The sequence below is a fragment of the Mastigoproctus giganteus genome, chromosome 13 (assembly GCF_048544385.1).
Source record: "Mastigoproctus giganteus isolate SK-2022 chromosome 13, ASM4854438v1, whole genome shotgun sequence".
NCBI lineage: Eukaryota > Metazoa > Arthropoda > Arachnida > Uropygi > Thelyphonidae > Mastigoproctus > Mastigoproctus giganteus.
The window spans coordinates 35,473,600-35,545,688 of record NC_143587.1 but is presented as its reverse complement, the minus strand read 5'-3'; the positions used below and the strand labels follow the sequence as shown (position 1 = coordinate 35,545,688).

General features: G+C 38.8%; 1 protein-coding gene across 1 annotated transcript; it reads right to left on the bottom strand.

Moving 5' to 3' along the window:
- Nucleotides 1–15,719: 15,719 nt before the first annotated feature.
- LOC150075961 (uncharacterized) lies at nucleotides 15,720–58,476 on the bottom strand. The gene is made up of 4 exons (XM_090388026.1): nucleotides 58,231–58,476; nucleotides 44,693–44,770; nucleotides 25,377–25,521; nucleotides 15,720–17,238 (listed from the first exon to the last, which is right to left on the bottom strand). The coding sequence occupies exons 1-4, from the start codon at nucleotides 58,246–58,248 to the stop codon at nucleotides 16,436–16,438; spliced, it is 1,044 nt and encodes a 347-aa protein (XP_090244152.1). The 5' UTR covers nucleotides 58,249–58,476; the 3' UTR covers nucleotides 15,720–16,435.
- Nucleotides 58,477–72,089: the final 13,613 nt, after the last annotated feature.

Here is a 72,089-nt window from a genome sequence, read left to right as displayed (position 1 = left end):
GAATTTAATGATGGTCCTTGAACAACTGGCTTGCGTCCCCTAATAGGTACTTCTGTAAACTCAATATACATTTTCACGGTCATTAAGATGCCGGTGGTTAGAAAAAGAGCACGTGACCTGCCCCTGTGGTTGGCAATACTTCATTAACATCATGTCAGATACCGAGATGAAAGAAGATAGGGGACGTTGAACAATACATACATTGTCGGGCCCCTATTATTACAAGAGCCACTTGTTCTGAAGGGAGGACACAGAAAGGCACCTTTTGGCATGAAACTAGATAAAGGTGTTTAAAAAAAGGTTAACTAAGCACCAATTTAGGTCATCTGGTAACGATTTCTCATTCTTAAAATAATGTTTAAGTTTGTTTCAGTTTCCATTAGTTACCGCTTCTGGCGTTAGTGTAGTGTCAACAAAGATGGTGGACTTTAGTGGTGTTGAAAAAAAGATAAACTGAGTTCATGACGCATGTTGCTAACTATCATGGGTAAACATGATAAAACATGAAACTTATGTGAGCAAATGTTGACTCAATAGCAATGGATAGTTCTTTTATTTAAAGGTGTTTTTAGGACCGGCTCTAGGGACGTTGCCTTCCCTTTTTCGTTCATTACGATTATAAAAATTACAAAAATTGAATCTTAATCGAACTAAGGGTGTTACAATTACATTTGACGAAAGGAATTAAGAAAGAACCGCCAACCAACCTTCTGAACATAAGGAAATTTAAAAAAATAGACTGGAGTCTTTTACAAACATCTGCTCTAATAAACACCAATGATATTGGAACCGAGTTTAATGACTAGCAGATGGTCTAATAGCTTCTATCGAGGTGTCAGGTGAAGCTTTCTCCAGAAAGCTGCACACCTTATATAAATGAAATTTAATCTTATAATATTTTTTTGTTGTTTCAGTTGATATACTATACGTAGTTATATTTGTTGCAACATTAAACTTCCTCATCTGATTGCTGATGATTATGCAAAAATTGTCATCAAAATACTTCCTTATTTCCACCGCACCTTTTCTAACGCCCGACTGCTCTCAACCCCCCTCCACCTTTCTCCATGCAAATGAAATGCAAATGTCAAGGTTTCCTGGAAAGATTTGATAACTGAACACGCCAAATTGCACCATCGGAGGGAGGGGGGGGAATCTCTTGAAACAGTTTTCGCGGCAAAAAAAAAAACTCGTGCTGCCACCTCGTGAAATTCATTGCGAACAACAACAACCAAAAGACAAGAAAGCTTGAGGAAAGGTGCAGGTCGCGAGCGAAGTGCGTCGATTATTGTACTGGCAACAAGAACGCGACACGCTCAGAAAACGCATCACGCGTTCGAAACGTGATCGTCTGCTCTAAACAAGGAAAAACAAGGCGTAGAAATGATGTGTGTACCGGTAAGAGATGCTCCAGGACAATGGCGGAAAGGGGAGAAAACGGGTTGGAGAGTTTCGGAGTGGTGCCAAGAAGTGTCACGCTTCAATACAAGTTCTCCGTTCTCTGTTTTTCTTTCTTTTTCTTCTCCCTCCCTTCACCTTGAAGTACTCGAACGCAATCGGGGCGTTTTCTCGATCACCGTGAACATAATAGCCAAACGATAGGGTACACTACCAAACGACAAGTGTAACAATGTTTGCCGAAAAGGAGCGTTTGGTGAACCCCGCTTTGGTAGCAACGGACGCATTAGCAACTCTTATTTTCTCATGTGGAGCAAGACAGAGAGAGAGAGAGAGAGAGAGGCGTGAAAAAAGAGGTGCGTATCAAGCACGCGCTACGCGAGAAATTACTGTTAGGTTAAGCAAACAAACCGCTAAGCGAAGGACAGGATGGGAGAGTCTGCCCAAAAGGAAGAGAAGTGGCCACCCATCCCTGTTGGGTGGGGTCACTCTGGCTGCGTGTACCTGTCAAAGTGGGAAAAAGGAAGCCGTTCTTGTAGTCGTGGTATTCAATAGCGTTTGTTTTCCGACGCCCTTCGACAAGTCGCACCCACCCTACTTTTACATGTTGACTCCATTCCGTAGCACGCGCGGCGTATGCCTACCTAACCTAGAAGGTCGCCTGTACACAGTAACCCCTTGGGTTGCACCGTCCAACTTCGAATCAGTTTGTGACCGCGCGTGCGTGTGTGACACCCCGAAAACAATCCTATGTGACACGGAAATCGGGTGGCGAAACCCTCCCATGCAACGTATCGGGAAGTTTCGTTTCATTTAGGATTTCCGAGTGCCCATGATGCATTTCGTTAATAGTTCTATTTTGTGCTATCCGGAGTCCAAATAGGGCAGAGAACTAACTTGAAGTAACCAATTCCATGGACACAGAATAAATCCAACTGTAACAATAAGTCATATTAATATTTACTAAATAAGCTATACAAAATGTCAGAAGCAAACATCTCAATAGCTAATAGCTTTTTTGTGTAAGCGTCTTACAGAATATAAAATAGTATAGCAGAACCGGTTTATACAGTTCTGTTTGTGCATCACAGAAGAGGGTGGGCCAACCACTGCAAGTACATAGAGATATTTGAAGAGGAACCCACTCCATCCGTGTGTTCAGTTTTAGAGACAATACTTCGCCGTGATGTATTTTGTGTACATTACGTCATCGCTTCTTGTACGCCTCCGTGACTGAGTGGTTATGTCAATTGTCTGGTCCATATTCGAATCCCGTTAATGGCACATGGATCTGAGTCTTTTTAAAGCTCGGCTATGGTAGCAAACTTTACGTAAAAGAATTTTCATGGTTTTTATTTCACTTCTTCCGGTAAACAGACAAACTGCCCTTAAGAACACAGTTTCTCGGCCTTTTGGCTAAGATCAAAGTGTAGTTTATAAACACCATCTTGATGGCGTAGACAGGTGTGAAAGAAGATCTGCGAAATTTCAATGATATGCCTTATCCTGATTAATATCCCTAGATGAAGGGATCCTGGACTGAGAGCTATTTTACAATTGTGCCATTGCTGTCAATTTGACTCTCTCTTTATTAATAAAAGATTTCTATTCATATTTTAATATAGAGGACCTATATTTAAAAAAAAATTATTCCCCAAGATTAAGGAATAGCAACCCCAAAATAACTTATACACTTGGTGGGGTTGAATTAAAACAGTAAGGGATTTGGGAGTTACGATACGGTGGGACATGAAATTCTTCGACAGTGTAGATAGGTGGCAAGTAAAATCCATGGTGTCCCATCGATGATTTATCGAACATTTGCTTGTGGAGATAGAGACATTGTATAGAGATATAATGCTATTGTATAACGCAATTGTAAGACCATACTTGGAGTACACTGACCAGATATGGATACTGCACCTAAAAAAGGACATTGAACTTCTTGAAAGAGTCCAAAGACGAGAAACGCGTCTGGTGAGATCAGCAAAAGGGTGACCATATTGGATAAAAACTGCAAATATGTGGACTACAGAGCTTGGAAACTAGGAACCTTACAGGGGACCTGATTGAAGTGTATAAGATGGAAGCAAATTCAGTGAGGATGAAGTTTTCACTGTTGTAAACAAAACTAGTGAGCCATAAATTCAAATAACGGGCAGCAATTTTAAGTATTTAAAATAAAAATAGAATTTTTTATTTTAAATAGAAATATATTTAATTTTAATCATATTTTAATTAATTTATATATATTGATTTATAAATATATTTTTACTTATTTCCACTTTCTTGTTATTCTATTCAATATATTTATAAATCTATTTTTCTATATTAAAATTTTTCTTTTAATACATTCTTAATTCATCTCAAGCTTCATCTCAATACTCCAACGAGTGCGTCGCTTTTTTTTTTATTCGAGGTATATACATTCGAAGCGATAATAATCGTGGACGAATTTCCAGTAGAGACAAAACTCCTTGAATTGAGCTCTGTTTTTCAAAACAAAGAAAAGTTGCACCGTAAAACAATCCTCGTTATCTGACTACAGAAGCGCATCGAAGTAGAACAACGTTGGAGGAAAAGAAGTTGTCCTCCAAAATGCCAGTAATGCACAATCGTAAGATCATCACAAGGCCGATGTTATTAGAGTTTCCTTCTTGTGACATAAAACCCTTGGAGGAAGACAAATGATGGGGTTCGAGATAAGTTGCAAAATTGTCCTAATTATATCAGAGCTATAAATTCATAAACAGAATTTGCATTGAATGAAAAACTACCGGTGGAAGAACATATTTTCCAATAGCAACGAAAACGTCATAAGTCAAGTGTGCCATTTCAGACAGTTTTATTGTCGATTGTAAGATGGAGTACCGGTGGATAAATCCAGATGATTATTTAACTGTTTCTTAAATAAAGAAAAACAAATGTCATTATGCTTATCCCACTTCCTGTTGTGTCGCCCACCCTTCGTTTCGGATGGAAAGCTGTGTGACAGAATTTAACCGGTACTGGTTAGAAAAATGTCGTTCGGAATCTATTAGAGTTTTTCGTTTCGTCTTTATTCCTCCACCCACAATTACATGATCGTGCCAAAGCAACAAACTGAATGGTTTTTGTCGCAAAGGATAGTGGGAAAAACCTGGAAAACGTTTGATGTATTGGAGCTCAAACAAGGCAGCTGTGGTTAAGGAGGGAGTCAATTAAAGCGTGTTATGTGTATTGTGGGAGGTGGTGCGAAGGACACGTTCATCACGAATTTGTTACCCACGACACATCTCCAAGAATGGCAGCTCCAACCGTCATTGGCTGGCTCTGTTGATCTTCAGAGGAAGAAGTGACAGTAGGCAGAGAACGCGAAAGCAAATTCTATCTGTTCGTGTTCTCAATTTGCTGTGACCGCTTACAGGGTGATGTATGGGAAGGGAGAAGAAAAGAAAAAAATAGAATAATATCTTTAAAAAAATACGATTGCGTGTGGTTGGCTATTGCCATCTATCATACAGTGCTTCTCAATGTTTGACTTGTTTGCACGCTAGAGTTTGTGGAGTTTGAGTTTGTAACACTCTGAATTAAGAAAAAAAGAGAGAGAGAAAAAACATTCTGCAATATATGAAGCATGTCCAAGAATGACAGATATGTCTCCAGATATAAATAAACCCATATGCTCCTTCAATTTCCACGTGAATTATGGATGAAGAGCTATTATGTTTAACTAGTATAGCTATTATGATGCAGGGAAGCAAGCATATACAGGATCAGCTTTAAAAAAAATCGCATCCCTCATCACCTCTCTGACCCCTCCAATAATTTGTCTAGTTCTTCCTTGAATTTATAGGAGATAGCCACGTCCAGCGAGCGTCTCATGGTTTTTTACAAGAAGCTCCAGTTTCTCGTCCAGCAAACGTGCAAAAATGACCATAGAATAAACGCAGTTTGCAGACAATGTTTACCTGAGTTGTTTAAGCGCTTAAAACTTTCCAACAACAAATTTGTTCTAATAATCAGCTACCCTCCGGATGAACGCAAACTTCTGCACATCTATCCTGATTACATCCTCAATTTGAATTTATGCTCCAACATAAGTGTGTTGTCAGAGCAAGAGGAAGAATGTCATCAACACTAAGCTTATTCAATCCATTCAAAGCCTTAAAAACCCCACTCAGATCACCTTACAGATGGGCAGTCTCCAGACGCCGCAATTTAAATAACTAAAGCCTTTCTTGGTAAGAGCACCACTTTGTTTCTTTTACCCTTCGTTGAAGGGTGAAGGGTTACCCTTCGTTGTACTCGTTTCAGCAGCGCTACATCCTTCCGAGGCGCAATATGGCCAAAGTAGCCCTTGCACCAGAAACTCCCATAACAACAACATCCTTCCTAAAACGAGACCTCCAGACCTGTATGCAGTACTCAAGATATGGCCTGACCATTTCCTTGTACAATGGAATAATCACCTTCCTATCCCTGCTAGCAAAGTTCCTGTATATCACTGACAAAACACGATGAGCTGTCATGGCAGCCTGTCCGCACTGCTCAGAAAACTTCATATCTGACTGCACAACTAGCCCCAGACCTTATTTTCCACTACTCTGAATATAGTAACACCCAGTTCGTACGTTAATCTGGGATTACTGCTACCCATCTTCAGTGCCTTACATTTGTTCAATTGCCATTCCTCACCCTATCAGCCTAATTTTTCTAGATATTGTTGCAGTAGCTTACCCTGATTATTGTCATTAACCACCCTGCCAGCCTTTGTATCACCTGCAAACTTAGACATTAAGCCTGATATACCTTCATCAATATCATTAATAAATTAATAAACAATGGATGGTCCCAGCACTGAACCCTGGGGGACTCCACTAATAAGATTAGTCCAAAAAGAGAAGTGCCTATTAATAATCACTCTGTCTTCCTGCGTTGAATTGGTTGAATTAATTTTAAAACTAGGTGAAGTTGATCCAGTCCAAGGTTGCCATTGACTTAATATGATTCCAATGTTGAAACATACAGCCTCCTGATTAAAGAGTATTGAATTGTTAAACTTCCTGTGCAAAGAAAGTTTGATTTCTTTCCTTAGTAGTATTTACAATGGTGAAGAGATATTTTTAAATATTTAAATTGACGAATCCTAGACTGGTTCACGTTGAACAAACTGATACAAAAAAAAAAACAGCTTTAAAAAAGCCCCCCGTCTGTAATTTTCTCACAACATTGATATTCTTGTAAAGAAAAGTCGATCAAATCAACAAATGCATCATTGAACTTCTTTTGGTTTTTCTTTAAATCAATAGAATAATTATTGATTTGAATTATGATTGATTTTACACATCAGGGTTTTCAGGTCCATCAACGACTCAGACCAAATTGTACATACGTATGTATTATATCTGTAAATTGCATGTTCTATGGCCGATTTGGCTGCTTGCTGAATGAAAAACCCGAGTTTCATTGTCAATCTTGTCAGTGAGGCAAATTCCTTGAGTCACTGACAAGATTTGAACCCGGACTGTTTCCAACCGGTGAGGGGAGGATGGTGACTATAACCACTACCAGCGAAGACTGGCAGATTTGAGAGACATTAGCGCTTCTCCAGTCAAAGGGAATCATTCCAGACTCTAAAGATGATGTCAGTAATATTTATAATAGTTTTATACAATCAGCTGATACGCTTGGGTAACTTACACGTATATCTATTAGCCACAACGTGAGTGAGTTCTTAGCATCTGTAGGCATGCAGCAGTTGTAGCAGAGATTCGATCTATTTCGAGGATAATCAGGATGCTGTCCCAAACCCCCTACTATGTCGAGAAGCCATGGACACAATGATGCGATATTTGGCCTGAGGGATGCTTGCACTCAGCTTACTCTGAGTGCAGGCATCAGGCATTCCTCAGGCAATCTTTTATCTTGAAGTGCCATTATTAAACAGCACTTAAAGATAATAGAATATGCCTTGTAAATTTTCCCCATCTGTATGCTAAGTTAATCAAGATCCTGGAAGATAGCCAGCACTTACGATTGCAAATCAAAGAGGAAATTAAAGGAATCAATCATCACTAGAGCGCAAGCACCCAGCTTCCATGACTTCATCCCTACCCTAGAAAAGAAGATCTGATTCAAGGAAGGATACATGAAGCTCTACGGACGAAGGGGCACACCTGGAACTTTTGAAAAATTTATCCGAGGTTAATGCAGACATCAAAGACAGAAAAACGCATATGTCAGGATTTATTAACTATGGGAATAAAGGCAATAATGCAGCAGTAATAGTCGATAGCAGAAATGAATCCTCCAATTAGTGGGAGGGGGAGATTTGTTTTATTTTTTTCACTCAAAGTATACACAAAGTTGACCCATTTACTGTGTACAGCCAAGGAAAAGAATTACAGCCCTTAGTAGTGCCTTAGCCCTTAGAATCACAGTCCCTTTTACCGTGGTTATAGCCAAGTACAAAAAAAATCTCAGAATGAGACAAGCTGTATCGATCCATATGTTGATGTTGCAGTCGTAAAAAAAACAACAGAATTCAAATCTAATCTACTGACCTCCTGATTACACAAATGGGACAATAACAGAGCTTTACATGGACAATGTAATTTACATGGAGGTATTGCTCAAAACATCAAAGGCAGATATTGTGGGGATTTCAGAGACGTGGTGTCACACAGATATAAGAAATGCAGAACTGGAATTTGGGGAGTACAATGTCTACAGAAAGGATAGACAGGATAGGAAGGGAGGAGGGGTTATGCTATTAGTTAAAAAACACATAAAATCCAAGGAAGTGAAGCCAGTCGACATCGCTGGACAGTGCAGTGTCGAGTCAGTTTGGTGTGACATAAGCATTGGGAGATCAAAATTGAGAGTAGGAGTGTGCTATAGGCCTAATGACTCTGATGAGTATAATAAGAAACTGTTCGGAGAAATAGAGTGGGCCAGTAAATCAGAGAGTCTTATAATGGGGGATTTTAATTTCCCAGATATTGACTGGAATTTGGGGGCTGGTCACTCACACAGTAGCAAGGCTTTTGTGGATTTATTGGATGATTGTTTTCTACATCAGCATGTTCGGGAGGCAACTAGAGGGAGTAATACTCTTGATTTGATTATCAGTAGTGATTCTTCATGCATTAAGAATCTGCAGATAAATGAACCACTTGGTGGCAGTGATCACAGTGTGCTGAAGTGGGAGTTACTCAAAGAGGTAACTACCATTAGGGGTAAAGGGAAGGGGTATTGCTTTCGTAAAGGCGACTACAATGGACTGAGACAGTATTTAAATTCTATACAGTGGGATCAACTGATGATATTGCCAACAGCAAATTCAAAATGGGAAGCATTCAAAGAACTTATTGTGGAAGCTACTAGGCTTTACATACCAACTAAGAAATATTGTTCAAGGTTTAGGCCTAAATGGTTGTCAGATGAACTAATGAGACATGTGGCAGAGAAGAAAAATGCATGGGATACATATAAATTAATGGGTGACATGGAAGCCTATGATAGATACAAGTTGATCTGTAACCAAGTTACAAAGGAGGTTAGGCAGGCGAAGGCAGATTACGAGAGATCCTTGGCAAGGGATGCGAAGAAAAACAGCAAAGAGTTCTTTACTTATGTAAACTCTAGAAGGAAGGGGATGAATCAGATTGGTCCACTTGAGATCGATGGGTCAACTGTTGATGACCCTGCTCGGGTAGCTAACAAACTAAATGAATATTTTGCATCGACATTCACACATGAGGAGTTATTCAGCGAGGGGAATGCCAGAGGTGTATTCAACTCTAGCAGTAAGCTAGAGAATCTTGTAATAACTGAGAGCAAAGTGGAGGAGAAAATGTTGAAGATAAACACAAGAAAGGCACCTGGGGTGGATGGGATCTATCCAGTTATATTAAAGGAGGCAGCAAAGGAGGTAAGCAAACCCTTAGCCATAATTATGAGAGCTTCCTTGGACTCAGGGGAGGTACCCATTGACTGGAGATGTGCAAATGTGACCCCAATTCACAAAGGGGGATCAAAGGCTGACACAAGTAATTATAGACCTGTGAGTTTAACTTCTGTTCCCGGAAAATTAATGGAGGCACTGGTGAAAGAAGCACTGCAGGATCATCTAGACAAGACTTCAGTTATAGCTAGGACACAGCATGGTTTTGTTAAGGGGAAGTCTTGCCTGACCAATTTGATTGGATACTATGATGCAGTCACAAAAGAACTGGATGCAGGGAATAACTTTGATATTATATACTTGGATCTTAGAAAGGCTTTTGATACTGTTGCACATGGAAGACTGCTGCACAAATTGGAGCAGTGTGGCATTGGAGGCAAGTTGCTGCTATGGATAAAGGGGTGGTTGAGGGGGAGAAGACAGAGAGTGGTAATCAATGGACACTGCTCATCGTGGACTAATGTTATTAGTGGAGTCCCTCAGGGTTCAGTATTGGGGCCTTTATTGTTTTCTGTATTTATAAATGATATTGATGATGGTATATCAGGCTTAATGTCCAAGTTTGCAGACGATACGAAGGTTGGCAGGGTTGTCAAGGACACTACTGACACTATGCTGCTGCAACAGGATTTGGAAAGGTTGAGCAGATGGGCTTCGAGGTGGCAAATGAAGTTTAACATTGACAAATGTAAAGTACTACATATGGGAAACAGCAACCCCAGAGCAACGTATCAACTCTGTGGTACTACACTGACAGTGGTAGAGAATGAAAGGGACCTGGGGGTGGTGGTGCAGGCAGATATGAAGTTCTCTGAGCAGTGCAGACGAGCTGCAAGAGTAGCTCATGGTGTATTGTCAATGATATATAGGAATTTTTCTAGCAGGGATAAGGAGGTGATTATTCCCTTGTATAAGGCAATGGTCAGGCCACACCTAGAGTACTGTATACAGGCCTGGAGGCCTCATTTCAGGAAGGATGTAGAGCTGCTGGAACGAGTACAGAGAAGGGCAACTAGATTGGTGAATGGGACAAAGGGGTTCTCTTACGAAGAAAGGCTTAAGTTTTGCAAATTACAGTGTCTGGAAACTAGGCACCAGCGAGGTGATCTGATAGAGGTGTACAAAGCCTTGAATGGTTTGAGCATGCTCAATGCTGATGGGATTCTTCCTCTAGCTCAGAAAAATCACCTGAGAGGGCATAAATTCAAATTGAGGAAAGACAGATGTAGGATAGATGTGCGGAAATTTGCCTTTAGCCAGCGGGTGGTTGGTGGGTGGAACAGACTTCCATCCCTTGTCGTGGAAGTTGATAGCCTAAATAAGTTTAAGGCTCAGCTGGACAGGTATTTTGAACGAACAGAGGGGTGAAGTGGAAGTGGGTTTTTTTTTTTTTTTTTTTTGGCTGATGCTGCATAAGCTTGCTTTCTTGCATCAAATGCCTCTACTAATGCTAATGCTAATGCTAATGTCAACCTTAAATTCTGATGTTCCTACAGAAGATTTCAACTTGCCGCAGCCAGGTTTTAAAGTAAAAAAATGACCTCGTGGTGAACAAAGGCCTGAGGTCATTAGGACTAACTTTATTAATCCTAAGACACGGTGGTGCCTGAGGACTAATAGAGTTATACAACCACCAACTTGAAGAAACCAACATTTAGACTTGTTATATCTCAGTATCAAAGACGTACAACTTTCTTCTAATCGTTCAACATTTAATTCCTCCAACCATCCCATTGGCTCCAAAATCGCTATCTGTCAGCACACTACATCGTCCAATAAGGAGATGACAGGTGCACCTGAAATAAGGAAAATATTTTCTCCAGATTTATCAAACCGCAGATTACCTTGGAAAGATTTGCGCCCATGATTGCTATTCACAAGAATAACGAAGTCCGCAAGAATTATTCCAAATACAGTGACTAATACCAGGAGATCCCGCAAGACGGAAACAATCCAGACATTTGGAGTTGGTATTTGTGACATCGGTCTCTAAAGTTAGACAAATAAAAGCTCTGATTGACTTTCGATTCATTTCAACAGGGTTATGTTGTGTTAGATGTGTGCTAAACACAAAAGCAGCTAACCCTATGAGATGTCAGTATATTGTCTGTAATTGCGTGTATTCTTCGACAGCTTTATGAGCGAAAATCCGAGTTTCCAGGAGAAAAAGACCATGAACCTCACCTTTGACTGCTAATTAGCCACGTTTTCGATTGCCCACAAAAATTCCTAGTTTAATTGACTGGATTTGAACTGGGACCTTTTCCCAGTACAAATCCAGTCAATTCCCAGTTCTGTGAGAGGGTGGTGATTATAAGCACTGTGTTATCCAAGAAGTCTTGGATAACACAGTGCTTATGTTGATCTACTATAAAAACATTTTACCATCGCCAATGTTGATCTACTATAAAAACATTTTACAAATGTACTCTGTTAAAGAGCACAGCATGACAATCTTTCTTCCCTCATTTCTCAAAGGCAGAGGTCAACACCTACTCGGCCATATAGGGGATTAGACAGGAGCTTGTAGGGATCAGAAATACTCCAATCAGCACTGTGCCTTCTCCAAATACCAATGTATTCCTCAAAGTTATGGATTTCAGCGACACACATCTTGTTTTCAAATACTACTCATTGAGCTAGTAAAACAGGATTTTACAATGCCGTTTACCATATCACAACCCATTCTATTAATCAACCGGTACTCATTTCCGGATCTTTTGACGATATTGACATAAGGAGGATTGTTTGAGGACGTTGAAGTGGCAGAAAGTGCACCTACTTCTTCATGGTATGCTGAATCAAAGACATTGATGGATTAAAAAGATTCTTCTCGGCCAATACTCTAAGATTTAAAAGAGCACCTTGTAAAACAGAATGGAACTTTAGGCAATAAATTTAATGAAAATACCAGCTACAGGAGGCAGATCCTGGTTGGTCCAACTATAATGAACTGTTAAGAGTTTGGGCTGAATGCACTTTTTTGACGGCAGATAGCATTGGTGAATGAAGAGACTGAAAATTCGAGTAACTTTTTACTGTCACTATAAACTACATAAAGTGTCATCCATTTAGGAATGAAAACAATTGTTAAAGTCTATATAGTAATATTTTAAAGTTGATGTTTTTAACAGATAGCAAATTTTCCGACCATATTTAAGATTGAAAATTATTTTGTAGATATTTAGATGTTATGTGTAGCCTGTATACTATTTTAAAATAGATGCATTTACAAGCAACAAACAAATTGAAAGGCTGTAATTGGAATATAGTGTTTTATAGTTCTTACAAAAATTGTTTTTGAACACAGAATGTAACTGTCGTCATCCTAGCTGTAAAGGGGTGTTCATCAATGAATAAATTGGTTTCGTTCACCAATGGATTTTTTTTTTTTAATGGTGTTACCATTTTCCATAATATGCTTCTGGTTGCTTTCTGCATTTGTAAAGCCTTCATTTTTAGTTTAAAGTATTAAAAGTGTTGAGAAATGGGCGAAAAATATCTCCAGCAGTCTCAGGACACATTAGATAAAGTTGTGCAAAGCATAAATTGCGGTTTATAATTTCAACGTTTTAAATACATCGCGATTACCGAATTTTGATACCAATTTCACAGTTTGTAAAAACTGTAAAGGGACGCTGCACATCATCTGTAACTTCTTCAGTTGTTTTATGGTTTTCTGGCAATTTCAAATCCCCTCGATAAACTCAAATCTCTTATTGTGGCATGACGCAGTTGAACTTACTCTAAACTAAACTCTTTAAAGTTTTACCCCCTGGATTACTAGATTCATTTCCGGCCAAGTAGGAAACGGGCCGCCCTCTAATTAGATTTATTAAGACGGAATGTCTCGAATTACAGCCGGTCTTCCAAATAGGTAGCCGAAGGTCGACCAGATAGTGTCCTCGCGGTAGTGCAGTGGGAAAGGCCTGAGTTCGAGTTTTGTCGAAAGGAATGAAATTTTTAAGTTTTTCTTACAAGGTGGCCGAGTCAGTCAGTCTTAAAAGGTTACAAAGAATCCCTCTCAGAAATTTAGCTTTTTCATCCAGCAAAACGGGCAAACTGACATAAAATACACTCATTTTACAAATATGCCACATTAACTACGAGAGAAGTCTATTTGTGAGTCGGTAAGTACATTGACCCCCAAAAACATGACTCTCATTCATATGGTGTTTAACAAATATGGAATTATCCGTTCTTAATTATCCCTCATTGGCATTGAACCATATTTTATTGACATTTATCTTATTTATTTGTAGTGCCAGATTCAGCATTTGTTCAGATTGCAATTTCCTATATCGTAGTCGTTAATTACTGATAATTCACAAAATCTTTTCTGCGAAATAAATCTAAAATCTTAATCTCTGTAGGTGTGACGTTTATGTATAATTTATTATGGCTTTTGCAAAGTACTTTTAAATAAATTTAATAATTTTCATACTATCTTATCCCACTATCAATGTCCTTTATGGTTCGAAGTCTGTGATGATTTCATATTGAAGTAGGGTATCTATATTTTGGCCAACATCTGCTATAAATTTCATTTTTCTTATCAGCTTCGGTAGCTTGCAAGAAAGCTTTTATTAACGACACCAATACACTGAAAATTATAATCAAAAATACTTTATTAAAATCCCAGTACCTCGAAAATATACAATACATACAAAATAATTCAGTCAGGAAACATACAGACATTAGGTGTTCCAGCATAAATAGACATATACACAATTAAAATCGTAGAAAAATTTGTTCTTCTATCAGAAACATTGATGTCACAGAAGATGAAGAATTGGCGATATATTTAAACTACAAAAGGCATCAACTGTTTCCTCAAGGCACATGTAAAAGAATGACTGGATGTTAATTCACTATAAATGTAGTAGATTGTGGACTACAAGAAGGTATATTTTCATTAGTATTTGATTCTAATAAGTTTTTTTTTTTTATTTCATAACGGCTATCTCCTAAAGCATAGTTATGAACGGTAGCAGTTTGACTAGCGTTTGAAAGATCTGCGTTAAGTCCAAGATCGATGGTTTACATATTACACTATATTCCCAAAAGTATCCGGGTATGGGAGGAAAAGAACTATACCCACCATCCACATATCAGGAATAGATATAAAATAACTACGCATTAATACGCAGGTCAACGACGTACAGAGATGAGTCGACTTAGAGACTTCCAACATGGAGTATCATAGGATGTCATCTCAGCAATCCATCTGTTCACACCACTGCAGTAAAACTGCAACTGGAACAACGGTGGCTGACGCAAACTGTAGCTGAACTGACCGCTGTGTTGAAGGAGGAATGAACCAAAATACAGTCTTCTTGTTATCAAAAATTGGTTCAGAGTTTAGCGATGAGAATGTAGTATGTAATTAAGGCGACTCAACGTAGCTGACACCTTATTAAATATTTTATAAATAAAAGATTCTTTGAAACATGCTGGTGTCCGGTTACTTTTGGCAATATAGTATGGATGTTAATGCAAAGGAGAGCCATCTTTGCCCAGTTTAATAAAATACAAATATGACCGCCTGGAGAAAAATAAATAACGCCTTGTATCAATACTGGCCTGTGCCACATCCCCTTATTATTAAATTACAAAAATACCAGAAAATGTATCATCTAAAATGGCTAAAGAATGTGAAATGAAAATATACCATCTCTTGTATCATCAACATTTGTCATACTGGCAGATCATTCCTCCTTATCACAAAAAAAAGTCTTCAAGACTAGTGATAAAAGTTATGTTTATATAATTAGGATCGTATTTAAATGTTAGTTAAATTCACGAAGAGGGAGAAAGTTTAATTTCTCATATATCAAAGGTCATTTCTGTACAGGACCTTTAAAAAAGGGAATCGCCAACGTCTATAAACAGGTATAAAAATAAATCAACCTTTATTAAAAAATATAAGTGCATCTAATGAACTAAGTTTGTCCTGTTATGTGGCTTGGACGGTAAACAGGAATATTAAGCTTACTGGCCTATCACGTCCCTAGAATAAATACGAATATCAGTTACTACAGGCAGAAAATATATCTGTAGTTTGACTGAGTAGTCTTAAAAAATAATTCATTTGGTAGCAATAACACAGATAAACACAGATAACGAAGAGAATGACAAAAAAATCAAAATTAATATTACTTTTCTTTCTTCTTGACAATTTACAACCGAAATAATAAATTCTAATCTCGGAAATTTTAAAAAGATTATTCAATTTTAGAGTATTATTGATTTATGTTATAAAATAAAACAGTAAACCTTACCAGAAATATTAACAAAATGAGACGAAAATAACTTCCATATTAACATTTTTATGCGTATATGAAAAACATTTCATCGCTACCACAGCGCCCCCTCGAAAACTTGACTATTTCGGAATTTCAATTTGAAAATCACAAAAATATCTAAAATATTCACAATGTTACATTTAACGATTAAAAAAAATGAAAATAACTGGCCTTAACTCTAGCAGGGGAAAAAAACTGAGTAAATAAGTAACAACAGATTTATGCTGTGTGCGCATTACAGGAGCAAGCCTTATGGTGGAAAGTCATGCTCACCAAGTCTTGGGCAATATGGAATTATCGAGCACCATATTAGCTCTGCAAAACATGAGCTATTTTTGATAATAACTGCGTTACTACTTTCGATCTTCCTTGTATCCAAATAATTTGCTGTTGACTTGTTGGAAGACTAAGAAAATACAGAAAATAATAATGAAACACGAATAGCGTATTCATTAAATAAAAGCTATATTGAAAGATGAACTGAGTTCCTTGAAGGATCATCTTCCATAGTTTATATAAATGCCTTTCATTTTCTATTGATCTGATCCATTTTGTTGCTTGATCTGAATCTCGCTATTCTATAAACTTTCAAAGAAAATTTTCACAACCAAAATGGTGCCAATATTTTAGAACCGCATCCCTTGTATAGCCCGTTCTAATTTCAGATTAGTCTCACTGATTTCTTTTTTATTCGCGGATAAGGTCACGCTCTGTGTCATGGATGAATCTTTAAGGAACTCAAAATATCTGTATCTTATCTTTCTGCTGAATATATCAATCACAACTATTTCACAACTTCTACTAATCTCTCTGTAGACTTGGCAGCTGAATTTTCCGGAGACCCAAAGAAGAATTTTGAAATTTTTGTGGTCAAGTCCAAGGGACTCTCTTTTTCCTCGGCATCATCAGCAATGATTATATCGTCCTCAGGATTTTTAGATAAGTCGCTCTCGACCGTCACACAGTTCCTTGCTGTACATGATTTCACTGATAAATCCATGGGTTGTTGTTGTTCTCCCAGTTCTTGAGGTGCATCTTCTTCTTCTTCGGTGTCATTTGTGGACAACTTCCTGAAGAAAACATTGGAACTGTTATTGTGAAGATAGGAGTGGTAAAATGGATGTCTGGTGTCGTATACCAAAGGTCTCTCGGAGCCCTCTGTGGATCCATTTGGATACCTAGCACTTCCATAAGTCAAATAGGACCTGTGTGATGGTAATAACGAATTCACTGGAGACACTGGAGAAATCGGCAATGGATATGGAGTCCTGAGATTTTCTTTTCTTTCCGTAGGTGGACTACCAGTTTCGAACCGAGATAACTCGCTCATCAGAGGACTGTGGGCACAAGGATCAAATGGCAGGATTGTGGTAAGTGGAGCCGAATCTGTACCTGGGCTACTACTGCTGCTGCTGCTTCGCAGTGGACTAACAGACGAATGACCATCACGATAGTCGTGTAAAAGATTGTTGATGATTCCACTATTGCTCAACCTGTGGTCTACCAAGCGGGCTGCTAAGTCGCTTTGCTGGTCTTGAATTAGGCAATGAATTTTAAACCAGTTCGATCTTCGACCATAGCGGGACCCTGAAAGAAACGAAACGTAATTAGTTAATCAGGAATCGTTATCGATTCAGTAACATAAACTGCGATTTCATTAGTGCATGGGTTCTCAAACTTTGTGATAGTGTGATCCCTTAAAATGATAAATGAATTTGTGCCACTTCCCATGAGTAAAACTAATGATTTTGTTTGAGTTAAAGTTGAGTAAGAGATAAATATACTTAGTAGCCACTTTATTAAGTACGCCTACCTAATAGCGAGTAGGTCTTCTTTATCTCTCAAAATAATCTGAATTCATCATAGCAGTGACTCAACGAGATACCGAAAGCGTGCCACAGGGATACTGGCTAAGGTTGACTAAATGTTTTCCACAACTGTTGCAAATTGGATGTCTGCATACTGTTAAACCCAGCCTACTGTTGGCCGCCACAGTACGCTGGGTTCATTGTTTCATATTCATGAAAAGGTATGTGTGCGTAATAAAGTAACTACTCAGTGTACATAACTCACATTTATTAATAAAGCTTTAAGCTATATATAAATTAAAACAAGGTTATCATTTTACAACTTTACAAAATAAAACTCTTTCATCGAAAATAAATAATAATATGAAGTCTCATATTACAGTCACCCGAAATCTAAAGCATCTGCTCATGTGTACAATGGCGGACAAAAAAACTGCATCACCTTACAAAAAGTAACATTTGTAGTGAAACGTATAAGATATTGTTGATTACAGCCATTTTGTTTGTCGCAAAGCAAATATATTGCGTCAGATAACGCTTCTATTGCATCAGACAGTAATTGCAAGGTATTGCATCAGCCGTTTCTATAATACGGCGTTGGAAGGGTATACACACTCATTAGAACACTGTTTTGCAGAGGTGTAAGCATGGCTCCATATGTTCAGTTGACACCAAGAAAAAAAAACGTGTAGCTATTGCTCTGTCCCAGGAAGGGCTTTCTACGCGTGCTATCGCTGATAAAATAGGCTGCCAACAGTATCCCTGGTGCTGAAATTAAAGCGTGAAACCGGTGATGCGAGAAAACCTCGATCAGGCCGTAAGAAAGTGACTACGCCTTCCCAAGATATATTTGAAACGGCTATGCCTTCGTAATCGCCATGCTAGTGCTCCTGATCTAAAACTGGACCTTGAGATGGCCTCTGGTGTTGAAACAAGTGCACGAACTGTCCAAAGACGGCTTTCGGAATGTGGTCTGCATGCCTATCGGGCCAAGAAGAAGCCTTTGTTGAACCAACAAACGAGGAAGAAGCGATTTTCTTGGGCTAAAACGCATGTTTCATGGACAAAAGAGCAATGGGACACTGTCATCTTTTCTGAAATTCAACTGCATGGCTCGAATGGGAAGCGATATGTCAGAAGACGAAAATCGGAGCGGAGGCATACCATCCTGACTGCATAACACCGACTGTAAAGTTCCCCGCCAGTCAGATGATCTGAAATGTATAACAAGCAAAGGGGTGGGGCGAATTAAGTTTATTAACTGAATGGTGAATGCAGAAACCTACACTGCTATCCTGAAAGAGTGCCTGAAACTCGTTATTAGAGATCACCACACAGACGTCCAAAACTGCATTTTTCAACAGGACACAGCACCTTGTCACACAGCAAAATTGGTATGTTTTATGCTCTTTTTATTGGATTTCATTCACAAAGATCCCATCTAACAAATGCATTTTGAACATTTCTGCAACCCACAATATTTGCAAAATTCACAAGTGGTGCAGTTTTTTTGTACGCCAGTAATATGTCCATAAACTGCATGTGTTCTCTGGTCGATTTGCCTATTTTTCTGGAAGAAAAACCCGAATTTCCTATGAGAGGGGACCCTTGCTGTCCTCGTCTGAGACCGACTAACTCAGCCACGGAGGGAAAAAAGCCCATAAACGCAATGCGCATCATTGATGGTATCCGAACCCGGGTCTTTTCCACCGGTGCAGGTAGGATGGTGGTTATAACCACTGTGCTACCCTGCGGACAAACAATAAACTTAGTAATTTTTTTTACTCATAGCCTGAATATGTTGTAGTTCGTATAACATCCGTAACATTGTTGTACCAACTGTGCAACAACTTTTCTTAATCAACTTTAAACCACCTCAGGGCCATCTTGGCAGAGACTTATATTGTCCGAACTCCACTGTCCTAACTTTTGCCTAGAAAAGCGATTCGATTTCTTCCTGCTGGAATTAAAAACCACGCTACCATCGCCTGAGACGGACTATCTGAGCCACGTTGTGAAAAAGGCCCCATAAAAGTTCCTCACGTCATTGACAGGACTCGAACTCGGGTGTTTTCCACCCAGTGTGAGGAGGATGGCGATTGTACTAACTGTACTATCCCCAAGGGCATCTACATTAGTGGGTAAATTTCACTGAATGATCGATTCGATTTCTTAATCAGTGCATTTTGCGAAGTGTTAGTAGGGGAGGATAGAGAAAAAATATACAGAGAGAGGGAGAGAGAGAGAAGAAGATAGAAAGAAAGCAACAGAAGGAAAGACCAGGATAGAGAAAGAGAGAGAAGGAACAGAATAGAAAACGACAGAAAAGGATGGAGATAAAGATAGGAGAAAAGGAGAAGGAGAATAGGCTTCTAATATATGATTAGATGATTGTCAGGGGTGGAAGGAAGAAGATGGCTTTTGCAGGTTGCAGTCAATGTCTGAGTGTGCCATATAAAAGCTATGGAAATAATTCCTGGAGATAACAACTCGTAACTGTAGAAAAAATGAAGGTTCTGCATGAGCACAGAAGACGAGTAATATCCAGACTTAACAGTCATATTAAACCCAAAAATTTCTGTATATCAACTTTATTGTACTTCTCATCGACCACAGGTTGTACTGTATTACAGCATGCAGTGTCTTGTAGACTTAACCAATGGGGATTCTAAGCCAGGAAGCCTCGATTTGTGTCTCTCTAACTCAACTCCACGTGAGAATCAATCGTGTAGCACAGAGGAGAGCAATTAAAACACTAACGATGGAGTCCAGTTCTGTTATCAGATGAATCAAGGTTCGATATGAATAGCGGTTATCGAAGCTGTTACATCTGGAGTTGCAAAAAGAAAAGTTTTATGATAGGAAAATAATGTAGTTGGGAGTCATCACCATTAATAGCGTCCCTCTTGACTAGTGCAATAGTTACGAGCGCAGTAATTCCACACCATGTGTGGAACAAGCCTGGGGGTTCACACTGGGTTCAACCATGTCAACTGGAAGGAACTTACATCGGCTTTTGACAAAGTGGCAGAGCTAATTGGTCACTTAATGGTTGGGTGGATCTAATTTCCAAAAATTCGCATTTTCGTCACCAAAAAACTAAACCAATTGAAAAAAACACACAATTACAGACATAATATACTGGCGCCTCTTGGTCTTAGCTGCCATGGCCCTTAAGACACGCACGTAACAACATTCGCTTCCGTACACAACGCCAAATAATCGCGGGTGGAACCCTGACTGCTTGGAAATGCAGAGATAAAATCTTGGTGCCCAACTGACGCTGTTCCAGGCTGCAGTTGGTCGACAAATTTCTAGAAAGTGAAAATATCGAGAATGGTGCGAAGATTAGGTGCAGTAAATCCTCTCTGACTGTCGCTGTAATTAACATATTAATGGAGTTGGACAGCAGGGTGGACTGCTTGCCATAAGCAATAACAGCAAATGCGCATTTAATATAAGATTAACATTAATTAACAAAATTTGTTTCGATTTATTACAACACAAAACTGAATTAGTTACAATAATTTTTACGTCGTTTCGTGCTATTCGATTCTCAAGGTAAAAAAGGTCGCAAAAGATACTAATCTAACCATCAATGGGCGTTACTTTCTACATACAGTATACATGTACACTATACTGCCAAAAGTACCCAGACAGCTGCAAGTTTCAATGAATCCTTTACTGATATAAAATTTTAATAGTGTCGCCCACCTTTGGTCTTTATTACTCACTGTATCCTCGTCTGGGCCCCGAACTAATTATTAATAACAGAACGTGGTATTTCAGTCCATTCCTCTTTCAACACAACAGTCAATTCAGCTACTGATTGCGAGCGTATTGCCCTGGCACAATTCTAAACCACTATCTTCATCCCAAAGCAGACCAATAAAATTTTCTTATTCCTCTTGTTCAAACCTAGCGATCGTGACTCAGTTAGTCGGTCTCAGAAGTGAATAGCAAGGATTTCTTTCCCGAATCTTATTGATTCGGGGAAGAAATCCTTAAAAAAAATCCTCTGCTGGACGAAATCCCCGAAAACTCTGGTTTTTCATCCATGAAATCTAACTCAGAAAACATGCAATTTACAGAAAATAGTTGTTTGTTCGAATCCATTGGCCTTTCTCTCACTCAGAGTGTGACACTGAATGAGTTCATCGTTCCAATCTTTTATGGACACCATGTATGTTATTAGAATTATTACTAGAAATAACAATAATATTTTATTGGAAAATTTAAAAAAACTGGATACACATTAACACAGTAAAGAACTACAAATGAAATTACAAAAAAATAAGGCTTCCTCCCCCAAAAAGCTTCGATTGTGGGGAAGTATCCGACAGGATAAGGACGTTAAGATCTATTTTGTAGCTTTGCTTACTTCTAGCGTGAAGAAACCTAATAATTTTTTTTACAAATACTATTGAGGTGTCCTGATACTTTTGGCGATATAGTGTATGTTAGAACACTATAGTGCGCTAAAATGTACTTGTTTATACTCTGCACGACCACTAGGTCCGAAGAGTTCACAATAAATCACGAATACAATCGTTTATCGTATTTATCAGTTACGCGAATTTGAACCTCGGTCCACTCGAAGGTTATGTGCTGCTGCACTCTTGCTTATGACCACTTGGCTATGCCCTAAAACAGGAATTTAAAATGTAAAAAGAAAAAAGAATAAAGGGAAAAGTAGACGTAGACTGATCGAAGGAAAATAGAGAACCTAAAATAAAGAATCTTTTCAAAAATATGTACATGGTTATGGAGTTTCTTCATATTCTGGGAGGTCCATTCAATAGACTGATTCTGGTGTTCCATAAGTGTTCCCTCTTAAGCCCTCATTCTTCATCCAACATGTTAATTAACTATTATCTCTGCTTTCTGATATGCATTTACAAGTTTTGATGTTTGCTGATGATTGTAAAATCTCTACAGTGGCAAACATCACATCGATCACCTCAAAATTTTAAGTAAGATTGTTCACTCCATTAATATATTGATGTAATAACATCGAAAGTTCTCAGAATCTCCGATACGATGATTTCGCGCTATCAAAAATATCTCAACCAAAGATAGAGATGGTACATTCCGTTTCCTTCATATCTAACATTTCTTTCTACATTTGCTGTTCCCTTATTAAGAAGAGCAATCCGTCCTCTCCAAATATCAAATTTCGTCAATGACGCGAGGAACTTTGGATTTTTTTTTTTGTTCACTAACTCCATTACTAGTACTAATATTAATAATAGTAATTGATACATAGAAGCAAGATTATACAGGATTAGTGGGAACAGTGAGAAAATCCTCATTGTTCCAATTGAAGTCCTGGGGACTGTTCATCCCCTCTAATAATATATCTAAATCTTCGTTAAATTTAATCAGAAAGGAATAAACTTAAAAGGTACCCACCGAGATTTGAACTCTGATTACTGGATTCAAGGTCCAGAGTACTAACCATTACACCATGGGACCACTTGGCTGTAATGTACTGTCGTTCACTTGTGCAGATTTAATTCGGACGGGAACTGGTTTTTGTTGTAGTAGGGTTATAGGAGAATCAACGACTAAGGCCATATTGCTGCATGTTTAATGTCTGTAAATTGCTTGTGTTCTGAGGTCGATTTCCGTTTGCTGTACGAAAAACCCGAGTTCCCGAGAGAGAAAACCATGCTGTCCTCACCTGAGATAGACTAACTCTGTCCGATTGTGAAAAAATCCCATAAATATTTCTCCGCCATTGACGAGATTCGAAATGAGGTCGTTTCTACCAGGTATGGGGGCAGGACAGTGATTATACGAACTGTGCTGCCCACGAAGACTTATTACAGATACTTCCGTCCCAAAAAGACTGAGCGAATCCTGCCTATAATCCTAGAGACTTCCATATTCAACCATCGTCCTAATTTCATAGCAGTAATAGGGACTGAAAAGAGTTTATCAGAAATAATTAGCTCAATTACTTTGGTAACCTCAGCCTCTCTAAATCTACCCAGAATTACCCTTCAAATGAGTCTAATAATCCAAGTAGTGCAGCTAATGTTTTCATTAAATCCTTGGTTGACTGCTTCGAAAGCTGCATTTTCCTTTATACCCAGAAACTAATCGCTCTAAAGTGGACAGAAAATATCTACCTTCGTTACTCCAAAAAAAACTTTCGACATTGTTTATTTGGATTTAAGCAAAGCAGTCCCACATGAGCGGTTACTTTATAAGCTGGAACAGGTTGGAATCACAGATCACAGAGAAAATTCTTAGATGGATAGCCTGGAAGGTTTCAGGGAAGGAGGCAGAGGGTTGCGATAAATGGTTATTCCTCAGATTCGGTTGATGTAAGAAGTGGGATTCCCGAAGGATCAGTATTAGGACCACTGTTGTTTTTGATTTTCATAAATGACATTGATGAAGGGCGTGATATCTAAATTTGCCGATGACTTAAAGATTGGTAGAGTAGTTAATGATCACCGCCAAGCAGAGCTTCTTCAGAGTGACCTAGATAGACTTCAGGGATGGTCAGAAAAATGGCAACTATGGTTTAATCCAGTAAAGTGTAAGGTATTGCGCCTGGGGAACAGTAACCCTAAAATTACTTATACACTTGACAGAGTTGAACTAAAGCCGGTAGTGGAGGAGTAACTTGGTTATTAGGCTACGATCAGACATGAAGTTCTCCGAGCATTGTAGACTGGTTGCAAGGAAGTAGTCTGCGCGGTACCACATTGCTATCATTGCTATCACCAGGGCCTTTTCCACCCACGCCGGGTGGAAAAGGCCCGGGTTCGAATCCCCTCGATGAGGCGAAGAACTTTAGTTTGCTTTTTTTTTTTCACTTCGTGGCTCAGTTAGTCGGTCTGAAGCGCAGATAGCTAGGTTTTTTCCCCAGAAACCAGTTTTTTTGTGTCCAGAAAACAGACAAATCGACCAGAGAACACAAGCAAAGACAAAATAAGATAAGGACTTCATAATCCCATTATATAAAGCTATTGTTAGACCACACTCGAAATACTGTTCAAGTACGGAGATCGCACCTAAACAAAGACATTGTTCTTCTTGAAAGGGTCCAAAGACTGGTAATTCGCCTGGTGAGATAGGCAAAAAGGCGTCCATATGAGGAAAGATTTATGTGGGTCGCAGAACTTGGAAACTAGGCACCTTAGAGGAGGCTTGATTGAGGTGTTTAAGGCCTTGAGAAGCATATGCAAATTGAATGAGGGCGAAATTTTCACGCTCATAAATATTTCTAGAACTAGAAGCCATAAATTCAAGTTATGGGGGAGGGAGATATTTAGACTGGATTGCAGAAAGTTTTATTTTAGCCAGCGAGTTATAAATTACTAAAATAAGTTACCTACATGGGTGGTAGAGGCTGACAGTCGGAGTAAATTCAAAGGTCAGCTGGATAATTACCTACGGGAGGAGGGAAACGCATGTCTATTTTCTTTTCTCTTGTTAATTTTATTATTAATATTATTTATTTTTCGTTATTTTATTTTATTATAAAAATGGTGCACTGTCGGAAAGAAAGGTATATAAGTGGATTGTAGAGTACTGAGGTCAAGCCGTGAGACAGTGAGCAATCTGTCCAATGCTGAACAGTTGCTAACAGCATTCCCACGAACAATAACATTAACAAAGTTAAGACTTATTCTTTACAGTCGCCACATTTTATCTCTTCTATGAACGATTTGTACGTCACATAAGGAAGAGGAAAGCATTTTTAAACCCCTCCTCCCTAATAACTAGACCTGTCTCCTTCAAGTTTACACCTCTTGTTAAAAGAATTGTTGGAGGACAGAAATTTGACAGCAACGCTGCAATACAATCGTGTGTTTTCCAGTTGAATTGCTACGTGCATACTCTGAACAGAATCATTAACGAAAGTGAAGGAAAGTTTTCATTAAAAAAGGCCAGACTTACCACTCTTGGACATTCCTACAGCAAGACATTTTCTTAGGCGACAGCTTTTGCAGGATGTTCTGTTTTTCTTCGTGATCACACATTTCCCGCTGTTCTTACACTCTCCAATGTTTGACATGTTGTTATACGTTCGTCCGAAGAAAGACTGAAAATAAATAAATGAGATAAATGAAAAGTTCTAATTGGAAATCATTACACGGGTCATGGATCCGTGCAAGTCAATATATAATTAAATAAATAAGCGCTTAAGTAGTCCAATTCCACAATCAAATCCAATTCCGTTCTATTTGTCATCTTTAATATGACAAATAGAACGTACACATTCAAATACAGTAGTAAATGCACTGTCTAGTCAAATTTAACCGCGAAGATGAATCACACCGATGTCCTGGTCCAACAGAAAAAGAAGATGTTGGCAGTGTTTTCGTATGAGGAATGTTTTCCTGTGAAACTCCTGGACATTCGGAATGCTAAAAACTATCTATCCATTTAAGCTGATCGGGTACATCCCTTCACGATGAATGTCCTCCCGGATGGCACACATCTGTTCCAGCAGGGTAATGCGCCCTGCCACTTTGCCGGTATTGTTCAAAGTGGTTCGCTCAACACGAAAGTTACTCCCAGATCCTGCTTTGGCCACCAAATTCGCCGAACATCAATCCAATAGAATATCTCTTTGATTATGTGGACCGACAGATCCTCCACTACGGACTGTGGACATGTGTTTTTGTAAGAAGCGGCTCCTAGAACGTCAGTTCAACTCCGCCTCGTATCTCTGTGAAGAAGAGTTTCACTACAAATGGGCCAGATATGTGTGTGACGGAGGTTTGTGTGTATTGTGTGTGTGTGTTCTGTTATTATGTTCTGGCCACTTGACTACAAAGAAGCATCAGTCACCTGGACAGATGATTCTGGGTACTCGTCCACACCACGTGGGCCAGTTCCAGTAGATGGGACACCTATGGTCTCAGAGTATGAGACAACAAAAAAAAAAAAAAAAAAAAAAAGAATTTCCTTCTCTGGGGCCCACTCCAGAGGGAAAAAAAAAAAAAAACCCAAAAGGAAGAGAAAGAAAAGAATAAAAATAATAATAAAAAAAAAATATATATATATACTTAGTATATACATATATACTGGTTTTTAGTATATATACACATAAAGAGAGAGAGAGAGAGAGATAAAGAAAAGAAAAGTAGATCTTCCAGTTGTGCAACCATTAAGAACGGCAGCATCAAAACACTTCGATGCCTCCAGCCAGATGGATTTGATCAACCTCGTATCACTGGAATCATACTTTTTCTTAGTTCAAACACTTCTTTAGCAAATACCTGGAGTATCTAAAATTTACTACGGTCTCTTAAAAATATAGCTTCTTCTCCTGGAGCTATACTCTCAAGAATTTCACGTATCGCTGTCCTGGCATTGTCATATATTCGACAATCATATAGTATGTGCCGTCAGCCTTCCCTGGCCCCGCAAAAACAAAGGTCCGTGTTACTTAGTCCTAATGCATATAATTTCTCATTCATTGACCCGTGCCCTGTTAACAAAAATGACGACTGTAAACTAGGTGTAAACCAATTGCGAACTTTTTTATCATTCAGAAAAGTCACGTTCGCGATAAACAAGTTGGTCACACTTCCAGTAGGTATGGTATCCCATCTTTTCTGCCATAAATTGATTATTTCATTCATACATCTTTTCTTTTCGCCTCTACAGTCAGAGCGAATATTGATCTCTATACCAAAAAGTTCTGTAGGAATTTCCCTCTTAATACGGTACCAAAAACGATACCACAAATGTAGATCCAAGGTAGCGCTTCGGCCAACACCTGCAGCGCGGCAGTGGACACCGTTCTGCACACTCTTAGAATACCAAGAAGCATGATACGCTGTATAGAATTTAGTTTAGCTCGAAACGTAGCTATTTTAACTCTATGGAACCAGGCTCCTGCAGCGTACGTAGTTATAGGAAGGAATACTGCCTTGTAACACAGAAACAGTGTTTCATGTGATAGGCCCCAGTCAGACTTTGAAATTCTAATGATAGCGCCAGAAAATTTCATGATTTTATTGCTTAAATATAATAAGTGCTGGTGAAATGATAACTTACTGTCCACAATAATTCCCAGGTATTTGGTATCGAGGACCATAGGTAACTGTACACCATTCAACTTGATCTGAGGAGGTCGATTTATATCTAAAGCTGTTTTAAATAACATCGTTTTAGTTTTGTAAAGACTAATAGCAAGCTTATAGCTTTGAGCCCAAGAACTTAAGTCTGTCTGTCAGCCCACTACTAGCTCTCTGTTCTAAGAGTGAGCGAGATCGTCCTGCAATTATAATTGTCAGATCATCTGCAAATGCCAGCACCTTACAATTAGGGAATGTGCGAACCAACTAATTCTGTAAGACTAGGTTCCAAATAAAGGGTCCCAAGATGGAGCCTTGAGGACACCCTCTCACAACCTGTTTTCGTAGCTCAAAGTGCTTGGACTTCACTACGGACTATCACAGATCTATGGGACACAATCCTGGCACGGTGGTACAACATACCTCCTGCAAAGCTCAAGGGCTTTATAGAGTTCATGCCTCGCCATGTGACAGAAGTACTAGTGGCAGGAGGAGGACATACCCACTATTAGGTAAGTAATCGTAATGTTTTGACTGGACAGTGTATTTACAAACAGGTGGAGTCCCACAGGAATCAATAGCGCTATTTCTGTTTCTAATCTTCTTTAATAACATTGACTTTAATTCTTGATTTATCATCGTATTTATGGTCCTCGCGGGTAAAACAGTGCATATAATCATCGTCCTCTCCACACTGGGTGGAAAATACCTGAATTCGAATCCCTTCAATGGCGCGAGGAATTTTTATTGGCTTTTTACACAACGTGGTTGAGTTAGTCAGTCTCAGGAGAGAGGTGCCTGGTTTTTCTCTAGGAAACTGGTGTTTTTCGTCTCGCAAACACGCAAATCGACCACAGAACACACGCAATTTATAGACATAATATATACAGCGCAATATGGCCTACGTTTCTGATGCGCCTAAAACCCTACAACAACAACAACAATATTAGAGATTACGATATGGTCAGATATATGACATTTATGACATTAATTCTAGTGTCTAAGATTTATAGGAACTTTTGAAGCAGGGGGAAGAATGTTATCGTTCCTCTGTAGTGTCTTTGATAGAAATGTATCACCACACTATTTAAAACTCTTAATTTAATTTCTTTATGCAGCATAGAAAAGGAAACCAATCTAGAAAGAAATCCGTCTTCTTCACTTGTTGCCATCTCATTTATATGCAGTGTCGATTGGCAATTCTTTTCTTCAGAGAGAGAGAAAGCGAAAACTAGAGATGACAACTTTGTTATCTCCCTACATTGTCCTCCATGAAATCTATTGTTTCCAGTGAATCCATTATGCCAAATTACTGCTATTATTATTCATACAAAAGTCGACCCCCTTTTAGTGACATTAAGAGGAAACTTATGCCATATAAAGAAGAAGTCTGCATCTAGTAAACGACGCCTGATTCACGTGCTGACCTCGTGCGTTTTGTGACCAATTATCTTTACATACAGTAGTTCCAACGTTATTGTACGCCTACATGCCACAATACCTCTTGAAGAGCGTTAAAGTAAGAAATTATAGGGAAATTATCACAATATAACTCGCCCTATTTAGTTAAAAAATAAGAAATTATTAAAATAGGAAATAATAAGAGACCGTTGGAATATTCTATATCACTATGAGGTACTAGAAAATGGCAGGTGAATATCTTTCACTCTGAACACCCTGTACAAGTAATTACTAGTGCGTTCATGTTATTAATAAGGGGAGTGGTTCCGTTATACAAGATCGCACTGGTACTCGCATAAGTTATGCCACTGATACGGTTTAATAATGAGTGGTTAGGAGAGCTGGTTATTGGATTCTTGTAATCTTATGATTACACATCACTTTCTGGAAGGCGTATCCCGTTTAAAACAGACTCATGTAATTAACCTTAAGTGACCAGACTTTGTCATTCTAAATGCGTCTTCCCTGTATTACATGAAGATTGGACTTATAAGTTACGAAATATATCGCGGGTTCGAGTCTGTACTTCATCACAGATTTATGCATATTACCTGATGCGTTATACTCACAGATTTTGGAATTTGGAATTTGGTCATTTGAAATATACTGTAGACAACGCAATCCACAGATGTGTAACGCCCCCTTTTGAGTTTTCTTAACTAGGCATTTCATGGTGTGGACCTAACCAATGAAGGAAATTTATTCGAAGAATGTTGGGGCGGTGTTTTTCTAAAACGATGTTGGGTTATCCGTTAGCATTGAAATTTGTGGTGGTCCGAGTGATCTCATTCTTTTACTTAAAAATGGGCGTTTTATGCTTTGATTTCTAGTGACCCCGTTCAGCCCAGAGATACGTGTTAGACAAGTAGAGGCTATTTAGACAATCTTCTCATATCCAGTTGAATTGTATTTGATTGGACATTTCTGGGTTTTTCATTTCAAGAGAGAGGAAAGAGAAAAGAAAACTCATGATGGGAAAATTTCAGTGGAAGATGTAATTTTTTCCCACATTAAAAAGTATGGAATAAGTTTCTTTCTCGGAGGGATTCTTTGTTTCCTAGATGGAACGCCAATCCATCTTGGGACTGAGCAAAAATGCAGTATTTACTTTGGAGAAAAGAAATGATTATTCTCTTTTCTGGGAGTGTTATGTCACACACAAATTTGCAATAGCTGCTGTTGGATATAGGCAGTATACTGTAATCAAAAGGGAATACGCCATATTAATTTTTGTAAATTTGTATAAAATTAATGGGAAATATTTCCTATTGGAAAGGAAGGAACGAAGGAACTTTCATGGATTCTTTTTTTTCACATTGAACCATATGGTCAAGGAATAGGAATTTTACATTTATATTCTGATTTATAGAAACCTCGCAATTTACAGATGCGGTGTGGTGAGCCACCTGGCCTTATTTACCGCTCAACAAGTAATGCAAGGGACCTTTAATTTGTCTTGTGCGAATTTGAACATGATAGTAATAAACATTTTGATACTTTTGATATCAGAAGTATCACTCTCCATATCTCCACCCACCATTTCTCCTTTTTGAAAATCTCTGCTTATCTCTAAATGAAAACTCAAAATAATAACTATTTCTATCACGTAATTGCGCTAAATAACTCTTCGAGCAGTGCGCTAAAGATGGGTAACAGCAGGCACTTTGATTTCTACCTTGAGGCAATAGAAAAGTCAGGACAGTGATTTTAATTACTGAGGGAGCCGCAAATGGGGGATGGAATGAAACGATTGTGGGGGGAAGATCTGGCTAACGGAGCATAACGTCAGGTTTCGACAATGAAACGGATAATTAACTTAATCGGCCAGATGCAAAACAAAACACAAAAAAAAAAAAGCATAAGAAAAGCGAAACGTTTCCGTTGAGGATAGAAAGCTGCAAGACAGAATGCAGTTCATGGCTCGTATCAGCGCCGTTATATTCGTTTGTTAGCGATGGAAAGGAAACAGCTTTTGTAGGTTGGTGCCGGAGGCTGTATGACCAGGCATGCATTAAGGTTAGCGAAAAGAGGTGCGGGCTAGGTCAAAGTTCCAAATCGTTAGCCGACATCGGCAACCGGAGAAGTGGGGCAGCTTCTGAGAGTGAGGGAGAAGAAGAAGAAGAAGAAGTAGAGAAAAGAAAAGTTGGTTATACCTCGTGCACTATGAGCAGTGACCTCAGATCAGAGGAGAGGGCACTCGTGAAAAATGCTGTCTACTAAGCTGTCCTGAATCCTCCGCTGCTGCCTTCGACAGTTCCTCAAAATCCTTTGTACTCCCCTAATGGGTGCAGCAGTGTTTAAATATTCCTCATCTTTTCCTCGTGTTTTTTCCCTTTCTCGGTGTTTTTCTTGGTTATACAAAGTGAGTTGAAGGGGGCATGTCACCGAAGATGACCCGATGGGTAGTGAAAAGAATACTTAAACAGACGTCCATTACAGACAGCCCATTTCAATTTACAAATTATAGTCGCAGACACAACCAGGAAGCCAATACCACGTGTTCCAATCCATTTTTCTGATTAATCCAACGTTAACTTCTCGACCCCAATCATTAACAATCCCGCTTCTTGTTTGCTTCTCAACAGAATGACAGGGTGGAAGAATACGTTGACCTAGCAAGTACAAGAGCGGTCGGTTAAGTTCACTTACTTTTCCTAGCCAAATAAACTTTAATTCCAAATAAATCTGACCCTTGTTAATGGACAAGAAAACAGTATTACCAATATTATCACAAGAGAGACACGTGACAACATTTAACCACTTGTTCCTTGCAGTTAACTAAATTGTAGTCCACGATATTACACTAACACAACGTTCATAGAGTTATTGAAGAGTAATTTTATAGCAATTAGAGCATTTCAAAAAAAATGAACTCGCTGTGGTTTTTAAAATTACAATTAGCTTCAAAGCTAGAGATACTGGATGGTCTGTAGAAGAGATTCAGGACCGTGCAATGGTATCTTGAGACCCGAATAGATGTCATTTATTCAGTTAGATGAGGTCGGATAAATGTCTAGAGAGTGTTTCCTTATGTTTAGATCTCATATCAACAACTAATGTCCAACCTACTGTATTTCATACGCTTCTTTTCTAAAATAACTAACCTCGATTTCAGGCAATAAACTCACTTTTTGATTTTCCTTTTCAGAATAATAAATGGTATCTTCCTCTGAATCGGAGAGACGTTTTAACCAAGAATTGAATTACACAAATCACTTGAAAATATATCAGATGAGTTGTCATCGTTTGTTTACTACTGCTGTGGTTGAGAATTGAGAAATGTAGAAATAGGGAAAATGGGAAATAACCTACACGGAAGCATCTTATCCTCCAGGTTCGCAATCCACAGAGATAAAGTCATAGGGAGTAATACTCGTAATAATAAAAAAATCGGGTCCAAAGCAGACGGTTAAGCTGTCGGCGTGAATCATCAGATTAGAGGTGGAAACTGGAAAAGTGTGGACAGAAAGCGGAATCGAGTATGGTCGAGAAGGAAGTATAAGAAGGACAGGGTAGAACTTACCTATCCCCCTACCCTATAATGAAGAAACCGGTAGCCTTGAGAGGAGTTTTTAGATATATTATTAGTATGGTGTAAGATAACTTCATTGATCTTTTCTCCTCTCAGTAAGTACTTCAGATGTACGGGATTCCAGATTTAAAATAGCATCAACTGCATTGTATTGATTATTAATAGCTATAAATAGCAATCGGAGTTTGTCATATTCTCACTAGATGGAACTGAAAAATTTTTTTCCAGGCGACATTTAAAAACATTTATGGTTTATTCCTCTTTTACCGTGAAAGAACAGAAGCGAATATTTTTATCTGTATTAATATATGGACGAACAAGAACAGACAGACAGAAAGGGGGAGTTGAAATAAACTTGAAATGTAGTAGAAACAGGTGACCCATTTCCATAGTCATTTCTGATTTACGACATTATTAAGACCTTAAAGTGTCGGGCCTCTTCCGGCCATCCTGCAGAGTATATTGGCGTCTATAAGGCGTTGTGGATGGGGGAGGAAGAAACACCTGAGGGTCCAGTCATGAGAAAGTTCGTTACAGGAAGTCACCTGGTTCTGGATCGTTGAATAAAATGGCACCGGCCTGCAATGACGATGAAGAGCAGATGCCGATCTCCGCTTTCAATCTTTCTATTCGCCCCCCACCTTCTTTTCATACCCCTCGTCCCCAACTCACCCCTGCTCTTTCACCTGCCCCAGAGGTGTCGGTTAAAAACTAAGAAACACCTGTCCCCGACCTACGATGCGAAACGACTTCAGTGGGCTAACAGATTGAAGCACAATAGACAGACTACCGAAAAAAAAGGAAGTCGAGAACGTTGTTCAAAGCACCCACTATTTTGTATTTCCTAAGCAGCAATTTATAAAATAATCTACTATTATATTTATAATCTCGAATTCATTGTATTATTTCGTGTTTGTTCATTTTTTTGTATTAAATTATTTTATTATTTTATAGTTGGAGAAGGACGTCACCTGGTGGTTTTCCATGGAAATCTAGGTTCCATGAATTAACGGTTGGTCGTTGATTATTATAATAACTGAAATTTGAAACATTAAAACAAAACCCGGATAATTATAGAGAAATACGTTTTGTTAAATACATCTTCAAACATCTAATTTTATTAAAATAAATCATAAGATATCTAATTTTTTTTTTTTTTAAATAAACGTTAAAATCTATGAATATGCAAGTATAGAAACACTCGCTGTCTGAGCACCGTTTACAAATTAATTATTGTCTTCGCTCAGAAATGGATTATCAATAATAAAAAAGAAAATGTAGCTTCTTTGAATTAAAAAAAAAAAAATTGTTACCAGAGAGGTAGGATGTTAAAATACCAAATTGCTAAAACTTATTAGCATTAATTATTTTAATTTTGCTTCCAGAGTTTACCGAGAAATGTTGACAAAATGTTGACGAGAAATTTATACTTGAATTGAGTAACTTTTATCTGTTCTAAATACTAGCTTTTGTAGTGCATAACTGTCATCGAAGTTATTAGCTGACTAGTCACAGATAACTCCATCAAAATATTAAATTTGCTTTTATAAAATTGGATTATCCAATTATTATTTATAATTTTTTTTTTTTTGTATTTTAGCATTTGAAAGCCGCAATTGCTACTTTCTCGGCATAACTTTCTTTAACTGTTAAGTTAATGAAGCACTTCCGGTCTAGTAGAAACGGAACAGGAAGTAATGAATAAACTTTTTTTAGGTGTTTGGCATTAACGATTTTTAATAATTTTTGTCCACAGATTTAGTTCGTGACCAGTATTAATAAAATTAGCATTAAATTCCCGCGATTTTTCGCTTGGGGGTTGGGAATAATCGGTATAAAAACTAGTATATACTATTTTATTTATTTATTTTTTGCTTTCATTGACAATTTGCGTGAATATAATGCTTGCCTCAATTACGATTCTGCTGGTAAACAACATCATTTAAGAGGTAAATAAAAGATGTACGGAAATGCTAAACACGAGCGTGATTGCAAAGGGAAAAACACCTGCTCTTCAAAGGAAAAAACACATCGCCTCACATACAACGCACACACCCTCTTTTACACACACAACTTGCGAAGCGAGACGAGATACCGAGGGGCCCCTATTCTCAATACAGATAATAGCGATGATGATTTATCAAAGAGCAGAGACAGTTTCAACTGACGAAATTCCAGTCCATCTTCGAAAATATAATAATAAACTAATAGTGGTCTCTAACGGATCAGCAAGAATACTATTTGCTATAATATTTGTATTAACAAATATTGCTACAGCAGTAATAATATTTGTTAACTACAGTAAACTATTTTTGTATATGGTGACAAAAATCTCGCTGTTAATTCCTACGCCATATTTGTTCTTTAAAACTGGTTGTTTTGTGCCCAGATACTTTTGTATGGCAGAGTATATTTCAACAGGCTTGTTATATTGCGCCTTCTACTGTAATTTTTAAACTTTTATTAATGTTTTTGCATTAATTTTGCATTAAAAAAAAACAAATCTACCTGCCTTTTTATATAGTTGACTAAACAAATAATAATTGCCAATTATATGACCCAATTCAAATATGAATCTTTCTCTTGTAACAAAGTGCATAAAGTCGTCTTTGATTGAAGGAATCATGACCCGAATGATCTCAAAAAAGAAAAACACGATGGTCAAACAGGCCACGCTGCTATTATCGCCAACCAATTATGAGTGCAATTTTAGGGAGTGTAATATTTTTGTAGACAGCTGGAGTTATTAATGATTTTTAATGAACACATAATTGATATTGTTTGTTTTCTATTATGAGTCTGGCCCAGAACTTTGTGAACCTCTTTCCTGGAAATATCTTTTAATACACGAGAAAGAGAGAGAGAGAGAAAGGGTAAAAAAAAATAAGGAAACTTTCTTTCCTGTAATAATTCCGTTTGTTATAATTCCTTTTACTTATTTTGTTTTGCCGGTTTGCACTTTTTTTTGTTTTCTTCTTCTGTTCTTCTATCGCTCTTCAATATTTGTTCACATTGGACAGTTTAGACTCTCACGTTGGGCGTCATTACTCCTGTGATTCAGACACTAATATTTATTTCTGTTACTTTTGTATACAAAATATGAAAAACGTGTCTGCAACACGCCCTGTTCATTACGAATCAGTAATTCGAGAGTGAGTTTGTAATGAAAGAATCTTGTTTGGTTGTTACTATATTTTACGCCCTGTGATGATTAATATTTGTTACTTCTTTTTGTTACTTCTTTTAAGCTTCTTTTTTGTCAAATATTATTTATTTTAGTGTTTGCCTTTCAGTCTAGTATGTTATTATTCCCGTTATTCACGTGCTGCTTTCTAATGGTGCTTTGTAATCGTGTAGGAGTTTTTAGTGATACTTATACTGTGCTGAACAACACCAAGCAATAAACGTTGTTTGGTTTGACGTGTGTGTGTGTGTTAAACGCCAAAGCAACTAAGGCTATGATGCGTCAATATTGCGTCTGTAAATTGTGTGTTTTCTGTAGACGATTTGCCTGTTTGCTGGATGAAAACCCAAGTTTCTGGGAGAAACCAACACGCAGTCTTTGCCTAAGACCGACTAACTGAACCACATTGTAAAAGAAGCTCATAAAAATTTAATTTATAGGATTCGAACCCACGCCTTTTCTACCTGGTGAGTGGAAGACAATGATTATATCTACTCTGTTAGCGAGGGTGCAATGATGAAGAGTTTATATTTCTAAGAAGTATCTTATTTCTTTAATAAAATAATATAATTATACAGATTTTTTGCCTATAACATATACATGAACAATTTATCACTCATTAGTGACACGCTAATAATTGGATTGGCTTAGTTGATCCCTGCACCCTGAAAGAAAGTATGAAATAAGGCGGGTCAAAAGTTATATCACCATTCTTCTTCTTCTTCCATGAGAGTTTTCTCTCATGGAAGAAGGTGAAATACTCTGCCATCTGTTAGCTATCCTCATTGCCCTATGGATAAAACTACACTTCCCGAAAAAATTAACAGAACACTAAGAAAATGTGGTGTAACTCGTGCAACTTGCGATGAAGGGGACAAAATTCGGTATGGTGGTGTACCATAGAATAACGGTGAAATGAGGAGACAGCGAGAAACTTCAGACAGGTATAAGGGATATTTATAGGGTTTGTAGGAGAATTACAAAAGGAAAAAAAAATCACATTACAGAAGTCGATACAAGATGCTCGAAAATATGCTCACATGACATCAGTTCGGTGTATAATCCCCTACAACAGTAAACGGGCCTGATAGCGGTGAGCCATGCTCGATATAAGGGCGTCTATAAGATTCTGTGGCAACAAATCCCATTCTTCCACCAGCGCAGACCTTAGCTTACCAAGTGACCCAGGAGTGGGCTGTAGGACTGCAATGCGACTCCCAAGGGCGTCCCTCACATGTTCGATCGGTAAGTCTCGTGACCGTGCTGGCTACAGCAGTCGTTGGATATCTTCAGTTTCAAGGGATTCTTCCTTCACCACTTGAGCTATATGTGCAGTGGAGTTGTTATGCATGAAAAAAAAATTGGGCCAATCGCACCTCTAAATTCGCACAAAGGGTTCGAGTTCTGTTCTCAGTACCTCTGCGCAGTTACGGTATCCCTATCAAAAACATGAAGAAAGGTGAGGCCGTTGATCATTATTTTGCCCTACACTAGAACACAGCCTCCATCGTAAGTGTCCCTTTCTCTGATGTTGGCGGAGTGGTAACTTATTCCTCGTTGTCCAGATGAAATAACGTATAGAATTTGTTTGTAGGCTAAAACGGGAGTCACCCGAGAACAGAATTGTACCCCAATTTGTCAGAGCTCCAAGTCACATGTTCATGGCACCAGTTTCGAAGAGCACTGCGATGGTTTGGGATTAATGGGATACAAACCACTGGTCTCCTTGCGTAGAGTGCACTGGAGTTGTGCCTTTTTAACACAGTCCGGTTGGAAATATTTTCTGTGGCCGCAGCAACCTCAAGAGACAGTGATGACAGGACATCATAGTGTTCCGCTCTTGCTGTTAGAGCCAGATAGCGGTCTGTTCTGGTTGACGTAGCCCTCAGGCGACCTTGGCCAGCTCTTCTTGTAGTGGTTCCTGTCTCCTGAAACTGCTTCCATAGTGTCAAGACGACACTGCGTGACAAATTCAGTCGACGTGCTACCTCAGCCTGTAATTGCCCGGCTTCAAGTCGTCGAACTAGTGGTGTAGCCAGAGTAGGGTCTGCAGGCACATTGTACCTCTTGACGCCGAAATCTGGTATTTTGGCGCTTTTTTTTAAGAAAGCAAATGGCGTCTTTTTTTGTGAATTGCCATTGGCGCTTTTTTTAATGTACTCCTGACAAAAAATCCTGGCTACGCCACTGCGTCGAACGGCATGCTATATCACAGAATCATCTAAACGACGATAACTTGCCATCCTGAGTACTGAAGATGTGGCTGTCCCACTGAGAAAGCCAAAAAACGGGAATGAAGTGGTGTGGTTTCGACCGTGTTTTTACAGGCATGAATAATTTGCATAATGTGCCGATCTGTAAGGTGGTAGATCGATTTCTGTTGGATACTCGGAATTTGATATTACAGGCATCTTGTGTTTCCTCACGTTGGTTGATAGCCCACTTTCGCTATCAAATATGTGAGGCACTTCAATCTTAGAAAGCAAGACCTTTATATAATAAGACAGGAAACCTGGAATTGAACTGAAAGGCGATTCTCTTGATGAACTCCACCTTCTTAATTGCCTAACTGACCATTTTTGTGATTTCTTTGGATGTAAAAGCTTCAGTTTCCATCAGACAAATTTGCAATTGTCTGACGGAATATTCATTTGAGACTCTTTCTTCTCCTCGGTTCTGAAAAGAAAGCAATTTATTTTTAGTGGATTTACTTCTAGGTTGTTTGTTTCTGCCAAAGAGAATTTGTCTATGGCACCCTGCTGGACGATATTATCTTTTGACTCGTCTGTTGACATGAAGAAGTTTACGTTATCAGCGAACATAAGAATGCGGATTCTCTGATTGATGTCTATTTTGGCTAGACATTTATGAAAACAGTATATAGAAAGGGGGGGGGGGTCATAGTGATGAATCTTGAGGAATTACTTAATGGCGAGAATTCGAAAGAGCTCAAGGTTTTCCTCAATGTAGCTCATTATTCTGGAGTTATGTAGATCCAGAATGCAATAATGTTCTTTTGCAAGAATCTTGTAAATGTAAGAATCAGTCAAAAGTATGGACCAGGTCTGTTAAATGTTATGTAAATGTAGAGATCCAAGTGTTATTTTTTTTAAATTATTATGTAACATCCACAGCCTAAAACCCTGCTACCGTACTACAAAAACTTCTGGTGTTTACAATTCCTCTTTGTCTCTGCAACTCAATGGGCAATTCCTCTTCATCTGAAGCGCGTCTAGAATCGATCTTCAATGGCAGTCTGATGAATTTCCAAAACCCAACCTCTCTAGATTGGATGATTTTTCGCCCCATTGCAGTAGTGGAACTTCTTAAAGAATTTTATTCAATTTCTTAATTGAGGAGCTAACGCTCTGAAGTAGCGTTTGCAAGTAAAAAATTAATTTTATGATCTGCGAATTTTAGCGCGGACAAGTTGAGCAATGGCCTATCTTGGGTGTATAAAGTCTTTGAAAGCGGGACCTTAAATGTGAAGTACTCGTCCAAAGAAGTAAACTCTTCAAAGAACACTAACTCGATTGAAATATTTTACTCCAAAAACGGAAAATAGGAGTAAAATATGTGATGAAATTTTAAAATTCATTTATTAGAATTTTTCTTTATAAATTTTTTTCTAATACGCGTCTGATTCTATTAACCCATGAGCCAATCAAGCGGTAACTATACCACCCTTCAAAAAATTATCCGGAAACATTTTCCTTTTCACCCTGACGTCATTGCCACTCATTTCAATAGCCTGCCATTCCCCTTTTGGCGGCTATGACATACTGTACCCTTCTGGGTAGACTTTCCGGGGGAAAAAAAGATAGATAGTAGCGGGCATTGTCCTCCGTTCCTCCTGCAGAAAAACGACCAAAAAAATTGAGCTGCGATGCCACACGTATTGGTGTGGTAGTAGGATTTTTTAGGAGCATCGGCGACTAAGGCCATACTGCTCCGTGTATATTTTCTGTAAATTGCGTTTGTTCTGAGGTCAATTTTCTATTTGCTGGGAAAAAAACCCGAGTTTCCGGAAGAAAAACCGTGCTACCCTCGGCTGAGACTGATTGATATTGAAATTTCGGAAGATTATTTAATGAAAAAACTTTCGAGCCTACAGACCAGTAAGGCTCCTGGAGTTGATGGAATATACCCTATAATCTTAAGAGAGGCGGCAAGCGAGTGCATTGAACCATTGAGGCTAATTATGCGAGCATCACTAGACTCTGGGGAGATTCCCTTGGATTGGAAAAGTGCAAATGTATCTCCCATACATAAGGGTGGCTCTAAAAGTGAAGTTGGAAATTATCGACCTGTCAGTCTGACTTCAGTAGTAGGGAAAATCATGGAGGCAATGATCAAGGGTGGAATTCAGGATCATTTGGATCGAATTGAAATTCTCAAGGATACTCAGCATGCTTTTGTAAAGGGAAAATCATGTTTAACAAATCTGGTTCGCTATTTCGAAAGGGTCACTCACGAGCTGGATTTAGGGAATAATTTCGACATTATTTAGATTTCAGCAAAGCTTTTGACTCAGTCCCACATGAGCGGTTGCTTTATAAGCTGGAACAGGTTGGAATCACTGGGAAAATCCTTAGATGGATAGAAGGATGGCTTCAGGGCAGGAGGCAGAGGGTTGTGATAAATGGCTATTCCTCAGATTGGGTTGATGTAAGAAGTGGGGTTGCCCAAGGATCAGTATTAGGACCACTGTTGTTTTTAATTTTCATAAACGACATCGATGAAGGGATAGAGGACGTGATGTCTAAATTTGCAGATGATGTTAAAATTGGTAGAGTAGTTAATGATCACTGTCAAGCTGAGCTTCTTCAGAGAGACCTAGATAGACTTCAAGAATGGTCAGAAAAATGGCAGCTGTGCTTTAATCCAACAAAGTGTAAGGTATTACACCTGGGAAACAGTAATCCCAAAATAACTTATTCACTTGGTGGAGTTCAACTAAACCCAGTACTGGAGGAAAGGGACTTGGGTGTTACGATATGGTCAGACATGAAATTCTCTGAGCATTGTAAACAGGTTGCAAGGAAGGCCCATGGTGTCCTATCGATGATCTATCGAACTTTTGCAAGTAGAGATAGGGACGTGATAATCCCATTATATAAGGCTTATGTTAGACCACACTTGGAATACTGTGTTCAAGTATGGAGACCGCACCTAAAGAAAGACATCGAGCTTCTTGAAAGGGTGCAAAGAAGGGTAACTCGCCTGGTGAGATCGGCAAAAGGGCGTCCTCATGATGAAAGACTTCGAATATGTGGGTTGCAGAGTTTGGAAACTAGACACCTTAGAGGAGATTTGATTGAGGTGTTTAAGGCTCTGAGAGGCATCAGTAAAATGAATGAGGACAAAATTTTCAAGATTATAAATGATGCTAGAACTAGGGGACATAAATTCAAGTTACGGGGGGAAATGTTTAGATTGGACTGCAGGGAGTTTTATTTTAGCCAGCGAGTTGTAAATTACTGGAATAAGTTGCCTTCATGGGTGGTAGAGGCTGACAGTTTGGGGAAATTCAAAGGTCGTCTGGATAGTACTTTCGGGTAAGGGAAGCGCATAGGATGATAGGTTTAATTTCCTTTTTATTTATTTTTTATTTTATTTTTTTATTTATTAATTATTATTAATTAGTTATTTATTTTATTTATCTATTTATTTATTTATTTTTTGTTTTTATCATTGTTTTGTTCGGATTTTTCTTTTTTTTGGCTGGTGCAGCATAAGCCATAGGCTTTCTTGCACCATGCGGCCGTTACTAATACTAATACTAATACTAACTCACCACGTTGTGAACAAGCCCCATAAAAATTTCTCACGTCATCGACGGGATTCGAATCCAGGTCTTCTCCACCTGGTGTGCGGAGGACAGCAAATTATTGTTCATAGAGTTCAAATCGGTAATCTGCGCTGGCCATTCCAATTTTTGAACATTCATATGAATGTTCATGGATATGAATGGAAACAGATTAGAACTGTTCATGGAAACAGCATAGAACTGTTTATAATGTAACGTTAGATGTCAGCGTTCGGAGTTCCCCACACAACCGCCAAAGGCTTTACCATGAGGAATAGTGCCACACCATAACCCTATCCTCTTCGAAGTTCATTGCTGGTAGTAGCCATTCTCCTGACATCCTCCACACTCCGCCCATCTGATCGGAATTGGGAGCAGCGAGATTAGTCACTCTTTTGAGCAGATTTCGATTGGTAGGTAGAGCAGTGGAAATCTCTGTGGAGCAGATTTCCACTGCTCTATCGACCAATTACGGCGTTTGTTGCTCAATGCAAAGCGAGACCGCTGACTGCGGTTGGTGATTTTTGGCTTATGCACCATCGCTGTTCCATGAAAACCGAGGTTATGGAGCTCCACATGTAGTGTTCATACAAAATTAAACAGAAATGAAGCCTTAAACTTCTGGTTGAAGTTTTTCATAGATATGTGAAGATTGTCATGCTAACCTTCCGAGCCCTCTGGTCACGTGGAGTGAGCTTCCGTGGTCTTCCTGTGCATTGCTGGACGGTGATGGTGGTACTGTCACGCTTCCACTTCATGATAGCATCACGGATGATCTACTTTGGATGGTATAGGCTATCAGCAATTGCATGAATCGGCAAGCCAGTACAGAGACATCCAACAATAACATCTTATTGCGGACTCGTTTGCTCACACTGAGGACATTCACTCGTTTATCTAGGAAAGTCCAATGAACTATGAAAACAGGGGTGACCGGATACTTTTTTTGGAGGGTAGTACTTTAGGTAATCATTTTAATTGAGAATCCATGAAAATGCGAATGACGTCGAGTAAAAGAGTGCTAGAGACACGAAATTCACAATTCTTTATCCTGTGGATAATGTCGAATGAACATGCGCAATACAAGTAGTAAATGAACATGGCCTTCACATACAGACATATGCGTTCATGGTATAACAGTACCGGAAAACAAAATCGTTTAAAATTATTCAACGGGAATTTTGTGGGCAATTTCGATGTCGTAAGACACCACTAAAATCTGAGATATGGAAGCTCGTGAAAATGTTAATTGAGACCGGAAACGTAAATATTGTGAGTCGTGTTCGCACATCGACTGTTGTGACTCGGAACGTTTAGCTCAGGTCAGGAAGAACATGGCAGCAAGTTAACGTAAATCACCACAGAGAATTGCACAACAAAAGGGCATGTCATACAGCAGTTGTCATGAAAAGGTAAAGAAAATTAAAACGGTTTCCGTGCAAAATGCATATCAGGCAATTTGCCAACAGACTGGAAAACGAAGCCGTAATGGATTTTGTTATTGGAAAAGGATTAAGACCTTTAGATGCTAGACTGGACTTTCTTCTCCTAGTTTCATCTAATTCGGTATTAAGCTCTCAGATACTCATCTATGGCATGCGGAAATTCCCTATGCAGCACATTAAACTCCCTACACCCTGTGAAGATTGGAATATGGAGTGCAATACCTGGCGCAGGATTGTTAGGCCCATCTTTTTCAGAGAAATCTTAACCCATCAACGGTACATTGACACAGTCCATGAATTCCTGGGATATCCACCCAAGAAGAAGTTTTTTAAAGCATGATTTCAGCAAGATGGCGCAACAAGTCGCACTTCAAGTGCCTCTATGGCCGGGCAATCCCTCTTCTTCGGAGATCACATAATTTAAAAAGGAATATGGCCACCACACTCGCCAGATATGTCACCATTAGACTTCTTGTAGGGCTATCTTACCACAATAAATCACGCGCATACCGGATCCTTGACAGTCCAAAAAAGTCGAAGATCACCATGGTGATCTTCGACTTTTTTGTGACGTCAAGTAACTTCATAGACTAACGAATGTTACTTATAAATTTCTTGTCTCTAGCACTCTTTTAGTGGATGGCTTTTGGATTAATATGTACAGTAAGGACTAAAAGCAACGCTCCCATTATTAATTTAGATATTTTTATCTTGATAAACTTATCACAAAAATCAAGTTAATATACAAAGTAAATAAACAAAATCGATGATGAATTTAACCTCTGATTCAAATTTTTAACTTTTAAAAACTGTCAGGAAATAATGCACAATAGATATAAACATAATAATACCTGCATACAAGCAGATAGTGGGGAAGGCACCTCTTTCTCTGCCTCTCTCACACACACAATTACTCTACTCTCATTCTTTCACTTTCATCTTTCTCTTTTTCTTTGTACCTTCTTTCTATCTTTCGTTCCATCCCTCACATTTCAAAGTCTGAGAGCCAGTCACACGACTGGTATACTGTTTCTGTATTGTACAAATGAGTAGCTGCGAGTTCCAAAACTAGTAGTAGCCAGATACGAGGACGTCAAGAACGGGTAAAACAGAGAGAGATGCAGTAGGTGCAGGGGGGAAAGGCGAGGGGACGAAAGACAGTTAGACCTCTCGTGTCAGACAAGTCATTCAGCCAACTAACCCAGTTCCAAATAGTGCACCTCAACTTAGGAATGCATGTGCTAAGATCAGAGGGAGGCCAGTGAGCTCGCGAACACAACAAGTCAAAGCGCATCATAAATCTGCGCATACCGGATCCTTGACAGTCCACCCTCGATCGCCTCGGGGAGCAGAAGGAACACGGGAAGGAGGGGATGAAGAGGGCGGGATGTTCTTTGAGCTGCGCACGTGACCAGCCTCTTAATATCCCGTAGCTGCCGTGTCACGAACAATACGGGGCCGTAACAGGTCGATTGCGGAGCTTTTTCGCGAAAAATTCCAGAACTGGAGAAGGTGTGAGGCATGACAACCCACTGTAAGGTGGCTTCCTTCCTTCGCTCGCGTTAGCACAAGAAAATGGTACGAAATGGGAGCACAGGGCTGGGTGTAGAAAGGGTGATCCGAAAGTTCCCATTGTTCGGGGATAACAGAGTTAAAGATCGCCCCGAAGGTAGAGAAGCAATTGTAGATCGAGTTTCTTAGGAATTTCTGTTTCAGAACTGTGAAAATGTTTTCGAGAAGAGTAATTTCTTACCTTACATCCTTCGCACGTAAATGCACCAAAATGATAGCCCGCAGCTGGCTCTCCACAGACTCTACAGAGTTGATTCATCTGCAACAAAAATAGATTTATTTAGGGATTAAATAAAACTAATATGTTTATAAAGTAAGTAAGAAGAAGAATGAACAGATTTATCCAACAGTTTCTCCTTATGCTAAACGGAAATATCTGTAAATCAATTTCTCCTTTAGCCAACAGTTCAGGAGATTTCTAATTGCTAATTCTGTTTCGACATAAAGGAAGGAGATCGTAAATAAATATAATCTTTATTATGGAAAGAGAAACCACACAAATCCTTTCGCAGCATTATAATGCCAGTAGTTTGCAATTTGGGTCTTGTTGTCCCATTAATGAGCTTGTCGAGCATTTAGTTTGAATGGAATCTGTCCGCCAGGGCAAGCCTGTTGGTATGGCTGGAGAGCATCGAAGTGGATATGCGGTTTATGGGATCCTCCAGGAGCATGAGTCCTAAATGTAGGTTGGGAGATCCATCCTGTTAACATTATGGCTGTGAATATGATCTTCCTTTTGTCATAAAGGAGAGCATTCTTCTGATTAGCAAGGCGACTGCCTGCTCAGTGGTAATGATGCTGAGATTACGATGGATGGCATTGGCCCGCTTCAGAAGCCAGTACTCTCCTGCATAAATTCTCTTCATGTTAGTGGGAGATGCTGAAGCCCAAATTTGGGAACCATACAAGATTGCTAGACACATTGCAATTACTAGGAACCTTTTGAGGATGGAAGGATCCCGAACATGGAGCAATTGCTACTTAGGGGCCCACCTAAGCCGAGAGAACGTAGTGGGTGCCATATCAATGTGGCTGTTGAACGTCATTTTGGCATTAAAGACCGCACCGAAGTCGGTATAGGCATGTACATTCGGAATTCAGTTCCTCCGTGAGAGTGAGATTCAGTTGTGAAGGGTTGTGTTTTAACGAGAATATCATTTGTGCGGATTTTATATTTATTTCTAGATTAAAACCGAACAACAAGTATGCTCCAACGTTCCTGAGGGCTGCATTTATGGTATTCGTGACCTGTAGGAGATTATGTTCAAGGACGATCTTTGTTAAGAACTTAATCTTAACTGTTAAGAGTTAATACTATTAACTGATAAGGAGATTCGTCAAAAATAAATAATTTCAGCATTGATTACATTTCGAATATGAAGTCATCCTGCACGTGTGTCACCCCAGCAACAAATGGAATCCCGAAGTTAGACACTATGGCGCTTAGAAGTGACTCCAATTGTAATGTCGTAACCTCACTTCGGATTAAGAGAAATATATATTGAATTAAATCATTTTCAAATAGCCACTTCAAATCTGGAAGTATTTTCTTTGCATGGAAATAAAAATTACTGATTAATAAACTGACTTGACTTTCTGTTTATTAATTCTTTCTGATTAATAAAGAGAAAGTTGATTCTTATCCTGTTGGAAGAACCCATTCGCAGATGGGTACACTGCAACTAGGGCAACAATTTTCAGATAAACTGTGCCATTTAAATTTTTCTCCACTGGTATGAAAGTGACCAATGTGCACCACGAAAACAACCCCACTCCAACCAGTCTTATTGATACCTAGCAGGATGGGACCACGAAACCACTGCTGTTGCTGCCATATTCTTGTTCTTCCATCAGCATCAAACAGCAGCAATCGAGATTTGCTAGACAAGACAACATTTTTCCAATCCTCCACTCTCCAGAGTTGATGTTCCTGAGCCCACTGAAACCGTTCCTTCTTGTTTCTTGCTAACTGGAGTGGAGCCCGTGTCGGTCACTGGCTACTTTACCACATCCATAAGAACTTACGACGATGTGCGCTTTCTGAAATGCCTATTAGGTTAACATTGTTGTACTGGATTATCATTTGACTGACTGTAGCCTTTCTTTTACCCTGCACAAGTTAAGTAATCTTCTGTCTGGATATTTTTAGGTTATGCCTTTCACTTTTGGATCACGCGATCTTTCCTTTGTTTTCATTTTTATTTATTTCCCCCTAACTTTCACATTTTTGATTATTGTCAAGCAGTTTACCTTTCTTTCTACTTGACAGCTACCAACCTTCGATTATTAGCAAATCATGCGACCTTTACAACAACGACAGACCCGCCTTTACGTTCTATCAGGTAACCCTCAAGTGCATGTGAAAATCCAAATATATGACATCAGAGTTGTATAACGAATGCTCTTGAGAATTTCAGTCCAGCATTGGTCAGACAATGAAGGAACGAGCATTTTCCCACATGTTGAACTGCATTAAATACTACGCCTCCATTACACCTGAGTGACTTTGGAAAAGGCCCGGGTTCGAATCTCAGCGCAATTTCTTCATATCACGATCAAATAGGTCGGTATCGAGCAAAGTTTGGATGGATTTACTTTCGGAAACTCTGCATAAGCTTGCTTTCAGTTTTTCATCCCTCAAAACAGGCAAACTGGCGCCTCAGTTGCCCCAATGCTCGCATTCAATAGTAAATTTCAGTAATTTGACTCCTTAAGAAAGTAAAAATCGAATAGCATTTTTTTCTTCATCTTTCTTTTGAAATGTGACTGTAGAAGTATTCAATTAGATTGGCCAGTCACTCATCACCTTTTGTTCTATTAGTTAAGGCTGTAATGGCTTTCTTTCCTTAATGGTGTGTCCACGAGTGTTTTACAAACTCCAGCATTGCTGTAAAAAAGTGAAAAATGAAAGATAAATCCCATTAGACCTTTTATCATTCAATTTTCCTCAAAAATGCACTCACTAATACGTTGGCGACGTTCATCACAAGCGGATAACTTCAACACTCGGACAAGACTCATCACTGTAAGGGGAAAAAAATAAAAAAACTTAATTAAGGAAGCTTGCATTTCCTTCTTCTTCCGTAGAGGGGTCACGTCTTGGTTAATGATCAAAAATGAAATGATGGGAGCGACAGCTCAACCTTTGCTCCATTAAAGCAGTCATCAGAGATCCACAACACAAGGAAACAATTGCTTTAATGACGTATTTGTAGCAGCTTTTCTTCCTATATCACAATACGTGTCTGCAATTGTTTATACACATTTAAAATGAACTGCCGAGGTTTCCTCCTATCCTGGCCTGCCTACCTACCCACCTTGCTCCTGCTTAGGGCGTCTTTTGGTGCGTGAAGATTTTCTTAAACCTTCTTACATTGCCGAACATGGCCATCGAGACTCATCGTTAGAAATAAACAGTCAAGGATTCTTCTGATCTCAGTGTCTTTACTGTCCTAATTTCTACTTCCATCTCAAAGTTGGCTAACACCACGTTCAGCTGCTGTTAGCTAATCCGCCATTAATTCACCAAGGGTTTCTACACATATTGATACTTTTGAAACGTGTCCACATCGGTTTATTTGTGCTTATGACGTACTTTCTATTTCTATGTACGACGCAGTTGGTGGAAAAGTTTATGAATTTATTTTCATTATTCCTCCTAAACTCATCTTGATTTTTTCGATCTAATTAAAGTCATTTTAAGATTATTACTATATTTAACACCGCTCATATATCACGTGAAATTAATAATATAGTTTATTAAACTATTAAGGTGACGTTTCAGGCATTTTATCGATACCCATCATCAGACCATGCAGCAGACAGACTCCTCTTGCAGATGCGAAGGTTTCTGGAAGCATCCGCAAGAGGAGTCTGTCAGCAGCATGGTCTGATGATGGGTATCGGTAAAATGCCTGAAACGTCACCTTAATGTCTAGGCGAATAATAGACTATATTATTAATTTCGCGTGGTATAAGAGTGGTATTAAATATAGTAATAATCGTAATGGAAAACAACCGCGTAACGTCCTTCTCCAACTATAAGGTCATTTTCCTTTGAAAAATTATGTTTATACGAGCTAATAATAAATAATCGTAATAATTAAAAAAAATTGTTAATTGTCCTCCAGCCAGTATTCATGACGTCACGTTCATTAGTTCTATTTTATGCGCATAAGCGAGTAATAAGTACCAATATACATATATATTGTTTTTTCCCCCACTGACCTTTAGTGGGTGTGTTCTCCTTCAAGGTATTCCTCTTCTGACTACACATTCTAACATCTTTGCCGTGTCTTGGACCATGGAAGATAAAATCTTGAAAAGTAGAGGTCCGGCCTTTTTTTATGTGAAGGATCAAATTCATAATGCATAATTCTTTTGATATCGAAAAAAGGACATCAACATGAATCTGACCTTCCATTTTGATATGCGCATTTTTTTGTCAGTTCTAGGAGTCGCTGGACTTTTCCCCTGGAAGTTGGACCATTGAATTTTTGAGTACTATTGAAAGACTCAAGTCTTGTTATCATCTCAAGTCTTGTCATCGTCTCAAGTCTTGTCATCGTCTCAAGTCCTGTCATCATCATCAAGTTCTGGTTCTTCCAAAATCCTTACCCGGTTTTGGCTCATTGCCGAGAGATTTTGATGTAAAAATTTCTCCATTTATGTTCAGTTCTGATAACTTCTGAACAGTCAATCTGAGTTCGTTTGTCTCCATCCGAATCACTTTTTCAAATTTTAATCAGTCTGCAAAGATGGTTAGAGTCTTCATTATCTTTAACACCTTTCCCTTCCTTCCTCCTCTAAATCTCTTTATTCACACAGAAACTTAGTTTGGATTAAGAGATACATTCTTCTATTACTCTACGTAAGATCACTGGTGACGATCACTTCTCAGTTCGTATCCCTTCCTCCCATGTCTATTCTCAGTGTGGTGTAAAATATACAATGTGATGCTCTAAGTGGTTTCTGCATCTCTTCTTTTAAATATTTTGATTGCCATACATGGTCCGATCGCATCACCGAAATTATATTTGTAAAAATTAAATCTGTAATTATTTCATTTTGAATTCCAGTTAGTTATCCGTGAAATATGAAGGATGCATGCCCTGGCGAGAAGAAGGATATGTGTTTCTTGAGAATATATCCTTCTTCCATCGACATCGATCCACAAGAGATTTTTCGGCTTAAATTATCATCTTTGGATAAAATCCGTTGAAAAGATAGACTGCACCGACTGACGCAATTAGTCTAACCATTTCAACGATATTTGATAGGGTTGGTAAAAAGGTCTTCTAAGCAACGTCCATCTTATGACATCTTTCACCATTTGCAAATTGGATAGTCAGTTCCATCTGTGACTACTCGATGTGCGTTGGTGGAAGTCTTTGCTGGTAACAGAATGGTTATACTCACTATCCTCACTACAACTGGTGGAAAAGGCCCTCTTTAAATCCTGTCAATGATGCCATGAATTTTTATGAGCTTTTCTGGCTTCCTGGAAAAATTAGTCGGTTTCAGGTGAGGATAGCAAGATTTTACCCATGAATCTCGTGTTTCACGTCTAGCAAAACAGGCATATTAAATGGCCACTGTCTTTTTGAACTGCCATCTGTAATCCTTCTAAATCAACTAGAGCGCTTAGAACAACCTCCTCCATCCATTTTTATTTCGTTTCCAGACTAGCCACGCCAGTTCTTTCTCTTCTTTCACCCCTACTTCTGTTCTTTGAAACAACCTTTCTTCATGTGTATTTTCCATTAATCACAACCCTACAAGAATTTTAAATTCAGTGGGAAGAAGCATCTTGAATCACCTCAATCCCAAACCCATCCGTGCTACTAGAGATTCCACAACAGTCTTTCGTATTTGAGATAACTGTAATAAAAATATTTACCTTAAATGTAAATTTTTATAGGTTAAGAAAATAAAATTCAACTAGATGATAGAAGTCCTAAAATACGGACCATAAAAATCATCATAAACACAACCTTACGGTTCAAGATCGGTATTGAAACTACCAAACGGTCATAGAGAAAAATTTGGAAGCATATAAGTTTTTCCCTTGCCTCAAAATCTTGTTTTTCATCCCAAAAATATATTAGCCATATACAAGCAATTTTATAGACACAGATAGTTTGACACCTCATGTCCATTATTACCTTATCACAAATTCTAAATAATTCAATTCAATTTGTCCATCCACGGGAAGATCAAGGCTTATGGTTGTGCCCAAAATGTTTTATAACCACACGATTTCTAAGCATTTCTATCTACTGAACTGCTAGCACAGAGTGGTGAGGAGGTCTATGACCTGGCCACAGAGTCCACTTCGAGCATCTTCAAACACTCGTTTTATCGTTTGACATTCACGTATTCTTCTCGGATGAAGAAGATGAATTATAGCATTGGAAGGCCAAGGTTAACCTGATAATGGTTCTATCTCTTTTATCAAGTCCAATAAAGAACCCGTCGACCGATTTGGCAATTTCAAGCAGCAACAGCTTAAAATATCTTCTCTTTCTGCCGTTTTCTACTTCTTACAAACATGCGTTTGTGTGGCCAGTAATGAAAGAGAGAGAGAGAGAGAGAGAGAAAAAAAGTTTCTTTCAGTTTAAGCGTACCTCACTCTCGTAGAGAAACCAGGTCATGTGCATGAAGGGTCATCAGTTCATTACTTTTCGGTTTCCTGGTACCCACATGAGAAAGAGTGACTGCTGTCGTATTTCAATCCATCTCTTTCAAGTCCATTTGAATGAAAGCTTGTAATTATGGCGTGTGGTTTAAATTTACTGCTGTATATTGTATTTGTGGAAATGGCATCAGTTGAGGTGGAAAAAAGCCAGCAGATAGTAGAAAAAGGAGGAACGAATAATAAGGGAAATTTATGAGGTAGACCAGGGAAGAATACCGAGGCTATTTTTATTCCTAATCATAACGGGGTACTCAGTAAGGAATGAAATTGGTTAGAGACTACTCTTAGAAGGTACAATACAACAGATTCACTAACCTCTACATCGCTCTGCTTAAAAGTACAGATCAGATTGTACAGAACTCTTATGATACAGTGTTTCGTTATTTAAATCAAAGGATTCGTTTGATCACTTAAAGTTATATTTCTTGAATTATTATGTCCCTGAAGTAAGACCCGTTAGGGTCTTACTTCGGTAGACTGATTAGAGCGAAAGTACAGTAACACACAAGTTTGATTTGACCGTAGTTCGAGCTACCACACTACTAAATATGGTGATGTTCTCGGAATCTCTCTTTCTCTTGCTGTTTGCTGGACAAAAAACCACGTTATCCTTGCCTGAGATCGGCTGACTCAACTACGTTCTAAAAAATCACATAAAAATTCCTGGCGTCATTGATGGGATTCGAACTCAGGTCTTTTCCACCTCGTGTGGGAGAACGATGATTGTGATACCCACGAGAGCATTACGTAATAATGTGAAATATGTTAATTTTTTTCCTTATTACATGATTATAAGAACAGCCAGTTGCCAATCACTCTTGTAATGACTGAAATTCATGGACAGACGAAGGAAAAAAGCCAGCTCTTCTGTCCATCAGAGTTATGGCGCGTGACACCACAAGAGACTGTCCCAAATAGTACGAGTCTTCTTTAGCTTAATTTCATCGAATAAACTCCAAGAGATTTGACAAGTAGTGGAGAAACCGGTCTACAGATTTGTACTGGGAAGGAGGAGACTATGGTGAATTGCAAGAGGAGAAAATGGTGTGAAATCCATAAAACAGAAATCGGGCAGTTCAGATGCCGGAACAAGCGAGCGTGTGAGGGTGTGAGAGGGAATGAGAGACAGGAAGTGGGAGAAAGAGAGGGTAGGACAGGCAGACAGAAATAGAAAGAGAATGAAGAAACAGAGAGCGAGACTGGACGAAAGGACAGATAGATAAATGGAGAGTGATAGAAAGACAGAGAGAGGCCAGAGTTAGATAGAATAAAAGAAAGAGAGAGACATACAGAAGGACAGAGAGGCTAGAGCGAAACAGAACGAGAAAAAAAAAAAAAAAAAAAAAAAAACAGAGAGAGAGAGAGAGAGAGAGAGAGAGAGAGAGAGAGAGGCAGACAGATAGACAAGCAGAAATTGGAGATGTACAGAGACTAGGAGAGAGTTAGAACGAAAGAGAAAGGTAGAGAGTGAGAGAGAGGAACGAGATAGAATGAAAAAAGAGAGACAGTAATATATGATGAAAGAGAGAGAGAGGAAGGCAGACATACAGAGAAAATTAGAGAGCGAGATGGAACGAAAAAGATAGAGAGAGAGAGAGAGAGAGATATACAGACAGACAATTAAGAGCAAGATGGAATGAAAGAGAGAGAGAGAGAGAGAGAGAGAGAGAGATATACAGACAGACAATTAAGAGCAAGATGGAATGAAAGAGAGAGAGAGAGAGAGAGAGAGAGAGAGAGAGAGAGAGAGAGAGAGAGAGAGAGAGAGAGAGAGAGAGAGAGAGAGACAATTAGGATGTGAAATGGAGCCAAAAAGTGAAAGGGAAAGAAAAAGGCAGAGTGGCAGGATGCCACCCTGCCTTTTTCTTTCCCTTTCACTCTTTCCCCACTCTGCAGACGAAATTTGGAATTTCGTCTGCGCGGGTAGCACAGTGGAATCGTCACCGTCCTCCCCACACTGGGTGGAAAAGGCCGGGTTCGAATCGCGTCGATGACGCGAGGAACTTTAATGGGCTTTTTTCACTTCGTGGCTGAGTTAGTCGGTGTGAGGAGCAGATATCAAGGTTTTGACTCCCGGCAACTCGGGTTTTTCGTCCGGCAAAACAGGCAAAACGACCAAAGAACACACGCAATTTACGGACATAATACACAATTCACGTCAGATGAATTTAATTATTCGGGTTGCCTGAAAATAATAGTTTTTAGCAACGAATTTCGGACACACACGAAATGCCCACATCCGAATGCCCAATGAAGTTTCATAATTCCTCTATACATCACTCCCTCGTGGGTATACTCATCACACCGAGTGGAAAAGACCCAACTTCGAATCCTGTCAACGATGCGAGGAATTTTTATGAGCCTTTTTCACAACAAGGCCGAGTAAATCTGTCTCAGACGAGGGTAGCATGGTTTTTCCTCCCGGAAACTCATGTTTTTCTTCAAATCGACAACAAAACGCATGTACTTTACAGACAAATTATATACGGTGCAAATGGCCTAAGTTGCATACGCATAAAACCCTACAACAACAAGAATACAAATGGAGGCTTCTGTATTCCTCTACCTTGGCGTTTTCAACCTTTTTTTCGTTATCGGATTGCCATATTACGGATTATCTGCAGATTCGTGGGCTGGATCTATTACGTCATAGGCTCGTGCTGAAATAATCAAAGTTAAGATGGGTTCGGTTAAAAACCAATGGACAAGATTCCGATTGAGGAGCGTAAGTTGGATGACCCCACTTATACTCCTGTAACATTTTTTTGATCAGTTTTCTTCTGGGTAGACCCAGAAGAAAAGTGATCTTCATATAATGTGGGTAACCCAAACAAGTAATATGATATGGGCAACCCACCCAACTCGAAGGCTGTGGTCACTTTCTTTTTCTGTTGCCTAATGGAAAAGTACGATTTCCATCCCGAAATCGATGAAGTGAACAGCGAGTAGGAAAGTAGAAATATTTCTTCCTGTAATGACAAGAACAGAATGAAGAAATACGAAAACTTTGGCGAGATCAATATCTAACCGCATTTCGTCGTGTTACCCAGGAAACAAGACTGCAAATGGCAAAGTGCCCCTCCAAAACGTGTAAAGAGGCACAGGAATTACCGGATCTGTACATACGTTTATCTAAGACCATTTCCATTAAGTTAATTGAAAATCAGGCTACTATCCAGTTCATCTTCTTCGGCCGGCCCGGGCGCATCATTTTCTCTTCTCCTCCCTCATTTTCCGTGGTCACCGTTCCAGTAGAGGTTATTACGGGGCTGGTAATACTTGTGGTCCATTTTCGTCTGATGGGTATTCCCTTGCGAGAAACCTGAACTACTGGTTTGTGTAACAGGCTGTCAGGAAGGCTGCTTAAGATGCGAAGGTTCATCCACTAATTCTTCCTTACCTACTTACTGATGAGATGGACCATTTTACTCCCACTTTCTGCATTCCTTTCTTTCGTGCACATGTCCAAACACACACACACACACATACACCCAAAAGAACACTATGAGGCTGCTATCCACGCTCGCCGACCCTGTCCACACTCGCTTTGTTTATTTTTGAACCAAAAGGTCCAGCGAGGGACCATCTCGAAGTTTAAAAGTGTTAAATAAGAAACTTGCTTCGATAATCGTGTATAATAGTGTCTCCATCTGTATTCAGTACATGATATCGGCTTCGTGGCTTTATAAGTTCAAACATTTTTGAACCCCGCAAATTAGTAGGGTTGGTTTGTAATGAAGGACCGGCCTAACGGCTTAATACTGTATATAGGACAAGACTTAGACCAGCGTGGTCAGAGCTGTTCAACATTCATCCGTGTAGATGAAAGACAGCTGGCGAAGCTGAATTTGAACTTTGGCCGGGAAACCAGCACAATTTGACGTCTTCATAGACGTCCGATTATCCGGAGACAGATTATCGGAGTTGGGGATTAACCGGTTTCCACTGTCCGTTTTTCTTTCATTTTGCGGATTATTTGGAAAATGGAAAGGCTACCTAGTTGACAAACTGAGATGAAGTTGTCAAAGAATAATCCATGCAATAAGGAAACATACAAAAATAATTGGCCTCTGAGAATTAATAGTGGATTCACTACTTGTAATTCCTCTGAAGAGTTCGAATCTGGGAGACCACAGAAATTCTTAAAGGCTTCTTGATTAGACTTCTTCAACCTCAGGGAAAGAGTTAGTTTTCCTGTGATTTTTGACTGGTTTTTCATCCCTGATTATCCTTAACTAGCTGATCCAAATTTAAAGATGTAACCTAATAGTCCCAAATCCATGATTTCAGTCCAGAGACCATACTGATGGTTTGGACAATAATTTCCTTAGTCAGGAACGTCAGTGGAGGGGGGATCAGTCGAGCCCTCCTGAAAAATTATCACCTAACACCATCTCAGGTATCAGATGATAATTACTAAATTTGGATCTTAATTTTAACCGCACCCATTCTCCGAAATCCTTGGCGACACACCTGTTTCCGGAGAAATTTGGTATCTAAGTGAGGGAGGGGTGACGTGCCGTGCTTTTAATTTGCTTATAATAATGCACCACCATCACAGTTAACTGCTACACACACACATACAAAAGGCCCGGAAGTGTCAGTCCAGTAGTTGTTTCCTAAGGCCACACTTCGGGCTAAAAATCATTTAGCGACTGTTGCCATCAGAAATGTGCGATCTACGGTGGTAAAATAATAAAAATTCATAAGTAAATAAATTGGAATTTAGCACGGTAATTATAACCACCATCCTCCCCACACTGGGTGGAAAAATCCCAGGTTCGAATCCCGTAAATGGCGGGAGAAACTTTTGTGGGCTGTTTTCAACTTCGTGGCCAGATTAGTCGGTCTCATGCGTGATTAACAAAGTTATTCTCCCCCTGGAAACTGGGGTTTTTCGTCCAGCAGCAAACAAGCATATCAACTTGAAAACACATGCAATTTATGGACATATTACAAAGTACATGAGTTAGTGGTCGGATGGTCCTGACATGAGAATTTTATTGGTTAGATTTCGTCATTAATTTCTTTATATTTTCAGGAGAAAAGTAAAACCTTTGGGAAAAGATAAATTTCAAGTAGTATACCTGCTGCGAATATCCCTGAAAGATCAAAAGAAAGGTTATTGAATTGATATACCTGTTTTGGAACTCGCTGGACTGAGTGCAGTTTTTAAAAAAATGGACTGGCTTTTATTTTTTCAAATGCGAACTCTTTGAGCACTGTCCTCATGGGTAACACAGTTAGTATAATCGCCGTCCTTCCCACACCGGGTGGAAAAGACTCAAATTCGAATTCCATCAATGATTGAAAGAATTTTTATGGGCCTTTTTGGCAACGTGGCTGAGTTAGTCAGTCTCAGGCGAGGGGTAGCAAAGTTTTTTCTCCTGGAAACTCCAGTTTTTCGTCAAGTAAACAGAAAATTGATCACAGAACGCATGCAATTTACAAATCGTTATACGGAGCAATATAGCCTTAATCGCTGATGCTCCTAAAACCCCTACAACTGCTACTACTTTGACCATTTCACCATTTCCTTTCCAAAATACTCCTTTGGTCATTCCTGTTGCAGAATAAGAAACCAAATATATCTTACCGTTATCTTACTTAAAGACAAGAATTTTAACGATGTGCGCATGAAATTATAATGCGAGTGCAAAGAGTAGCCCTGACCTGAGCAAATCCTGAAAAGCAAAATTGCAAAATCGGGACTTCACTATACACATATTGTTGACACGAAGATCCGTTGATTTTCATCTTTGTCCAATGATTGTGCGCACAAGTATCTATCTTCTTTAAACATATAATCTACAAACAATGGCTTTTTAAGTTACACAACTGTTCATCTCCGGTTATGTTCACTTTCCTAACAGAAGAAGAAAGAGGTGTTGGTTAAAATTATAAATTATTATTGGAGGTGTGCTTAGCTCACCACCTTCTTCAAGATTTTCTGAGGTCCACATCATGACCCTCTGAAGCTTTACACGTTCGTCGAGATAATAAACTCTCCGGGCTGGATACTGATAAAGCCAAAGAGATGGTGGGAGATAAGATAAGATGCCCTCAATCTTCTCCTGAGAAAGTTGGGGGGAATCTATCTTCAGGACTTAAATACCATCACTTTCAAGGATATTTAAAAGAATAACATTAGATTGAATGAGATTTGCGAAAGACGAAAATATTTCAGATTTTTGGAACTCAAAGATGAAATCAGTTCATTTATGAATTCACATTTAAACCTGCCTCAGGACTACGTCACCATAATTGACATTTGGCTTTTGAATCTTTTACATTTTTTAAAACATTACACAACGTTTTCAAACCAGATTTGAAGATCCGTGCAAGGTAGAAGACATTTGGCATTTTTATGCTGCCATTTGACCTTGATATATATACACAACACCTGCTAAGTTTCTCCTGGAGACTACCGTTTTCCAATTCAATGCCGATTTAAGATTTGTTATTGAGAAGACGGAAATTAAAATTGAAATTCACAGAAAATCATTGGAAGATCCAAAATTTACAAGAAAATCATTGGAAAATTAAAAATTTACAAGAAAATCATTGGAAATTCAAAAATTTACAAAACTTGAGGATTTCTGAAAGAAACAGTTGCATTTTCGGTCTTTCTTTTAACAAAATGACGATCTCTAAGGACCTTTGTCAACGATCAATTGACACAGATCTGAAATATCAATTGAATCATTGATTTGAAATCAGTTCATTTGAAATTTTGTAATTTTAGGTTTAAAATTTCAGATTTTCAGAATTGAAGTTGGAGATTGAAGATTTGAAATTTAAGACTGAGAATTTCATATTTTAAAATTGTCGAAATGGAGTCAGAATTAACATCAAATTGATACCAAACTTGGAGACTCAAATTCTCTCGATTTCTTATAGCAAAAAGTTGATAATTAAGAGATACGCTGGCTCAGGGCTGATGCCATCATTCGCATCTCTTGACATTCTACCTAAATAAAAAAAACAAAACAAAAATACTAAATAAATAAACAGAACATTACCGTTACAAGTGGCGCCATGCGGGAAATCCCAAAGTATCCCGTGTTGAAGACTCCGGCGACTGACAGTAGACTTAAAAAAAAAAAAAATAGTGTCACCACAAATAGAAGCAAAAGATAGTCTAAGTCCACATAGCGTCTATTCCTTGAACGAAACAGCCAAGACGTTTCCACTGAGTAAAACGTTCGCGTATTTCTCCGGGTTGCCGGGTGGTATGTACACGCACGCGGTCGACGAGTTTTTCGCCTGCAGGTACCCAAGCGGTATGAGACGAACTGACTACTACGAGAACCATAAAAACGGTCAACTCAAGGCCTCTCCACCGCGAGGTTCGTCCTGACGTAGCTCTCCGAAACGGTGTTCTGCACCCACTTTCTCCTTGCCGGATAAAGTTAAAGACGCCGCCAGGTGTCGCCCTTTCGTGGCCACCAAAACAAACACACACACCACATACAGCTGCGTGTCAGGACCGCATGAATTGTCACGCTGGGGTTAAGGAAATGAATGCGCCTCGTGCCAAGACAGAATACGGGGCAATGTGTGATTAAGTTAAATAAGAAATACGCGAAGGCCATGCTGTAATCGGTGGTCTACTTATAGGGAGGGTCGCGGAAAAATGAATGAAACAATACAAAAGGTGTGGAATTAATGTCCGCGACATCATGTTAAAGGAAAGTAATTGGTCCGGGATGAATACGAACTTGGGTGGGAGATGGGACTGTTGAAAAGAAGGGACCTCGTAATGAAGATTATATGCTCGTGTAATGAAGATTATATCCTCGTAATGAAGATTATATCCTCGTAATGTAAGATTATATGCTTTGATTCATTCAAATCCGCTTTGTGGTGTGTTAGAGGAGAAATTCCAGCCAAAGATCTTATTAAGCGATGAAACAACTAAGGCTACGAGGGGATAGGTGTGTAACTGCTTCTATACTTCAGTTGGTTTGCTGTTTTCTGGACGAAAAACTCGAATTTGCTGAAGAAAAATCCCTATAGTCCCTCCCGATCCTGAAACCGGCTAACTTGGCCATGTTTTGAAAAAGCTATAAAAATTCCTTTGACCATTGACGGAATTCGAGCTCAGGCCTTTTCCACCCGGTGTAAGAGTACAGTGATTATAACAGTGCTATCCTTGAGGGCAAATAACCTAGGGCTGAAAGCAATCCGGAACTTCCACTGATCACATTTTTAACACTCCCGTGTGGAGTTCTCTTTTTATTTTTAAGATCTAAAGTTCTTAAAACAGTACATTATGAAAACCCAATGATCCCAATGATCTGTAACGCGTGGGTGTTTCGCTAATAAAGCGGTTGAAATACCGTACACGATTATGTGTGTAGACACAATGTAGTTAAATCCAGTCACGGACATTTTTCAGAAGTTGCAGACGCTTGGTCTGAAAACTGGTCGGAAATTGCGTCGAATTTTCTAAGAAGTAACCAGCTAAGGCAGCAATGTCCGGCTTACATCTTATTCTTATTTTGAAGCTGTGGTTCTTGGAAGATTTATTATTTATTTATTTAGGTCTGGTAACAAAGCAGGAAAAATAAAACCTGGCACATCGTGTAGATACAATAGTGAAAAATGGCAAACGTAATAAATGTTACGGGTTGAAAAGATGATGTTTCATGTATTGAGTGTGCGATGAAATACTCCAGCAGAGCATTTACGATAAGGTGTTTAAGATGTTTCAGAGAGGCGTGAATGTCAGTTGCTAGCAGACCCCAGTTTGGGAAACGCTGCTCTAGAAGACTGTTTTGAACTTTTCAAAGTCATCGTGTCTCTTGGAAAATCAATTGAAATTTCTGTTCCACACATGATTATTTTTATTGAACTTGTTTGAATCACTTTTTTATTTAATAATTCGTAGAAGATGAAGCCTCTGTGAATTCTTTACTTACGATATCATCAATCCCAAGGTTCTGCCTCGTAATGATCCTCAGTATCATCCCTATTTCTTATTACCTGTGATTCGTACCAACTATCAGTAGCTGGTACATTGTTTCGTGTTTTGCCCATATTAGTAGTAAATAAAAATAAAAAAACACTATGTGTTTCCATCCTTGAAAGGGTCCAAAAGGACTATTTAAAGATGCTTCATGTCTTTTCTTAGGTGGGTCCTCCATATCTGGACACTATTCCCAATATGACCTCACAATTGTCATTTATATGGAAATTATAATTTTCCTATCTCTACAGTAAATTGTTCGATAAATCATTGAAAGAACATAATAGAGGCCTCCTTGCACTACACGGAAAACTTCATGTCCGCTTAGATGGTAACCCAAAACCACCTTCTCACTGTACTGTATTTAAATCCACCCTTCCATATGCAAAAGTTAGTTTTTATTTTCCAGTGTAATTTTGCACTGGAAACCCTTCATCATTTTGCAGCTTTAAAATATATTTGCCACCACTTATCTGGCCATCCTGAAGCCCATTTAAGTCATCCTGAAGGAGCGCCATGTTACCACTCTTCCAGCCTTTATGTAATCTGTAAATTTCGATATCACACCATATTATCACGTCGTAAATGTCATTTAAGAATATCAGAAATCAGAGCAGTCCTAATACAAATCTCTGAGGGATCCCACATCCAACTTTAGTCCTTTCTAAAGAATAACCATTAATTACAGTCCTTTACCTCTTATTTTGTAGCTATCCTCTACTCCATCATGTATTCTTACCTGCGATCCCAAAATTTTGGTAGGAGAAATCTTAGCGGCAATGATTAAGAGTGCAATCCAGGAACATTTAGATAGAAATGACATTCTGAATGACACACAACATGGCTTTGTTAAGAGTAAATCATGCTTAACTAACTTAGTAGGCTATTTTCACACAGTTATTCGTAAACTAGATTTAGGGAATAATTTCGATGTAGTTTATTTGGATTTTAGCAAAGTTTGACTAGGCCCCTCATGAGAGGTTATTGTATAAGCTTGAACAAGTTGGGACTACTGATATGGTTCTAAGATGGATTGCTGGGTGGCTGCAGGGCAGAAGGCAGAGGGTTGTAATTAATGGATATTCTTCAGATTGGTGTAACGTCAGGAGTGGCGTCCCTCAAGGATCAGTTCTTGGACCACTGTCGTTTCTCATTTTCATAAATGAGATCGAGGAAGGGATAGAAGGCGTGATGTAAAAATTTGCAGATGACGTAAAGATTTCCAGAGTCGTTAATGATCAGTGCCAAGCAGCGCTCCTTCAGGATGACTTGAACAGACTTCAAAGATGGTCAGAGAAGTGGCAGCTATGTTTTAATGCAGCAAAATGCAAGGTGAGCAAAATGCAGGTGATCACTTGGAGAACAGCAACTCCAAACTAAATTATACACTTTGCGGGGTTGAATTGAAAACAGTAGAGGAAGAAAGGGATCTGGGACTTATAATATGGGCAGACACGAAGTTTTCTGAGCAGTGTAAACAGGACCAGGAAAGCCCATGGCATCCTATTGACTATTTATCGAATATTATCCTGTATAGATAAGGAAGTCATAGTCCCGCCGAATAAGGCAATTGTAAGATCACATTTGGAATACTGTGTTCAAGTACAGAGACCTCATCTGAAAAAAGACATTGAGCTTCTTGAGAGGGTCCAAAGACGGGTAACTCGAATGGTGAGATTGTCAGAAGGATGAACGTATGAGAAAAAGACTCCGATTATGTGGGCTACAGAGCTTGGTAACAAGGCACCTCAGAGACGACCTGATTGAGGTTTATAAGGCTCTGAGAGGGGTTAGTAAAATGAACGAAAGCGGAATTTTCACTGTTATAGAGAATTCCAGAACTCGGGGGCAGGCATAAATTCAAATTACCCGGGAAGAGGTTCAGACGAGATTGTAGGAAGTCTTGTTTTAGACAGCGAGTCGTTGATTGCTGGAACAGATTGCCCTCACAAGTAGTAGAGGCTGATAGTTTGAAAAAAAAACTGAAAGGTCAACTGGACAGTTTTCTGTGGGAAAACTAAGCATATGATTTGTGTTTTCTTCTCTACTTGGTCGGTTTTTTTTATTTTTTTTTTCCAGTGCAGCAAAAAGCTTACTTGCACTATATTGCGAAAACTATTACAGTACTTTCACTTTTATCATTACTGTCCTTGCTTACATAGCAATCTCTTGTATGAGAACCAAGTCAAGTGATTTGTAAAAGCCCAGAGTCTGCGCGTGTAGTAGCACAGTGGTATCGTCACCGTCCTCACCACACGAGGAAAAGGCCCGGGTTCGAATCCCGTCGATGACGCGAGGAACTTTAATGGGCTTTTTTTCATTCCGTGGCTGAGTTAGTCGGTCTCAGGCGCAGATACCAAGGTTTTTCCCCCAGAAACTGCGGTTCTTTCCTCCAGCAAACAGGCAAATCAACCAGAGAACACACGCAATTTACATACACAAGTCGGGTTTATGTAATGGATTACGGATTATGGATTAATGGACCCTAATATAATAATTTGAAATTTTTTGTTAAAGCCCAGATCTATGAGTAATATTATCAGTAGGAGGTTACTTTAAAAGATTAGCTAAACAAGAGTATTCCTGAACAAAACTCTACTCTGTTCCCTTGAGAAAAAACATTCCTACGTAAATAACCCATTACTGAATTCTTAATGAATATCTTTATGATGTTTCATACACTAACTAGTCTGAAGTTACCTACTTCGTCCTTAAAACCACCGAAAATGTATTAATTAAAGATACTGGAGCTTCTTCGATCCAAGAGAATCACTTCTGAGTCCAATGAAGCCCTCATAATTAATTTTAAGGGTCTCGCGCACTCTCTGGCCTCTCACAAAAAATAATTAACTTTAATGGTCTCATGAACTCTCTCGCCCTTCACACGAAATAACAGGGTGTATATCATCTATCCCGGGATCCTTACTTAGCTTCAGATTCAAAAAGAATCTTTTTAATAATCAATCCTCTATAATTTCCATTCATATGATTTCATAGTATTAAGATTCTCTAGCACAGAGAATTTCTTCTATATATACAGAAAAATTCCTGTATATGAAAGGGTTTTCATCTGTAAACATTGATGAAGTATTCATTTAATTCATCACCTCCATCATTGGGGTTGGTAATGAATTTTCTCATCCATTAAGTAGGGGTCCGATCTGATTTGCTATTTTTTTTTCTTTTTTATTTACATAGATATAAAACTCCTTGTCCTCTTTCTTCGTTCTCTGAGCCAATGCTTTCTCATACTCACTGGTACTGTTACAATTAAAAATTTTCCTTAAAACTGTAACTTAAAGAAATTAAGAAATTTCTTTATTCTTGTTTCATATATAATTTTTCCTTTTTTTAGTTTTGTACTACTATGATCCTATGTCTCAGTGCTAGAGTCTGCGTGAAGAATGACAGACAAATGAATACATATACTGATGAACAAACATTAAAGTATAGCCGAGTTTGCACACCCATTCTTTGTAAATCGAACTGAAAGCATGCACGTAGTTGTTGTTGTTGTTGTTATAGTAGGGTTTTAGAAGCATCAGCGACTAAGGCCATATTGCTTCGTGTATACATTCTGCAAATTGCCTGTGTTCTGTGGTAGACTTTATGTTTGCTGGATGAAAAACCCGAGTTTCCGGGAGAAAAAGCCATGCTGTCCCCTCCTGAGACCGACTAACTCAGCCACGTTGTGCAAAACCCATAAAAATTCTTCCTGTCATCGACGGGACTCGAACTCTAGTCTTTTGCACCCAGTGTGGGGAGGACGGCAATTCCACCAACTGTGCTACCCAGCAGGGCGTATGAGAGAGAGAGAGAAAGATTTCAAATCCCAGTCTCCATTCTAACTAGAATGATCACGGTTAGACCATAAACTTTGTAAATGAAAATAAATTTATTGGAAATGAAACTGTTAATAAAAGAATTGTTTAATCGTAATAAATATAATATAACAAGGAGGAGCCATCCACGCCTAAATGCCAAGAAATATCTTTGAGAGGTTGTTGTGTTAATTAAGAATATGTTCCTACTCCTTGAACCTTGAGCGTTTTAACCCCAGGCAAGGAAATCTTCCACAAAACTATGCACAAACAAATCAAGATTTCATCGCAACTACTAAATCATCGCAGCATTAGATGCGGATATTATCCACAACAAACAGTTCCAGGTGCGAATCTCCATTTGGAGTCACGTTTTCACGGTATGTTACTGACCTTATCCTCCCCGTTTAATATGATCGGTTGTGCTGCCCTCTGTTGACTGAAATTAAAACTTATGAACTGTTATTGACGAGAAAAATAAAAACAAAATACAGTAATTCCTTATTTTTCGATTTTTTAGAAACATTCCAGGTATAGAAAACGGAAGATATTTATCATTTCTTATTCCAAGAAAGCGATAAACAGTAAAAATTCAAACGAACTTCTATTTCTGTTGTTATGCTAGAAATTAAAATGAACGTCACTTCCGGGTTGGAAATTTTTATTAATTGCGTTAGTTTTAAAGTCATTCTCTCGCTTATGAAACTAATATGATATTTATCAAACGTTTTTTTTTATCAAACGTTTTTTTTATCCATGGCCTATCTGATGCACTCTCCTTTTTTGAGTTCGCGTAAGAAATGTACCCATTGTCTCCATTTTAGCTCTCTTTGGTGGTGATTTCTCGTATCTAGCTTTCTCCTGTTTTATCACATCAGTGATTTTATTATATATACGTTAATAAGACTCATTTAAATCAGTATATCACGATAGTATTATTACAAGTATGATTTTGGCCCACGCTACTAAAGTGCGTCAATGAATTTCATAACTGTTCCCCTTCCAATCCGGCCTTAACTTCTCTTCAATGACATTAGCAAAATCTCTTGCAACTCCTGTGTTCAAATGTATTTCATCTTTATAAAAATAATTTTTTCTATTAACTAAAAGTCCTTCAAGTACTTCAAGTCTATAGCTAATCAACAAGGCTTTCATCACATATTCGTTTCTACCCTATGGGCAGAACTGCAGACACAATAACATTTTGACTCTTCTTGCGAAAAATATTCCAGCATGACCTTATATTTCTTGACCAAGTTATCAGCTAGTTTATGTTTTAAGTCATTGCCCACCTGATTACCATATGTCCTTTGGTTCCCTTAAAAACTATAGTTGGTTAGTCATATCATCAGACCCTCATGGCGATTATACCTACTGTGCTACCTCACGGGTAGCACAGTAGGTATGATCGCCATCCTCCCCGCACCAGGTGGAAAAGACCTGAGTTCAAATCCCATCAATTACACGAGGAATTCTGTTGGATCTTTTTTCACAACGTGCCTCGAGTTAGTTGGTCTCAGGCGAGGCCGACTGAGACGAAAAATGTAGTCATTTGCTAGACGAAAAACCAGGGTTCTCCCTGAAACTCGGGTATTTCGTAGATCAAAACAGCAAATCGAGCACAGAACACAAGCAATTTACATACCGACCAATATGGGCTACGTTGCGCATTTGCAACGTAGACCATATTGTAAGGGCAATCCAGTAATGTATTCTGTTTCATCTGTCTTTATTACAGAAAATATTACTCGTTGCCCTTACAATTGAATCCCCCACTAAAGCTACCTCCTGTAGAACTAGAGCATTCTACACCAGAAGATCCAATTATTGGTGTCCAAACTCGGGATACCTTCGCTCACTCAAAATGCCAAGGATCAATATTAAGAAGCTGTCTTCTAATTGCATGTTTCAATTCTAGTAAATCTAAAGGTGGTTTATAATCCTTCTGTTTTGCCGGAATGTTTTGTCAAGGATTCTTCGTTCATCTGATTCAGGCAGAATGATGCCTAACGAAATCCTGGTATATCTGTCCCCAGTTACTGTGACAGTTTTGAGTACACTTCATTCTTCCTGAAAGAAATATAAACCAATCAAAAATTGCGATAAAAGCACTCTACACAGTAACTTTCATCTATATCCCTGCAATTTAAATTTATCTCCTAGTTTTGGAATTCTTTATAACAGTGAAATTTCACTTTCATTCATGTTATTAATCCTTCTCAGAGCCTTATAAACATCAATCAGATCACCCCCGAGATGCCTGGTTGCGAAACTCTGTAGTCCACACAATTGGAATATTTCCTCAAAGGGTCGTCCTGCCGATCTCCTATGCGCGTTGCCCGTCTTTGGACCATTTCAAAAAGCTTAATGTCTTTTTTCAGATGAGGTCTCCATACTTGAACACGGTATTCCAAATGTGACCTTACAACTGCCTTATACAGTGTGATTATGGCTTCCTTATCTCTTCAGGACAACGTTCGATAAATCATCGATAAGACACCATGGGCTTTCCTGGCTGCCTGCTAAAGGTCGTGGAAATAGAATAAAAACATATTACAAAAAGAACGGAGATCAATGGTAAAGAAAAAAAACGGAAGAGTGGAATGGAGGGTAGATTGCTGGGTTTTCGTAAGAGCAACTCAGACTGTAAGCATCAACGAAGCATATTTTTAAACTGAGCTTCTAAGGCTGGTTTGTTTGTGTTTTGTTGAGTTAAAAAGACGAAATAGATCCCTAAAAACTGCAAGTAATTAAGCCCTGGTCGTAAAAAATCAAAGTTCCTCACATCATCGAATGGATTCGAGCCACCTTTTCTAAACGTTGGTTGCGAAATTTGTTGAAGAAAGAAATGAAAAGGGAGAGAGAAAGAGAGAAAGTGGAAAAGACAAAAGTGAAAAAGAAAATAAAATGGAAAGGTACTGAAGAGAACAAGGAAAAATGAGAAAGTTGTACACACATACAGAGTGAGAGAGACCTAAGAAAGTTCTCTTACTCACAGAATCTTCACTTCCTGGAGGGGGGTCGCGTGTCGATGCTGGGAATACTTGTAGCAGGACAGTCCACACAACTTTATCACAGCATGCTGTTAAGGAGTCCCTCCTGAGTCGATCAACTGAACTCTGCGTGACTTATCTCGGACGCTGCAGGAACTTAAACACAAGAATACGTGGGAAATTCTCATCCCTCGGAGCGTTGCGTAATTAGGATGAGGAGGGAGGCAAAGGGGCTTCCAACAAGGTGGTCGCATCTCCGACACGTGTAACACGAGGAGTTCAATATTTGACCATTTTTCTTATTCCCCACAACGTATGTTTGCCTGAAGAAACCTGGGGAAAGTTAAAAGAGTAGAATGGAGATAAAAATAACTTTCCGTTTAGCTTAACTACCGGCAGGGCTGGTTGCTCCCGATGTAAAAACTCAAATAATAAAATATATTGAATATAAGACATTCGGAAACGTGTGCACGAAAGAAATCAAAAGGTAGTTTTTAAAAGTATCAGTAATTTATACGTATATTCCTCTTTTATTTGAATATTTATTCTTTCTGATATTATGTTAGACAAAAAGTTCTTATTTTCACCAGGATGGCATCACAAGATATCTTTGAAAACATAAAATAATATCCTATTTATATTTATTAAATCCGCTCCTATTTTCATTTATTCCTGTATTATATTTATTTTAATATTACTAGTGATGGGCATAATCGAGACTTTCAATAATTATCTATTGCCCGGAACTTTATATATATAGACACGAGGTGTGGCATAACTATCGCCTGGAACTATGTGGCAATAAATTCCCCGGACTGGTGCAATAAAAATAACACAAACTGAAGGAGCTCAAAAAATGGCTTCGTATTTATTCAAAGAAATCATCACCTGATTGAATGCTCTTATTATACCGTTCTGAACGTTTCTGAAAAGAGTCAGCGAAGGCGTCCAAAAAGATCATGTTCAGTTCTGCGGTTACGGTTTTCTTTATGTCCTCAACATCCTGAAATCCCTTTCCTTTGAGGGCAGTTTTTACTTTGGGAAAGAGGAAGAAGTCCGCTGGTGCTAGATCGGAAGAGTAGGGTGGAGTGAGAAGATATTTCGTCAGAAATATCTTCACAATAAGTGTGGAATGGGCGGAGGTATTGTCGTGCAACAAGAACCACCTGCCTTTCAATCGAAATTGCGGCCTCACCCCGGAAATGCGCTTCAGTAGTCTTTGAAGCACCTGTATATAGAACGCAGCATTGGCTCCTTTCCCCCTTCAGGTACAAATTCCTTGTGAATCACAACCTGTTTGTCGAAAAATATGATCGGCATTGTCTTGATCCTGGACTTCTATAAACGAAACCTTTGGGCATTTGTGATGATTTTGAAGTCACTACATGCTTCGACGCTTCGTCTCTGGGTCGTACTGAAACACCCAACACTCATATCCAGTGAAAATACGGTCGAGGAAATTAGACTGTTTTTACAAGTGTGGATGAAGTCTTCGCATGATGACATTGTTCAACTTCTGCTAATCAGTGAGGCTATGGGACACAATTTTTCACAGACCTTCCTTTTCCCTATCTCTTCATGAAAATTTGAAGAACTGTCTCTTTATTCATTTCCATCTCATCGACTATCAGCCATCATTCTCAGGTTCAAACGAAGATCTCTTGGCACAATTTCCCAAACTTTTGCAACTCTGTCCTCATTTCGAGAGGTTGGCGGTACACACTCCTTTAAGGAATCTTTAAACCGTTTATACCATTCAAACACACTGGTACGAATTCACGTTTCATCACCATAAACAATTTTCTATATGTCATGCGTTTCTGTTGCAGAATTTCTCAGTTTAAAGCAAAAAATTTTATATTCGTTCATTGCTCCATTGCAAAATCGTGACACGAAACTTTAACGCTACTAACGAAACTGGTCATTACTTGCAATCTGTCAGCCTACTGGACAATCTCTTACCACCATCCGTTGAATGAAGTTTAAACTACAACATATCACTTCCGTTTACTTTCTAACTCATCGAACATTTATATTTATTAATACGATCATATTTATATTTATTAAACCTAGCCTACTTATTTATTTATTCATCGTTATTTGATCCAATATTAATAATATTGGATCAAATAAATAAATAAATATAATATGGAAATATCCAATATTTCCATATTATATTTATTTCCATCATCATCAGTAATTCAGTCTTGTGACTGGTCAGTTCCTCTGATGAGCTGTCTCCACCTTTGTCTCTCCTGTGCCGTTTGTTTTAGTTCCTCAAAATTTCGAAGTCCTGCTTCATCCAGCAATGTTCCGATGAATTTTTTTTTTTTTTTGTCTTTCCTAGGGCGTTTTCCTTCCATGGCATCCAGAAGCAAACCACCATGTCGAATTAGGTGATACAGAAGCCTATGCAGATATAAGCTAGTCTGTAATCAAGTCACAAAGAAGGTTAGGCAAGCGAAGGCAGATTACGAGAAATCTTTGGCAAAGGAGATGCTAAGAAAAACAGCAAGGACTTCTTTACTTATATCAGGGCCGGATTTCCCATTAGGCACCATAAGTACAATGCCTAGGGCCTACGAAGGAAGAGAAAATTTTTAAAAAAAATAAAAACAGTTCACTCTTTTCACTATTACTAATGAAAAACGATCTGAGAAAACATGTGCGCAATCGACTCTAGGAGCTTCAATTCAATACGCATACGCTATCTAGCGACTGTTCTCAAAACAAGGAGAATCGAAGTGATGGTCGCTCCGTCAATTGAGGTGGTTTATCATTTATTATAGTCAAAACTTGAGTCATGTTAACTGACGTGATTCGAAGTCAAAGTGTTAGAAGAAACATTTTATCCAGTTTTTTAACACATTTCGGAATAAAAGTGCCTAGGGCTTACGAACACCAAAATCCAGCGCCGACTTGTATAAACTCTAAAGGAAGAGGATGAATCACATTAGTCCACTTGATTCAATGGTTCCACTGTTGATGATCCTGCTTAGATAGCTGATAATCTGAATGCGTATTTCGCATCTACATTCACACATGAGGAGTTATTAAGGGAGGAAAATGCCAGAAGTTTATCAAACTGTAATAAGGTGCTTAATGATCTTGTAATAACTGAGAGCATAGTTTAGGAGAAATTGTTGAAGTTAAACAGAATAAAGGCACTTGGTGTCGTTGGGATCTATCCGGTTATATTAAAGGAGGCGGCAAAGCAACTAAGCAAACCCTTAGCCATAATTACGACCGCATCCTTGGAGTCAGAAGAAGTCCCCACGGTCTGGAGATGTGTAAATGTATCTCCAGTTCACAAAACGGGATCTAAGGGTGACACGAATAATTACAGACCAGTTAGTTCAACTTCTGTTCCGGGGAAAGTAGTGGAGTAACTTGTTAAAGATGCATTGCAGGATCATATAGACAAGACTGCAATAATAATTCAGACACAGCATGGGTTTGTTAAGGGAAAGTCTTGTCTGACAAATTTGATTGGATACTATGATGTGGTTATAAAGGAACTGAATACAAAAAATAATTTTGATATCATATACTTGGATTTCAGGAAAGCTTTTGACAATGTTGAGCGTGGAAGGCTACTATACAAATTGGAGCAGTGTGGTATTAAGGGCAAGTTGCTTTAATGGATAAAAGGGTGGTTGAGTGGGAGAAGACAGAGAGTGGTAATCAATGGACGCTGCTCTTCGTGGCCTAATGTTATTAGCGGATTCCCAGAGGGTTCGGTGTTGGGCCCACTGTTGTTTTGTATATTTATCAATGATATTGATGAAGGTATATCAGACTTAATGTCGAAGTTTGCAGATTATATAAATGTTGGCAGGGCTGTTAATGACAGTAGTGGCAATGTGCTACTGCAACAGGATCTAGAAAATTTGGGCAGCTGGGCTGAGAAGTGGCAACTGAAATTTAACATTGACAAATGCAAAGTACAGCATATGGGCAGAAGCAATCCCAGAGAAACGTACCAACTTTGTGGTACTGCACTTAGGATGATAGAAAATGAAAAAGATCTGGGAGTAATTGTGCAATCAGATATGAAGTTTAATAAGCAATGCACACAGGCTGAGCGAGCAGGTCATGGGGTAGTATCAATGATATACAAGAATTTTGCTAATAGGAAAAGGAGGTGATTATCTCTTTGTATAAGGCAATTGTCAGGCCAGCTTTTGAGTACTGCATATCAGGTCTGGAGACGTCATTTTAGGAAGGATGTAGAGTTGCTTGAGCGTGTACAGAGAAGGGCGACAAGATTGGTGAGGGGAACGAAAGGGTCCTCTTACCAAGAAAGGCTTAATGTCTGCAAATTGCAGCGGCTGGAGACTAGGCACCTGAGAGGTGATCCGATTGAGGTGTATAAGGCCTTGAATGGGTTGAGCACGCTGAATTCTGATGGGATTCTTACCCTTGCTCAGATTATGAACCTGAGGGGGCATAAATTCAAATTGAGGAAAGCTAGTTGCAGAATAGATGTGCGGAAATTTGCTTTTAGCCAGCGGGTGGCTAATTGCCGGAACAAACTTTCATCTGTCATTATAGAAGTTGATAGCTTAAATAAATTTAATGAGGAACTGGGCAAACCTTTAGAGGGAATGGATGTATGAAATTGTTTTTTTTTTTTATTATTATTTTTTTTTTATCTGATGCTCTTGCTTTGCTCATGCGCTTGCTTTCTTGAATCCTCCATTACTACTACTACTACTACTACTACGTGGTCCACCCATTTGAGTCTAGTTGATCTTATTCTACCTACAATTTTCCTTTGTTCTTTAATAACACGTTTTAATACTTCCACATTTGACACCTTTTCAGTCCATTTAATTTTTTCCATCCTGCGCCAGTGCCACATCGCAAAAGCCTCAAGTTTCTTTTTTTGTCTCTCTTTGTAAGAATCTATATCTCTTCTGCATATAGTGCCATTGATCAGGTATATGTCATTATTATTTTCTTCCTAATTTCCTGTGAGATCTTCTGTGTAATCAACGACAGTTTATCCTTGAAAGATTGTTTTGCCATTACAATTCTGAATTGAATCTCAGTTTGACATGAACTGTCCCGTGCAAATAACTGATCTACCTGTT

What these genes read in the sequence shown, in the direction of transcription:
- LOC150075961 (XM_090388026.1), bottom strand. An exon ending in TTACGTGCGAAGGATGTAAG is followed by an intron (nt 25,522 to 44,692) that starts GTAAGAAATTAC and finishes ATTTATTTTCAG; the next exon opens with TCTTTCTTCGGACGAACGTA. An exon ending in TGTAGGAATGTCCAAGAGTG is followed by an intron (nt 17,239 to 25,376) that starts GTAAGTCTGGCC and finishes CGTTTCTTTCAG; the next exon opens with GGTCCCGCTATGGTCGAAGA.